At 42.2% G+C, this 72089-nt stretch overlaps 1 protein-coding gene across 1 annotated transcript; it reads right to left on the bottom strand.

The window, feature by feature from the left end:
• Window positions 1-35859: 35859 nt before the first annotated feature.
• midn (midnolin) lies at window positions 35860-64514 on the bottom strand. The gene is made up of 8 exons (XM_085348803.1): window positions 63963-64514; window positions 61485-61713; window positions 59742-59829; window positions 59570-59632; window positions 48478-49020; window positions 47134-47257; window positions 46540-46854; window positions 35860-39639 (listed from the first exon to the last, which is right to left on the bottom strand). The coding sequence occupies exons 1-8, from the start codon at window positions 64036-64038 to the stop codon at window positions 39377-39379; spliced, it is 1701 nt and encodes a 566-aa protein (XP_085204929.1). The 5' UTR covers window positions 64039-64514; the 3' UTR covers window positions 35860-39376.
• Window positions 64515-72089: the final 7575 nt, after the last annotated feature.

Here is a 72089-nt window from a genome sequence, read left to right as displayed (position 1 = left end):
GAAACCCAAAAGCTTTTAATATGGATTCAATAAAGCATATAAACCAGGTTCATCCTTTCTAGCATGTCCAAATGAACTGCAGTGTGGCTGATATTTTTTGATTGCTATGCTCTGACCACTTACACTCTTACACACACTGTGTCTTATATGTCACCAGGGTCCTCAAGCCTGTGAAGAGAGCAAACATCCACTGACCTGAATTTAATATGAAGAACCATTGATGGAGATGGGAGCTGGAACTATGCATGATTTTTTTGGTACAGCATTCATGGGCTGCGCATGATAAGGCTGTAGGCTATGTCTTCTCTAACATCCTGAGGTATCGGAGGGAGATTATTCAGCAGAAACAGTCTGAACTAACGTTGTGTGCCAGAATGCTGTCATGTGCCAGCACACAGTGCATTGAAAACACAAGGAGATTTTTGGGCATACTAATGCAATGTTGGTAAATGGCCTGTATTTATATAGCACTTTACTAGTGCCTAAGGACCCCAAAGCGCTTTACATAGCCAGTCATCCACACACGCATTCACACACTGGTGATGGCAAGCTACATTGTAGCCACAGCCACCCTGGGGCGCACTGACAGAGGCGAGGCTGCCGGACACTGGCGCCACCGGGCCCTCTGACCACCACCAGTAGGCAACAGGTGAAGTGTCTTGCCCAAGGACACAACGACCGAGACTGTCCAAGCCAGGGCTCGAACATGGCAACCTTCCGATTACAAGGCGAACTCCCAACTCTTGAGCCACGATCGCCACGGTACGTGGTGAATCTTGGTTCACCACGTACCCCATTCTCCAGATTTGACTTCCTGTGACTTTAACCAAATATGAATATCAAGGTGAAGGATCAGTGGTATTTCAGCACGCATGCCAGAGTCACAAGTAAAAGTAGCAGCCACACAGGTCAGAGGTAGAAAAGAGCATTTCTAAATACTTGCATATATCAAAGATACAATATTTGTATTTGCTAAAAGACTGGAAGCTGGGCTCCCTAAAACTGTTTTCTTTTTGTTTGTTTTTGATTTTGTTTGATTTTTTCTACAATATATTTTACAGTGTGCGATGTTACATGTCTTCCACGTATGCATGCACTATTACATATTATGGTTGTTTAAGTTAAATAAAGACAAGCAGTCACACAGTTTACAACTGACAAGAGGTGAAAATTCATGTTGGTTCATGTCAAAATGTTTGAATTTACAGTATATATGACACAGTTTAAGGACAAACTGGTAGTTGTCACAAATCAATCAAAGGTTTATGATTAACTGGTTTTATGATCAACTATCAAAGGTTGTCCACAATATTACTTTTTTTTTCAAATGTAAAGACAGGAAATTGTATATAATTATTATCTTTCTGGCCTAAAATGAAATGCAGTGAAATGGGAATTATATTAAAGTGTAATTAGTGCTATGGTCAAAAGCGTTATGGGCTGTGTGTGCATACCTGCAGAATAATGTTGTCTTGATGCAAGGATGGTCAAAAATAGGTCATGGTTCAGTGGCAACACACTGTGCTTGTCAAAAGTGAAATCACTATATGCGTGCATGTGTAGCTGTTGTCATTAATATGCAGAAGTGAAACCTTGCTGCTGTTCCTGAGCCTTGTTAGCTCGGTGTGATGGCCCGAGTAGCAGGTTTGCAACAGACATAAACACTTGATGACTAACTCCATCCTACATGCTTCCTATATGAGCTTTGCAATTCATAGAAGTAGAAAGGGCTGTAAGGGTCAAACTACAAAGATAGGAGTGGGAGAATATGACCAGGAAACGAAGAATTGGAGGAATAAAGAATGTAGGAAATGAACTGAGAAACAGGGGTATTACTAAAACAATAATGACTTCCCTAATTGTGTTTCCTATGGCCCCTATGAGTGTGGTGACATTTCAGTTCTGTGTTTGTCGGTCAAAAGATGAGCTAATTAATATGGTAATTTAGCCTCAACGCCTCCAGTGACAACCACACCCCCTCGTTAGCAGCCACAAGGACAAGGGTCGGATGCACCGGGAGAAAGAGACAGAGAGAGACAGGCAGAAAGAAAGAAAGAGAGAAGCAGTTTTTTTCTGGCTTTGCCTTCTCAGCAGCCCGGAGTGATACGACTCTGTCGCTGTAACGGGAACAAGTGATTATTTCTGAAAAATGGGGAACTTTGTCAAAACGTATCCCACCCACACTCTCTCTTTCTGGCTCTCTCTCACACACACGAGCACAAACTTTCATGTTGAGCATGCGTAGGCACATACATGCATTGGTTGGTATAAACACACACAGCTGTGCAAATATGCAAACACACACTTTCGCGCACACATACACACAAATACACTGGCCACTTTAGTAAGTACACCTGGCTAGTACTGGGTTGTCTTCAGAATTACTTTACTTCCTTGTAGCAAGCAGCACAAAGTGAATGAAACATTCCTCAGAGATTTGGATCCATATTAGCATGACAGCATCACATAGTTGCTGCATGTTTGTCAGCTGTACATGCATGATGTGAGTCTCCCGTTCCACCACATCCCAAAAGTGCTCTATTGGATTGAGATTCGCTGACTGTGGAGGCCATTTGAGTACAGTGTGTGGTTTTGTTTGTGATATGCCACATTAACGTAAAAGATGGCTAAACATCCAAAAGATATGGCCAGCAACAAAACTCTGGTAGGCTCTGCATTTAAACGTTGTTGTTACTTATAGGCGGGACTATTGTGAATCATTATTATAATGTGATTCTAACATGAAATGGTTCTGGTTCTGCCTGAGGTCTTTTCCTTTTAAAAGGGAGTTTTTCCTTCCCACTGTCACCAACTGCTTGTTTATAGGAGGTTCTCTTATGATTGGTGCTTCCTTACTAATTTGAGGTGTCCTTGTATAAATAAACGTCAATTAAACTAATTATATTAAGTCTAAATAGAAGGAATTATGAATTATAAAATGCTCACATTGCACCTGCTACAGAAGAGTGTGCAGCAATGTTGGATGAAATGTTCATAGTTATTATTTATTATAAGATATACTGTTTTTGCATTTGCTTTATGCAACATCACTATATTACAACTAAAATATACTTGAAAGTTATCTTTTAAAAGAACCTTAAGAGAATAAACATGACCGATGTAAATTTGACTAAAGGAATTTCTTTTACTGTGTTACGATATGCAGCGCATGCGGTCATCTTTGAAATTTGGTCAAACATTCACTTGATTTTTTTTTTTCAACAAAACTAGGCAAAGGCTATGCAGTGTGAGAATAACTATACACATTTTCTGAAATGACTGAGCTGTCGCATGCTATCAGTCAGGATTTCTTGATGCATGCACCTCGCTTAGTCTCTGTAAGCTTCAAGAAAGAGGAGCAGGAGCCTGAATACTGCCAAAAACACTCTAGTGTTCACTAATGCAAACAAAAGTAGACAGCCCAGAACTAGAAATCTGAGAAAGTGCATAAATATTTGCATGTATACATTCCAAATAAATGTAATGGTGACATGGGGTTGTCAGTTTAAAATTGTTCCCTAAATGTCACACAAGGGAAAGGTTTGTTTTGGAATTTGTCAAAAGAAGCCAGTCCCAAATTCATCTTTAAAAATCAGATAGCTTTCCACTCTGACTTTTTCTTACGCAGATGTGTTTATGTTTCTGATTCCTTCCATATTAGTTTCTCTCTCGTGTCTCTATTTATCTTAAGTGTAGAGATTTTTATTATTTTGTGGCGACACATTCTCAAGAATCTTGGTGCCAGTAAAACTCACTACAAACCAGTATTCTTTGTTTTCTATTTTATAGTATGTGAAACTGCTTGCTGATAGTTTAATGTGTTTTGTTTTGTTTTTTTTTTGCTCTTTATTCTTTTTAAAGTTTTAAAATTTGCCTACCAGCAAATGGCATAATAACCAACTATTGAATCTAATGGCACATCTTGGTCTACATATTTCCTTAATGGAGTGAATGTTTGACTTTAACACACAACACATATTGGAAATTTCTCCAAATGAATGCTAATGTTGTTCTTTACCTGCTAAATGCAACTGTCAGTGTTGACGTCAGTGTTTATTGATCCTCTAAGTGACCAACACCAGTAACATGTTTACCATCCATCTATTTTATCCTGCTCATCTGCACTTTGGGAATGGGATTACACTTGGTTGCATATATTTCCATTATACATTTTTCAAGTCTGCTTGAAGTCTCCCTAAGGGTGCAGGTATCAAAGTCTGATGAAAAGTGGACCCTACTTATTTGTGAAGATAGAAACTATAACAGCTGTCCAAACCTTCTCTTTTCCCTACCACTGGAAAAAACAACATATATATATATAAAAAAAAAAAAACACCCAGCACGCCCCTGCGGGCGGTTTATCCTTCAAGCTCGGGTCCTCTACCAGAGGCCTGGGAGCTTGAGGGTCCTGCGCAGTATCTTAGCTGTTCCCAGGACTGCGCTCTTCTGGACAGAGATCTCCGATGTTGTTCCCGGGATCTGCTGGAGCCACTCGCCTAGCTTGGGAGTCACCGCACCTAGTGCTCCGATTACCACGGGGACCACCGTTACCTTCACCCTCCACATCCTCTCGAGCTCTTCTCTGAGCCCTTGGTATTTCTCCAGCTTCTCGTGTTCCTTCTTCCTGATATTGCTGTCATTCGGAACCGCTACATCGATCACTACGGCCGTCTTCTTCTGTTTGTCTACCACCACCATGTCCGGTTGGTTAGCCACCACCATTTTGTCCGTCTGTATCTGGAAGTCCCACAGGATCTTAGCTCGGTCATTCTCCACCACCCTTGGGGGCATCTCCCATTTTGACCTCGGGACTTCCAGGTTATACTCGGCACAGATGTTCCTGTACACTATGCCGGCCACTTGGTTATGGCGTTCCATGTATGCCTTACCTGCTAGCATCTTGCACCCTGCTGTTATGTGCTGGATTGTCTCTGGGGCATCTTTACACAGCCTGCACCTGGGGTCTTGCCTGGTGTGATAGACCCCAGCCTCTATGGATCTTGTGCTCAGAGCTTGTTCTTGTGCTGCCATGATTAGTGCTTCTGTGCTGTCTTTCAGTCCAGCTTTGTCCAGCCACTGGTAGGATTTCTGGATATCAGCCACCTCCTCTATCTGCCGGTGGTACATACCGTGCAGGGGCCTGTCCTTCCATGATGGTTCCTCGTCTCCCTCCTCTTTCTTGGGTTTCTGCTGCCTGAGGTATTCACTGAGCACTCGGTCAGTTGGGGCCATCTTCCCAATGTATTCTTGGATGTTCGTTGTCTCATCCTGGACTGTGGTGCTGACACTCACCAGTCCCCGGCCCCCTTCCTTCCGCTTAGCGTACAGCCTCAGGGTGCTGGATTTGGGGTGAAACCCTCCATGCATGGTAAGGAGCTTTCTTGTCTTTATGTCAGTGGCTTCTATCTCCTCCTTTGGCCAGCCTATTACCCCAGCAGGGTACCTGATCACGGGCAGGGCGTACGTGTTGATGGCCCGGATCTTGTTCTTACCATTCAGCTGACTCCTCAGGACTTGCCTGACCCTCTGCAGGTACTTGGTGGTTGCAGCTTTTCTAGCGGCCTCTTCATGGTTCCCATTCGCCTGTGGGATCCCCAAGTACTTGTAACTGTCCTCTATGTCTGCAATGTTGCCTTCTGGTAGTTCAATCCCCTCAGTTCTGACTACCTTCCCTCTCTTTGTTACCATCCGACTACACTTCTCCAGTCCGAACGACATTCCAATGTCATTGCTGTATAGCCTGGTAGTGTGGATCAGTGAATCGATGTCTCGTTCACTCTTGGCATACAGCTTGATGTCATCCATGTACAGGAGGTGGCTGACAACTGCTCCGTTCCGTAGTCGGTATCCGTAGCCAGTCTTGTTAATGATCTCACTGAGGGGGTTCAGGCCTATGCAGAACAGCAGTGGGGACAGAGCATCTCCTTGGTAGATCCCGCACTTGATGGTGACTTGTGCTATGGGCTTGGAGTTGGCCTCTAGTGTTGTACGCCACATCCCCATTGAGTTCCTGATGAAGGCTCTTAGGGTCCCATTGATCTTGTACAATTCTAGGCATTCCAGTATCCAGCTGTGGGGCATTGAGTCATAGGCCTTCTTGTAATCAATCCAGGCAGTGCACAGGTTGGTCAGTCTGGTCTTGCAGTCTCGGCTGATTGTTCTGTCTACCAGTAGCTGGTGTTTTGCGCCTCTGGTATTCTTGCCAATTCCTTTCTGTGTCCCGCTCATGTATTGACCCATGTGCCTGTTCATCTTAGCCGATATGATGCCTGACAGGAGCTTCCATGTAGTACTGAGGCAGGTTATTGGTCGGTAGTTGGAGGGGACCGGTCCCTTCTTGGGGTCCTTGGGGATCAGGACCGTCCGGCCTTCAGTTAGCCATTCCGGGTGTCTCTCGTTAACTAGCAGCTGGTTCATTTGTGCTGCCAGACGCTCGTGGAGTGCAGTCAGCTTCTTCAGCCAGTAGGCGTGAACCATGTCGGGCCCTGGTGCTGTCCAACTCTTCATACTGGAGACCCTTTCTTGGATATCTGCCACTGTGATGGTTACTGGACCCTGTTCAGGGAGGTCGCTGTGGTCTGCCCTCAGATCCTCTAGCCACTGAGCATTGCCGTTATGGGTTGCATCCTTCTCCCATATGCTCTTCCAGTATTGCTCCGTCTCCAGCCTTGGTGGTGCTGTTCTCTTATTGTTCCCTTGCCACTGAGAGTACACCTTTGCTGGTTCTGTGGAGAACAGCTGGTTTATTCTCCTGCCTTCTATCTCTCTGGTGTACCTCCTCAAGCGGCTGGCCAAGGCTGTGAGTCTTTGCTTGGCAGTTTCCAAGGCCTCAGGTATGGACAGCTTGCTGTATTTCTTAGGCACCTTATTTGTCGCACCTTTCTGCAACTCCGTTAGTTGGCTAACCTCCCTCCGTGCTACTTTGATCTTGCCCTCTAGCCTCCTTCTCCATGGAGGGTACTGCCCCTTGTCGCTGTTCAACTTGTAGCCAAGCATCTCACTGATCACTGTTGCCGTATTGTAGATGAGCTTGTTAGTGTCGGTAATCGTGGTTGTAGGTATTGCCCGTAGTGCTGCATTAACATCATCTAGCAGACCTTCTGAGGGTACTTCACGTAATCTTGGTAACCGGCTACGGGGGATCCAGGTTTCAAGCTTGGCCATGATCCTATTTTTCAGGTCAGTTCCTCTCGCACTCAACGATCCTTCTCCTATCGCACTTGGGGCTATGTACCCAATCTCGGGTGATGATATCTCCCCCCTGACCTGGCGTCCTGACTCCTCCTTGCCGTAGCATTTGTGTTGTACCTCGTCAATCTCTAGCTGTGAGAGCAGTCCCTTCTTTCGAATGTTGGAACACTGAGCTACTAGTTGTTTCGCCGTCATTGTGGATGTTGGGTATCGAAGAATCCATAGGTCCCTCATCCTATTCATGTAGCCCCTTCCGCCAGGGTTACTTGCGTAGTAGCATTCCAACAATGCCCTGTTTTCGTCTCTTGCCCACCGATGCCTTCTTGTTCCAGTAGCCCACTTTTCGTCAGGGTGCCCTGGTTCCTCAACACCTGACGCGGACCTTGTTGATCCGGGCGACGTCCGAGCCGGCATGCCTTCATATTTATCTGTCTCGCTCATGTCTGCGGTAGGCTTGCTTAGCATAGGGGGTCTAGCCTTAGGACCCTTACTGGATACAGACGCCCCAGGCAGGAATCGAACTTGCGATCCTCTGTTCCAAAGGCGTGTAGTCTAACCACTACGCTATCCAGCTATATTTATATATATATATATATATACATATACATATATAAATATTTCTTTTTTTTTCTTTTTTTCTGGGAATATAATATTTCCTGCATGTCCTACATCTTCCTATAATCCATTTCTGGTTAGACATGCTTTTACTGGGGACACATCCAAGAGGAATTCTAGTTACTCCCTACATTGTCCAGTCCGGGAACTCTTTAGAAAAAGCTAATTTCTCACCATTGGGGATCACTCCAGATGCTTTACTGTTCCACCTGCCATTGTTCTGCTCCATTTTTAAACCACTTTTAAACAAGACACTGAGGCATTTGAACTACTCCAATTCCATGTCCTCAAAGCCAGTTTCAGCAGCTGGTGCTTGGGGAGCCAAGGTCCCCGCCATCAACTGCTGCCTGATCAGTAACACGCCAAAATCCTGTCATCCCGTGGATAAAGTCCCAACCACCAAGCATTTGCAGATGAGCCCCTCCCCCAAACCTAGCTCCAGGGTTGGGCTCTGGTATCTCTATCCCAGGCAAATTAACATGTTTTCTTGAAATTCCTTTTATACTGTGGTTCTTCATCCAGCAGCAATTTGTGTTAAAGGCCCTCCAATGGTCAAATTGTCACTGATAGCATAGCTTCTAGGATTACTTGAACACTCACGCCCTCACCAGTGGAAATCCCTAAACTGAAAGCTTTGGATACCAGAATCCGTAATTTACATATGCACACCTCTGTTTAGGTTCATGTATGTTTTTAAAAAAAAATGCCAATTAATTTTTAGTGATCAAATAGTCATATATAAACAGAGTCTACACAATTCAATTACACATCAAATCCTTCTTAAAATAATTTAACTTTTATTAACATGAAAATCTGTTTCTTGGTTACAAAAGTAGCAGCTGAATCTTTTGTTTCAGCAAGTGTACATACAGTATAATTAGCTTTGGATCCAAAGACAAATCTTCATATGCTAAAGAGTACAAGCTCACGTACAAGTCAAAAAATCAAAAAGACAAGATATTGTGTGCCTCATTGGCCATTTTAATGAGCAAACCCATTCCTCTACCACCCACCACATCACTCCTCTTTACCTCCCCTATGTTCTCTCCACCCCACTTTAACGTACCTACCACACAGACACACATGCAAACATTTGCTTGGCTCATTAATTATCAGCACAAACAATTTAAGGAAGCCAGTTCCACCAGTTTCCAGAGGAGAGGGCATTTTTTTGTCCATTTGTGGTGGAATGTTTGGGTGATCTGAGCCTTCTTGTTAATGTAAATAATTTACCTTTTCTGTTATCCTGATGGAATCTTAATTGTGCCTCTCCGGCTGGCCTCTTAGTAATTCATCAACGTCCTCCTCAAGCAGAAAAAGATGCGTTGCCCTGTCGTTGGGAGGGGAAGAAAAAAAATCCACTTTGAAACAAAGTAAGTGAACGTACAAACAATAGGAAGCACACTCAATCCTAAAGAAACTCACACACTGGAGTAGATTAATGATGACTCTCCAGCAATTAAATGAGTGCTTTTTTTCATCTGATGCTGTTGGTCATCTATTGTCTCTGGATATTGATTATATTTCAATGAAGCAAATACAGCAGAGAACCATAAGAGCATTACGGGCTAGAGCCACGTTAGCCCCAGAACATTTGGAACATTATTGGCAAATTCATTAATTCTAGAGCAAGGTATTCTTTATACTATGAGATGGATTAATGCAAAGATGAGCTGCATGTACACATTTGGCTGGATGCTATTCAGAGGGCAAGCGACAGACTGTATGAATTTGTGTGTGCCTGTTTATTTGTGTGCGTGCAAGGAAAGAGTCGTGGTGGTGGAGGAGGTGATGGGGGAGGGGTCATCTCTTTATTTTTCATTCTTGGCATATCAGCCTTGGAGGGTCTCAGTGGTGCAGTAAAAAGCCATGCATCTCGGTCATGTGACCAGCCGAGTGTAATTGCTAGCCTCTCGGCTCAAAATGAAAGCAGCATTTGGCCATTTCTCAACAAGAAGGGCTAAAACAAGACCGCAAAACCCCACCACTTCCCTTAGCGAGAAATGTCCCTGCACTCCCACAGCCTGCGCTCTTTACCAGAAACAGCAGCAGCTGACAAAGCAACAGTGGCTGTGACTGTGTGTGTGTTGTGTCTGTGTGTGTATTCATAAACAGGGCCTACGCTGGTCTCTGCAGATTTATCTGCGCTTAATTATGTTGCAGTGAGGAGTCACAAGCCAATTATTTGCCCTTTCAAAGCTTTAGAGCACACTCAGAAATAGAAAAGAGTTATATTTTTGGAAGACGTGAAATGGCGCACCAAAATTCAAGGTTCAGTATGAATATAAGGTTTAGTATGTTTTCATTACAACCACAAAACATAAAGCCAAAAATGTGACTAAACATACTAAAAGTAGATAGCTGGGTATGACATCAGATCATTATGGGAAAACATGCTTAAGAGGAAAAACAAGGCTTCCTGCTGCCAGTTATATTTATCAGCTTTGTTTAGACAAATGCTGGGTAGCCATTTTATCAGTGGTACTACTGACCTAAAGAGTTAACTTGTTCACAAGTGCTATTAAAACATGGTGCTGTATGTGAACCATAGCAATTTGTACAAATATATTTCTTCAGCCTGTATGAGACAGGTGTAGCAGACATCCCACATGCCCTTCCTGCTTCACAAGAACCCACTTTGTTAAATGTGGATTATCGAATAGAATAGAATAATGTCATAAGGTTTTATGCTAGCCTAACCAAAATATTATGTTTGCCACTAATGCTAGAACAGCAGGGACCCTAAAGAACAAACCATACATGATTGGTTCATGCTAACGTCCTTCACCTCCCTAATGGGGATTATTGACTGTTTAAGACTAAAAAGAAATACTGTCAAAATGCATAAAGTAACTGCCTTTCAGTGTGTCTTATTTTGCTACTACATCTTCATGTTGTATAATTGGTAAGCTATTTATTTATGTATGCATTTTTCCAGCTAAGTGCTCTCTTGAATCAAACATTTGACTGTGACTGTTTGCTGATGCCTTCTGCACATATAATATTAATTCTTCTACAACAAAGAGGATAATTTGCCACACATGAACATGTAAAATTACTACCTTACATGAATGTTTATGTGGGATTAACACGTTAAAAAGCTAAATGACAAACCATATAAGTACAAGCATAGATGGTTTCTATCATATTTTCAGGAACAAACAAAAAGCTTTGAAGCTTTGAAGCTTCATGCCATGTCCCCCTCCTAACACATCACTGTTAGATTCTTCCATTTCCTGTTTCTTGTACATTGACCTACTTGGCCCTAAGGGGAAACACAAAAGGGTGAGTTACATTAGCCAAATAAATAAACTGTTTTGGCAAATATGATACCCAAATAAAGAATCTAAAATATGAAAAATTATTCCTAGTATCTACATACACATCAGTGCTTGTGAAGTTATCTCCTCCTACTGGCTAACAATTGCTTGGTTTGCTCAGGGCAGTAGTAAATTCCCATATTGCTCTTTTCTGTCTGCTTAACATTTACTAATTTAGAAAAATGCAAGACTGGGACCTGCAGTAACAACATTTTAAAACAACTTTCAAAGTACCTTACATTCTGAAATGTTGCACTGATAATAATAATCTTTATACATATTTGATGACCATATAAAGAAATGGTGTTACAGTGAAACTAGTTGGTAATGTTGCAATGCAAATGTAAAGAGAAGCAGTTGCTCTGCTATTTAGCCAAGAGTGTGTCCTTAATGTAGTGTAGAGCAATCCACACTCAGTTTTTTTTTACCTCTATATCAGATATATATATTATATATTAAATGTTTTAATTGGCAGCATGAAGTTGTTAATGGGCTCAAAATAGCAAGTGCAATTGTGTAAGTAGGAAGTTTGAGAAACAGCATTTCTCTGTGTCAGCACTAAGGAAATAACCATCCTGTCCGAAAAAATAATAATAAATAAAACGTTTTACTGGACAAATGTGACTGGATACGGATATAAACATTGGATATCATACAGTCTGAGATGGATGAATCTAGCCTGACACTACTGGTTGGGTTTAGGAAACCAGAAAAAGTAGCACATCAATTACAGTTGTGTGTACAAGCATGCATTTTCTCCTTCTACACATATTTGCAATGCATCAATTTTGAAAGAAAGACAAAAGAAAGAAAAAGCTATTTGGAATCGGTGAAGTAATAAACTAATAAGGTGAGAGTTCAGTTGTCTGTGTGCATGTATGTGTACATCTGTGGGATAGGTGAGATAGACTTGTGTCTTGATGATGAAAGGTCAGCTAAGGGTCACAGTGGTTCAGTTATACTCACCTCTCCTCTGTATTGATCCATCTGATTCCTCTGATACATTACTTTTACTATATTGACATCTAAACATACAGACAAATGCTGGAAGGCATACTGTCTTCCAGTGTCTGAGCATTTTATTGAGCCATTCGAGAGATACTAATGACCAGGATAGCTTCCAGCAAGCCTTGCGTGCCGTTCTCCTCCACCTGCTTTGACCTCTTTTTTCATCTCAGTGGCGTTGGTCTGTCTTTCAGCCTTTTTATCAATACTCACCACTGTTTGTACTTTTCTCCTCTTTTCTGTTCCTACTTGACTTTCCATTTCCCTCGCTTGTCTTTCTGCCCCCCTCCTCCTGTGTTTCCCCACCCCGCACACCTGCTTAGGGACCCAGCCCTGTGCCTCCCAGCCGAGGCAGGCTGAAAGAACAGACAGCCCCTGTGTTTTTCTGATAGTCATCACATAGCTTGCATGCCTGCTCCTCTTCGGTCTCTCGCTGTTCTTTCTCTTCTATTCTGCCAGCTTACCTCAACCAATCCCATAACTACCCCCACCCTCTGCCCTCCAGCTCCCCCGCGCTACATCTGCCCTGCCATACATCAGTAGCCTGACAGGCTCACTCAACACCCACAATGCTTTGGTTTCATTCTTTTCACCTTTCGTCACCAGTTTCATCAATTGCAGCTGTCAATTGCAAAACAGACATGTAGGAAAATCTCTGTTTCTAGGAAGTGCAAACAAACTAATGATAAGAATTTAAACAAGTAGTTCAACATTTTGAATTACACTTGTTTTTTGTGTGCAAATAGTTAGATAAAAGACTATTGCAGCTATTTTTTATACATCTAACTGAGTTCAGTAGCTGTGAGCTGAGCTTCACCGAACAAAGGAGGAAATACGGGGAAGCTTGCTTGCTTTCCCTGCAAAACATATTATTAGCCGTTTCCACCTAGGTTGCTATATGTTGTTTATTGAAACCGTTTGAAGACCTTACATGTTAGACTAGTTATTGCTGCCAGGTAACCAGTATCGGGCCAGCAATCGCCCATTTACATTTTCTATGCTAAGGTAAGCTAACCAGCTGCCTTGGCCTTATATTTGAAGGACAAACATAAGAGTGATATTGATCTTCCCATCTTTCTCTTGGCAAGAATGTCTTTCTTTCTTTTCTTTGCCTCATCCTGTTATCCATTTCCACCTCTTAACCCTGGCACTCTTTACCCCCTGTCCCTGTGCTCCTACTACGCCTGTCTCTCGGTGCAGGTGTTCCTATTGCTGCGGGTGAAAAGCAAAGAAGTAAGAGGAGGCTGTACTGGTTTCATTCAGCTATTGAGCTAATGGTTCCTCATTCACCACCCACACTGCTTATTAGGCCCGCTCTAAATAACCAAAAAAGAAACAGAGAAGCAGCAGCTATTCACAGACTCCACACTATGTATAACTCTGATGGCTGCATGAGCGGCGATATCAACTCTTCGTGTCATTATGCGATCAAGTGGTTCTCAGTCATCCAGTGGTCTGTGTAGTTAGTACTTGAGGGAATGAACACCCCTATGGGCCCCTCTAAAGTGTCTATTGTGGCTGTGTAAAGAAAGCCCAGATGGAGCAGGGGGCCCTGTTGTAAGAGAAATTGTTCATTTATTAATTCATGCTATCAGGTTGCTGGGTTTCATGTTTTACAAAATGCGCCAGGATTGGGCAGATTGGCTATCAACACCAGCTGTCCAGACTAGACTGACTAGACTCCGTCCCATCCTACAGTTCCTGATGTACCAACCTATCTGCACTGATATCTGTTTATCTCTGCTTTGCTATGCTTTTCCACCCTCCCCATCTCTTCCTCTTGTGTGCTCTATGGCATTAAGGTCTGGATCAGGCAGATGGACTGAGCCGTAGATCAATCCGAGCGATCAATTCCTCCCAGACTGACTGAGAAGATCTGTGCAGACTGACAGACATCTGACAGGTCTGATCCGGTCCAGTCTGTGCTAGTTTTCTCTTGCTGTGTATCGACTTTGTTTATCTTGGTTTGGTTTAAGTCCTGCCTGGTCTCGTTCACGTCTGACACATTGTTGTTGCTGAACAAGTGCCAAGTCATTAATCAATATTTCAGAAAGAGCTGCCAATTTGAAAGAAGGTATTCTAATTTACGTACACCTTTGATGTGCTTTTCTCCCTTTTTTCAAATTCATGTCTTGTTTTTGGACAAACCATTTTAATTGGTTCTACAGGTTGTTGTAAACATAGAAATCAACTACAAAATGACAGATAGCTGTACGAATTGAATGAATGCAACAATAATCACACAACACTCCCTTGTCTCTCTCTTCATTCACAAGTCATTAAGTCAAAAGACAGCTCTGCTAAATGTCAAAAAGCTGCAGGGGGGAGCCGCAGACAGAACCTGGTTTCATTGTTATGCTCTTTGATTATACACAGGTCAAGTGGAAAGTCTATCTTCATCCTCTGAAAATAACCTTTTCCTTCAGAAAATTGGCATGTACTGGAGTTTGCGATTGCTTTGTACAAAGAGAAAATACTGCAGATAAACGAGGATACCTTTGCCACTTATCATGAACTCTGATATTCTCAATTTCTCTCCAGTTTCATCTCTCCTCAGACAATACTCAGCAAAAGAAAATGCTGACAGAAAAACTGTATGTCTGTATGTTGGATTACATCCTTTCCCACCTGCCGGACACCCCTATTTCTGCAGCACTGCTTGTTCTAGGTCAGTTTTTTGATGATAGACAGTGACAGAGTTGAGTAGAGCTTCATGGTTCCTGCCTGTCTTCCGGCTGCAGTGTCTGGTGCACGTTTGATGTAGTCCAGGCTCACTGCCGGCCTCGTCTCTGACTGTTGGCCTACGACACCAAACTCAGACAGAGTTGAAATCTGGAGGGGAGGAAGGAAGGAAGCACACTTCCAAGACAGTCAACACAGTTCGAAAAACAACAGCCAGTCATCACTCAGTCAGTGCTTATACATTGTGGCATAGTCCAAGGTTTTCGCTGTTTTGTTTTCGATGGATTCCAAAAAAAGAAAAGAAGAATTAACGTGTAAAATCTTCCTTTTTAGCCACACTAGCAGTAGGGATGACATCAATGTCAGTCTAACAGTTTGTTCAAGTGTGGAGCTTTCTGATGGATTACCATTTAATTTGGTAAACCCATGTGCTGCAGATGAATATTCTTATTGACTTACAGTACACGTCAAAAGTCTTAAGCCACCCCTATTTTATTTATGTTTTGCTACCAAGAAGACAGACTTTCTAAAAAAAAGTTTAGAGTTCTCCAGGTTTTCTGGAGGTCTTTCATAGTTCTTCTTTGGACATTGCTGCTTTTTTACTCATTTTCCATTCATTCTTTCTAACTGATGATTTTCAGAGGAACGTTTTTGTTTTATTAAGCAACTCAACACTGACTTATGAATCACTGAATTTACTTAGTGAATAATTTATTTAGTCTCCAGAAATCTCAAAGACAACAGTTTGAGAGACATAAAGTTGTATTTTTGTACCAACAAGGTGATTCCCAAAGACCCATTATCCAAAAACCTGTCATCGTTCTGCATGGTGTGCAGTGTGTCCTTAGATTTTGAGATTTTTAAGGACATGTTACTCTTGAAAGCAGACATGTGAAGAACAAAAGAAGTGAAAGGCCTAAAAAAATCTACTATAAAAAAACAGTAACTGAGAAGAACAGGAAAAGCTCCAGCAAAGACTTGACACAAGCTCTGAGAGATGAATGTGGTCCATCCTCAATTGATCCATGCATTGTTTGCTGAAGTGTCATCAGAAATGGTATCAGTGGAATGCTGACCATTATTAAGGAAGGGGAACAGGGAGAAAAGTTTGAGGTATGCACAAGTAGACACTAGACTGAAGTGGTTCTTGCACGTTGTTGGCAAATACATATTTTCGCTTACACCATTTGCAGCTTTCACCTTTCTCTCGCTGCTCACGTGTACCACCCAATGACCACGAGTACTGCTGACTGAGCTCTACTCAGGTTGGCCCTTCCAGTCTAATTGCTGCTTACTTACTAGAGACTTTATTTATTCCAACAGAATGACCATCTTAACCCTAAAAACCCAGAGACTTCCTCTGCGCCCAGACTACTTAATAATAACCAAAATGCAAATACAAACAAAATACAATTAAAATGTTATAATTATAAAAAAGTCAAAGGATGGCAAATATAACTGCACCAAAGAGCAAAACATTTAAATGTGGACTGTTAAGCATTAGATTACTCTCATCTGATTCCTTGCTAGTATAAAATGTAATAATTGAGCTAAATATTTTTTATAATGCCTTAGAGAAACCTGGTTTCCAAAGGATATATACGTTTACATTAATAAACACCCGTGAATCATACTGAAGCACAGGCCGAGGAGGAGGAATGGCTGCAATCTTTCACTCTGACTAATCAATCAAGCAAAGACCAAGAGATAGGCTTTCATATGAATTAAAACTAACTCTTAGTATTGCACACCCCAATTAGAAAACACAAAAAACAGGTTTATTTGTTATTAAGTACAAGTAAAAGTAGGCCAGCCCTTACTAAAAGTTTCTGATTTCTTAGACCTGTAATGTGATTTAGTGCTCAGTTCAGATTATATCATTACAGTGCGTGATTTTTAACATTCATCTTCAATGTCATGCACAAACACAATGCAGAGCAACTAAATAAAATTACTCCCAAAAACTATCTTGTTAATAGTATGACATTCTCACTCTGCATGACTGGATACTGTGGCACCTCTGTAAAAGAAATCAAATCACACTGTTTTTACTCCCTGATCTAACTCACAAATATGCACCTTAAAGCAGATTATTAAAAAGAGAAAATGACATTGCACTCATTTAAAAGGTCTTTGTTTGGCCTGGGAAATTAGTTTATAAAAACAGGCCTCCTCACTGATAGAGGAAAACAGGAACAAGTCCAGGTTTCTTTTCAGCACTGTAACCAAGTTGACAAAGAGTCATTTCTGTTGAGCCAAGTATTACTGCAACTTTAACTACGGTAATAGTGATGTTATGGCTTATTCACAAACAAAATTTTAACCTTTAGGGAAAAAATATTCAGTCAGATATTAAGTACAATTTTAATAACTACTGATATTTATTAAGACTCTTAAATAAATATCAGTTTTTCTAATTTCAAACTTGAATAATTTCTTCCTCTAAATTATCACCGTGTCTATTAGAGCCCATTCCCACAAGACTGTTCAAAAAACGTTACCATTAATAAATACTACAATTTTAAATACTAGTAATTTGTCTCTATTAAATTGATACATAACACAGGCCTTTAAGATGGCAGAAATTAAACAATTATACTTTAAATGCCATCACTTGACCCAGATGTCTAAGCTGAGTATAGCCCATTTTTCAGCCTTCCTCTTATATAAAAATAATCTTGAAAGAGCAGTTGTAAAACAGCTAACTGATCATCTGTATAGAAATAGTTTATTTGATGAGCTTCAATCAGGTTTCAGAATTCACATAACAAAAACAGGACTAGTGAAAATTACAAGTGATCTTATGGCCCCTGAAAGTCGGGTCATCTCTGTGGTTGAATTGCACAGCAATTAAAATTAAATTTTAAAAATAATTTTTTCTAAAAATAGAATCGGCTTTAGAGACTTCAGCTTCTAGGTCACTCTTTCTGGAACCAGCTTCCAGTTTGGATTCGGAAGACAGACACAGATGCACTCTTTTAAGATTAGACTCAAAGCTTGCCTTTTACTATAAAGCTTATAGTTAGGGAAGGATTAAGTGAGCCTACCAGTGCTTACTTGTAGCAGGTCGTTTGATTGTTAGGGTTATCTCCTTAACACTGTAAGGTTTTTATCTTACAGTATTAAGCACCTTGACACGAGTGTTATATTGTATAAATTTACCTGAATTAAAAAATTTTCAAAAGATGGGTAAATCAGCTTTAAATTTGCACAATTTGGACTAAATTTAAAGAAAAGCATCATTACACGAAGCATAAGAAATTGCTCCTCCCTAGGACTAATAATGTATTTTTTAAACAAATAAGAAATTATTAAGAAATTATGTTTTAATGTTTGCCAGCGGCTTGAGAATCTACATATGCTGTTATTGGACGGAGACCAAGTTTTTCATTAGGTCCTTAATGAGCCGCATACGTCTGAGTTGCCTGTAGCACTAACCTTTAGAAGTAAGTAACTGCTCTTGCTCTGTGTATTTTATTCATTGTGGCTCCAGTGAACTTTCCCCACAATTTTCTGAAATTTAGTGTTTGTGGAAATGTATTACTTGCTAAAAGAAGATTAATGTCAGGCTTCCAGGTTTACTGATATTTTTTTTTAAAAATTCCAGTTAAATCCAAATGTTAGAGCCATGACAGCTCATTCCTCACACAATGTCTCTTGTGTTTGTTTGTTTTTGTTTGTTTACTAAAAAAATAATAAAACTGGGCACATAAAAAGGACTTTAGCTGAAGCAGTAATGAGAACACATATTACTTGTAGTTTCAGAAAATTTGCTAGCTTAGTGAAAAGATGGACACCAGATGGATTCTTTGGTAAATAGTCTTCACTGAGACTAGAAATGGAAGAACCAGATAACACATCTCCAAAAGTACATAGAAAGCAATATTAAGATGCATTATAAATCCTAAAATCTTTGTGTGTAAGAAACAGTTAATGTCTACAGCATTACTTGGTGAGCTTTAGAGATGCTGATAGGCATATGGCCTTGTTTGTTTGTCCTTTGGGCTTTGTGCAACGCTAACCTAACCAGCTGCTGGCTGTAGCTCCATATTTAACCTACAGCTATGACAGTAATATAAAAAAATGAAAGAAAAAGTATTTTCCTAAAAATATATATTTTTAAAAGGCACATGTACTTGGAGAAAAAAATTAAATAAGAGAAGGATTGCTTGTTCCTTAAACACCAGTGGAAATTAATAATGGTAGAATAAACTAACTGAAAAGGTTATTGCTAAAATAAGAAGTCCACATTCAGGCACTCAAGATTAGACAAATAATAAAATATGTTTATTTTAGTGTGCTAGAGACATTTAAAATAAACAGGTTCTAGCTATATTTTCGCAGTTGGATATGGATAGAACCAGGATATGTCCTTCAATGTGCATATTAAACAAATATGTAGAGCTGCTTTCTTGCATTTGCGCAACATCCCTAAAATTAGAAACATCCTGTCTCAGAGTGATGCCAAAAAACTAGTTCATGAGTTTTAATTGTAAAGTTGAAATTTGTCAATATCCTTACAGCTGGAACAAAATATTTCTCCATGCTAATAAGCTCAGAGGTGAGGGCGAACAAACTTTTAAATTATCTCTGTAGAACAAGGGGCACAAAACTAATGGCATAAAAGAAAAGTTGCAGCTGCATGGTGTCATCGAGGTTAACAACACATATTGTATTGAGCAAAAGCTTTACAAGAGTGTCACAGACTCAGTTTTTAATTTTCATTTTTAATTAAATGCTGGCAAAGTTAAAGTAGATGTATGAAGAAATACGGTTGTCTGTTTTTGTACCTTTATGGAAATCACCTTATTGGTGCAAAAATATAATTTTATGCTTGTCAAACTGTTATTGTTGGTGTTTTTCATAGACTTGCGTTTTGTTGCAGACTCCAAGTAGCAAAGACACCATTTAAAATTGGTTCTTTGCTAAGTTGTCTGTTATGTGTAGTCACAATAATCTCAAATTAGATACCCTTTTTATGCTTGATTGCCTGATTCATAGGTCAGTGTTAACTGGCTTAACAAACAAACAAAAAATCCTCTGAAAAGTTTGAAAAGCCTGACAAAATTTTGCTCAGGGCCATTTTTCCCCCCAAAATTAAAAACTTCTTCAAAGCAAAATATGTAGAAATAAGGGATGGCTCAAGACTTTTGCACACTATTGTACTCTTTTAGGTGTTTATATTGTTAAAGGCCTTGGCAAAAAATATATGTTGTACACAGTAAGAGAGATATAAGTATACTGTCAACTTGAACATTTGTATTCTCGGCTCATTTAAATTTTCCCCACAGTACAGCTAAAACTGTCATGTGATGAAGGTTTGGCTGGAGGTCAGGGTGAGTCACAAAGCAGAGCAGGCTCATGTTTCCTGCCAGGGGAGTCAGAGAGTGTTTCATGCTTCCTTACTGGGACAGGAAGTTGAGGGGTAAACAGAGGGAATCCCAAACACTGACGTGGAAACTCCACAGTGCCGTCCTTTACTCACCCCACAGGGAATCTTGTGTCTACCTCCTGTTTTTCTTTTTTTTTTTGTCAGTTTCTCCCCTAAACACACACACACACACATTTACACACTTGCACATGGATGCATCACTAACATCTTAAGTACACATGTGCATGCACCGTCCCTCATACCCTCAGTTTGAGACGAAGGATTGTTGTACACCGTCAGGCTGAGATAAGAATTTAAATCTCATTTGTTGTTTTAAGATTTTTTGCTTTGTTCCACTATGTTACTTCAGTGTATTTGCTTGAGATTTATTTTGAAATGCACATCATAAAGTGTGGTAATTTAAATAAGAGTTTGTTGTGACCATTAGTGGGCACAAGGAAAAAAAGGAGAGCTACAGCGATATGCTTTGAACATGATCACCTCATGATGCAATTATACGCAACATGCCCTTTCTAAATTTTCCGGGGAATTAGCCAGGTTTGTGAAATGTCATAGCCATTGTCCACCTTCGTGGAGAGCTTTCTCTCCCCTGTTAGCATGTGACCTTATTTCTCTTATCTGTCGCAGCCATGCAAGCCCTCTGCTCATCTGTTTATGTGTCAGTTGCTCATGGTGCACCATAATGTGTTAGGTAGAGTCTGGGGCTAAGGTTTTTTCTGGGTTATACATAATTGGCTTTTTATTTTAACAACATTGTAACACTGCAATTTGCAGGGAGGTGATACTGAGCCTCCCTCATATTTGGTAATGATGTAAGAGGTTAGTTATAAATGTTTTACATATCTCAATGTATCCAGTCAAAATAGTCATTGATTTAACCTGCAAATGTGTAGATGGGCCCGTGATAGTGAATATATATAGCTGTAAATCACACATTGAAATTAAAATATTTTTTTCCCAGTAGAATTTATATTGTAAAGGATTTCACAATCTCATCTGAATTATTTACCTGTGGGTTTTATAGAGAAACAGGGGAGCAATTATTGATCTCAAAGGTTTAAAGCCTCTTGGCTAAGCTAAATGGAAGCACAAGATGGTTAGTAGAAGGAGGTCTGTTATCCATTCTCAATAAAGAATGTGCTGAATAAATCTGCAGGATAGAGGAAAACACATCTGTTTTTCCATTTAAGTCGTTTCTCAAAATGTACTGTTAACAAAGGCCAAACACTGTACTAATTTACCAAAGAAATAAGATCACTTAAGCACTGACGAACCTGTCACAAAAGATTTTTAGGGAATATGTCTTTCATGTCAAGCTTCTTACACTCTTCTGTGTTATCAAGTACATCTTGGGCAGCAGATGTTTAAAAAATAATCGCCATTATTAATCGCTTCCAAACATACTCCAAACATATAGTAATACTGGCTCAGATTGCCGTTCTTACATGATGATGATCTGAGGAATCATGCATGTGGGTCAATGAGCGCCTGCCAGGGATTCACAGAGGGTTGGAAGGGGGACAGGACAGAGCACAGGGATCAATACATAATATCTTACAAATTGAATTCGACCGAGATCGACCCAGAGGGCATGTGTGACCGGCTGAGAACTGTGGATGAGTGCACAGTAAATCCTACTGATCAGTGCAGGGAGGTGGAGAGGAGTGGGTGGAATAAGGGTGGGGCAGCAGCTCACAGGGGTGTCTGCTCAAGGGAAAGAGGCATAAAGAGTTGGGTTTAGAGGGGTGATGGAGAGCAGTGAATATGGGGCATGAAGGGTGATGTAGTGAGGGGCAGAGACAGAGGTAGTATCGGTTTATCACCTCCAGTCATGGGGGTCACTCACTTCTCCCTGTCATTATCTCCAAGAGGCTCCAACCTCAATCTGTCTGTATAATGGTGGGCTTGTTTGGAGTTTTATAGTCTCATCCGGCTGTTCAAACGTCTGTTTGTGTCTGTGTGTTGCGTTGAGTCTTTTCATGTGTGCTTAGTTAGAAATAGGCATTAATCTTGTATTTCAAATAGTCAGTCAGGGTTTGGGTAAAAGTGTTAGATAAATACCCTGATACCACACTTATGTCTGTCCATTAAACAGAAGCCTACAGTCAGCTGCTATTTAGTTTAACTGAAGCTAAACAGCCTATTCAGAAACCCATACTTAATTATGTTGTGAAAAATAAAAAAAAAAAAAAAAGATTAGTGTTTAAATGCTAAAAAAATAGTGTTTTTAGTATATTGACAAGTGGTTGCTAGGTATGCATATTTAACTTTCGTGGGTACAAATGAGATGTCAAAAAATAGGATGCTTTCATAAGGTGTTGCTTATGCTTTCAAAGGCTAAAAATAATAAATTTTATCCAATTGCTAGATGGTTACCAGGCAACGTAATGGTAATGTGCCAGGCAACATAATGGCATCATGATATATCATGGCTAATTCAACCATAATTTAAATTTTGGGTGTGTAAATTAGATGTTGTTGTTGAAAAATTGAAAATAAAATGGCTTTTTGAGGTGTTATAGCTCAATTTGAGCAAAAATGCTCATTTTAGGTGGTTGCTGGGCAACATTATGATGCGATAAGAGTCATCAGCCTTCAACCATAGTTTGGTTGCATCATGGTAAGTTGATGGTGACGTGAATTTGAATCAGTCTGAACCGTCTCTGTTTAGTCAACATGTGCCAAGTACGACGTCCCACAACGAAGTATGAAAAACTGTTATAGTAACAGGCTTTTCTCAATTTCAATATTTGGAATTTTAATGGTTAAATTTACCTCTGAGAATTTTCAGTAAAAACAACTTTTTTTATTTCTCACTGGAGCAAACAACTTCAGTTTCACTCTGTTATTCTACAAATTACCTTTTTTTAAATTCTAAAAACAAAAACAACCTAGCCTGCTTTCAGTTTTGTAAATGTCACTTGTTTTTCACAGAAACCAAAGGGGAAGTGAGAACCATAAAAGGTAATTTACCTGCACAGCATCAAACACTGTCTGACTGCTCGTTAGCAAAGGCTGGGGTCAAAGTGAAAAACAATCTGTGCAGCGGAAAAGCTCGAGTTCAGTTTTAACCCAGAAAGCCTTTTTGGTATTGCCCCGGCTCCGGTGACACGAGGGTTGATGTGTGAGTGTCGTTTACATGGGAGGCTCTGCATACGGCGGGCTTGCTAAGGTTGAGGGCACATTTATTTGAGTCTGTCTAATTGACATGTTGGGATCGATGGGGGAACAGAAAGCCTCTCTACAGAGTCTGCCAATACAGAGCCGGTCCCCTGGGCCTCCACATGCTGGGGCCCGCCACCCTATCAGTCACAACCACAGCACTGAACTAAAAGACACCGCTCACCCTCCAAACCCTCACCCCCTCCCTGCATCACTTAACACACAGATGGAAACAGGTACACACACACATACTAGGAAACAGAAACCGAACCAGACACACATACGCACACAGACAATCAAACACACAAAATCCCTATTGATCATGGCCCCCCTGTTGTACCCGAGGCCCCACACTGTTCTGGAGGCGGGGGAGGGCGGGCAGCATAGCAGGAGGGTCCCGGATGATCCACTGATCCCACCATGGACAATTGGATCACACTCAGTTGTATCTGCTAGAAGGCTGCTGATGTGTCACTCATACAGAAATAAGAATGTCTCTATTTTACACGAATGTATAAATCTGACAGTCAAAAACATAAAATCAAAATAAAGCGTAGGATCTGTTTAGTGGTAAGCATTAAAAAGCAAACCAAAGAGAGAATCTGTGAAATGTTCACACAAGAAATACAGAATTTCATCACATTTAATGTTCATACCTTTCTAAATGCGTAAACCAGCTGGGTTTAATCTGCAAGCACAATCAAATCAAGAAAAAAATCGTGCATTTCTTTTGCAATATTTGCATTTATGATATTAAAAGATTAAAAATTGCCCAGCCATCCATGACAATCGCCTTTTTATCAATCTTCTTATCAGGCCTGTGCACTGCTAAACAACAAACCTTTTGGACAGGAGAAAAAACATAATCTGTGCAGTAATATATATTGGCAAAGGACATGTACATGATCATGATCGGCTGACACACTAATTCCACTGTTTTTCAGCTGGCTTTCACACTTTTAATGCTTGCCTACACAGAAATGTAAATCTGCAAATTTCATATCTTCTGTTTTTATTCTAAGTTGCTGTTCAGTTTATCATCTCCAGGATGACGTTTCTAAGATGTACGCAGAAGCTGAGGAAAATAAAATTCATTATAATTTTTCTTTCATTTAATATTTTCTTTCAAGAAACTGCTTGACCGAAAATATGTGTGTATATGTCCTTAGTATTCACTCTAAATTTGACTTTCCTTTTTTTATTTTAACATTTGAAAATAGGTTTCAGCCAAAAGTATCTTTTGACTACTGCTGACCCGACAGATTGTGTAAAGCCAGTCAAATAAAACGACAATTTGGCAGCTCAAGTGTTGAATCCCTGGATCCTATACACACTGCCACAGAGACAGATGTTTCAACGTATGGCTCTTTTCAGAGATTTACCATCATAAATCATAACCTTTGACAAACATGGAATAATAATACTGCACAAGGCTCCAACACCTGTCTGTCACCTTTTGGAGAACTATAGGAAGGAGGGTGAATGGTTTGGATGATTATAGGTCCGAGGAAGGCAGATGTTTGTCAGGAGGAGTGAATGCATATGTAACTGGAGCTCAGCTTCCCATTATACAAGCCACCCGTATTTGCACTCACACATATCTTCTCTCAAGCCTCTTTATTTTCTATAAACACCCCCACAGACACACACTTGTGTCCCCTCCCCTTTTCCTTCTTAAAAGTCATCTGTGGATTTAGCATTGAGGGCCAAGTGAAATCAGACCCCCACCTTTTCTTTAAACCTCCAACCTAATAAACGCCAGCAGCATTAAAAAGCAACAGCTAATTACAAAGGATAAGGTCACAGCTCAGTTGTACAGACGAATGGAGCTCTAGAAATCTGTATGGATGCAGAGTCTTTAATTAGGTGGCGAGGGGGACAAAGAGAGGAAAATGAACGAGGCCATGAGGGCTCGGGATTCTTTGATTGGCAACAAATCACCTGCTTTGACAGTGGGTGGCCTTTGTTGTTGCCTTGAAGTTTTCCCGGTTTTATAGTGTTTTTATTTCTGAGGTTCATTTTAGGAACAACAATGACTGCTGAAGCCAAATGGGTCAGCAGAGTGAGTAACAAGATAGTTACTGCTATAAATAATTTAAAAATTGCTCACCAGCAGAGATGGTTGAAAAAATAGGATAAATGTTTAAGCCTGGAGGGCATTGAGGACTATGACATACTGCATTTGTGTCATGACCTGAAAACTGGCAGCATGTGTGCTTCTGGCATTTTTTTTTAACTTTGTCCATAAAGTGTACATGCACACCCACATTTTCCTACTTTGCATCATCGTTAAACTGCTTTTTCCCTTGTTAGTTTTTATTCTCTTTATTTTTATATTTATCTGACTGTTTTCACAGTCTCTCTTCTCATTGTGATAAAGACATGCTGGCACCATCAGCATGAACTGAGAAGCAAATGCTTACTGAGCTACTACTTTTGTAAACAATAAGAAAAAAGAATCAGTTTGCTTCACACACCACTAATCTGTAAAAGTGAGAGATGCTGGAGTTTACAAAGGAGTTGTAACTATAACTTTGCCACTTGCACGTGAACCATATGGTCGCACTTTTGATAATGTGCCATTGTTACAGCCAGTGATGTTAGTGCTGCTTTATAATCATTGTCCTTGATAGGGGGTGAACATATGGGGATTTTCCAGTGCAATGACTTTCTTAAAAGGGCATAGGCCAAACGTTTTTGGGGTTTTTTTACTTTTTTTTTTTTTTTTTGCCTTTTTGAGGGTGCTGGGGGTGGGGGTGCTTGTGTTCTTTTTTTTTTTCTGTGAGCATTCGAAAGTTCTCTGTATTTTTCTTTTGCACTGTGTCTGCTTTGCAGCTGCAGCGTTATAGTCGTAGTGTACTAGAAATGACGTCAAGACAGTGAAAGAGGCGAATCTCCCTCTCTGATTCGGGTTTCAGTTTGTTACCATGGCAGCAGCTGCCACTTCCTGCCAGAGTGAGTCTTCCTGTGTTCATTCATTTTTGTGTGTATGCTCCAGAGGCGTTACGAAGCACAGTGTTTACATTACCATATATGGGGTTTTATGAACAATGGGCACAGGGCTTCCCCCAAAGCTAAATAAACACCATAAACTGCATCCACACAAATACACCTTCAGAACACATATGCATGCTCAATGGTGTGCACACACATACACACACTAATAGCCTTTTGCATGCTCCTTATCAGGCATTCAAAACTGCACCCATTTGTGCACAATTATCTCCACTTAGAGCTAAATGGAATGTAAATGTGTATCCTACTTGACATGGTATTTCAAGGGACTGTGAAACTAAAACTAAAGCATAAAGCAGTTTAGGTTGGGTTAGAGTCTGTTATTTGATCTTAATGTTAATTATCCAGAGCTTTTTGTAACCGGCACTACACTGCATCAGGGCAATCTATTTTTCTGCCACTAGCACCCAATAAACAACCATAATGTCAGCTTTTCTCCTCCCCTGTTTCATTGTCGCTCCTGAAGTTGACTTTGTTGCTTTTTGGGGGAGGTTTGCAGTTCACCTTTTCTCAGTGGAAACTGTCTTGAACCCACGCATACAACCGGTGTTTCCTCACTACATGCTCTGCAAGGTATCAAAACATGATTGGGGTTAGAGAGATGGCTGTCAAAAAGTATTTGGGTTTAAGAAGAAGCTTGAATCCCTCGGAAGAGTCCTTTTCTACATGTTCACTGCTGTCCCATATACTTTAGAGTGATTAGCAGGATCCCTGCCTTGGCTGTTGTCTCAAAGGAAAGGGTAAACAAGATCTGCTTAGCTTTTGGCTGGAGAAAGGCCAACTCATTTACATTCAACGCACGAGGCTGCACGCACTCTGGCTGTATCCATGACCTCAGCTGTTTCAGCGCACTGTAAAGCCATCCCATAACTCATAGGGCCACATTCACTAATGGGGGCCAAGGGTGGATGGATGGGATGGTGGTTCAATAAATGGGGCAAGAGGAATCGAGGGTGCATTGCAAAGAGAAAGATGCAAAAATGCCCAGCCTGCTCTGCTGCAGTGAATACCTGTTGGAGGGCATCCAAACCACTGACCTGCCCTTTTTCGTTGAGTGCTTAGCATGAGAAATCCCCATGTTTGTACAGGAAGCATGGCCACAGAGCAACAACAGTATACCTTTTACAATTAACTCAGACACAGGTCTAATTAGGCAGCCAGCCCGGGCATCTACAACATGTGAGGGTCTGGAGAAGCATGCTGAGCCACAGAGGAGACCTAGTTTGTACATATTAATGCTTTGCATGCCAATTACACAGCCAATGTCATACCTGTTAAGATGTTTTAGGATATGCTGTGCAATGTTTTTTACCATCACATGAACAGACTTGCTAAGGAAGGAACATGTGCATGCATTATGGTACATATGTTGTATTTTACTGTATAAGCTACAGTCATTTGCAATGCAGATACAAGTGAGAACTAGAAGCAGAACTAGAAAAAACTAGAAGTTGAGCCAATTTCACCCCCACAGCTGCTAAAGGTCACTAGAGCAACTGCTGAAATGTATGTGATCGTCATCTTAGAAGAAAGAGAGGTGGAGGACACCAACAAAAAGGAGCATTTGACATATGACACCTGCCAGAACCCCCCCCCCTAAATCTGTGAGTAATAGCAATGTCCAAGGTGAACAGAGCTTATGTGGGATTGCCCAGCTCAACTCTGGGAAAGAAAAGAAAATGTGCTTGATTTAAATAATTACAGACCAATGCAGATGTCTCCTGCTTGGTCTTGAGCTTTGATTTAAATATATTTAGTGCTTGATTTGGGTTTTCCCTTGGCAGAGAAACAATTTAACAGGATTGAGAATGGAAAAAAATGCAAGGGATATCACTGATAAGTGATCAACAGATCTATTTCTTCCATCTCATTATCTGTGGTTGGTGACAGGAACTCCACTCTGCATTTAATACCTAATTCACTCACTTACACTAAGTCCTCTGATAGTCTTTGAATAAATTGCATAGACATTTGATAAGAGAGTGTCCTCCCTGAGCTAAGGGAGCTGGTTTTGTAGTTAAGCAGCTTGATCCACAATAGATAGATCAACAATTTGCAGTAGTTTTTTTTTTTTTCTATTGAAGTTACTGGTAAATCCGTTGTTTGCATATTTTTGGATAAATTTTAAAAATCATGCATTATTATGAAAAATGTTTGTTATTTTAACATTTTAATAATTTCACATTTATGTGTAAGTTTTACTGCAGTGTGTCTAGTGGCTAATGTTATGTATAGCTTTTCAAAACTGTTTTAAGAACATGAAATTTTTGGAGAAGAAGATTTGTGGACAAAAAATAAACAAAATGACATTTTCTCAAGACATATTTTGATGGCGACAAAGGTCCCAGTTCCAATCAAACAAGTGCCAGTCCCATGCTGGGGGGTCTTAGACTGTTCCCGTAGGATTGAGCACAAGTTGTACCATATGCCTGGCTGGGTGTACACATCCTGTTTACACAGTTTCCAGGGTTTGTTTCAACCATGACCTCTGTGCCAGGAGTCCCCCGGGGTCACGAGGTCTAACTCTTAGGCTGACTCCACAGCGATGAGGAAAAACAGCTGAATGCTTTTTAGAGTAAAGTCTGCATGTGCAAGGCAGTTACGGCTTCTTTGGAGTTTCACAGAGTAATCATTGTGCATGTATGTGTGTGTGTGTGGGTGGATATTACTCATATTGTGGGGACGTAAATTTGTTTACACAGTAGCACTGTGGGACGTAACTTACGGGAAATAGCACAAGTCTCCATGTAAATTTTGAAGTTGTCCTGACATTAAAATGTACATATGTCAGTATGGTTTGCTATGCAGATGAATCCATTGTGTTTTAGTGTGTGCGTGTGTATGTATGTATGTGCACGCGCAAATGCTGAACAAGATATCAAAGGTCCTCTTCACAGCCTCACAGCTGCATAAATATCCATCAGGTAATGTTCCAAACAGAAAGCCATTCTTCTCTTTCAACTGTGCAGGGAACAAACAAAAATAGACAAAAGACAACAAGGTCCCTGCTGACCATGTGAACAGCTCTGGGTCTTACTGCGGAGGAGACATAGTGACGAGCTCTGATGTTTGTGCCCTGACCTGACGAAAAATGCATCTTCAGTGTGTTTGTTCCATTACTCTCGTGTGCAGATGGTGCTTTCAGCAGAGCAAAGAGGTTGTTTGTTTTCCTTATGTAGAAATGATAAAAGCATGCACTTAAACGAGACAGCAAAATGCATGAAAACTAAACTGAGAGAGTAGAAAGAGAAGATTGGGGGAACAATTAGCTTTGAAATTTATTCCAGTTCAGCTTTCATCCTGTTGTTTTGTCCAGGCATCTTAATATGATTTACACTAATCGCACAGAGAAAAAAAGAAAGAAAACTGAGTTTTTACATTTCACTTTCTGGATAACTCAAACTAGATGTGGCATGTATGTGGCATAGGTTAGGTTTAGGGCTACAGGTCGGTGGATTGAGTCAATGTCAGAACAGGATAGATATTTAAACCCGTTTCCAATTCACAATCTCTTCATCAAGCTCTAATCATGAAATTCAAAATGTCTACAAGATCTTAAAGTCGTACGTATGGAAGTGAATGCTTGCATCACTTGCGAAGATAAGAACACACATATAGTATGAACTTTCATTATGACTGCAGACTATATGATACTTGCTTTCTTACAGCACGACATCCTGGAATATTTTCCGTTATGCTTCTGTGTGTGTGTGTGTGTGTGTGTGTGTGTGTGTGTGTGTGTGTGTGTGTGTGTGTTTGTGTGTGTGTGTGTGTGTGTGTGTGTGTGTGTGTGTGTGTGTGTGTGTGTGTGTGTGTGTGTGTGAGTGTGTGTGTGTTTGCGTGTGTGTGTACGTTTCTTTTTATGTCCATATGTGTGAGTGTGTATATCTTTTTTTAAGTGAAGGGAGGATACAGCTGAGCATGTCTTATCTTAGATCACAGAAAAACGTGTGAAACCCCAACTCTGCGGAACTCCTCTCAATCCCAGAGCCACAAGGTTTCAGTTTGCGGTGGCAGCTGAGGCCCTACCTCTCCTCTTTCTGTCTGCCTCTGCCTCTCTCTCTCTCTGTTCTTTTCTACCTCAAAAAAGAGTGACATCCACAGACAGCAAACTTGCACATAGCAGCAGAAAGGTGTGGAGGCTGAGACTGACAGTCAGATGCAGTCAGAAAAAGGCAGTGACTTCTCAGAAGAGGCTCCTGGTAGTTGCAGTATGACTGGAAGCCATGAGAATTTATCAGCGCGCTGCCACACTTCTTGCTCATGTTATATCCAGTAAGATGTAAATCAGTAAACAGTCAGAAAGAGCAGAATCAGTATGAAGAGTCTGTTAGCTACACCTGCAATATTCTCTGTAAATTTGTGTCAACATTCTCACTTGCGGTTTGTTTTGTTTGTCTCACCTAACTGACAGATGGCAGGATAACCTTTGCGTCAAAGTTGCACTCGGCAATTATAAAGTTTGGTTCTTTCTATCTTGCTTTATTTTTAGCAGCTATGAGGAAATAACACATCGACCCTTTTATGCAAAGCTCAAACCCAATGCCAGAACCCAATAAAAGCATCAAAATCTGAGATAAGCCACACTGACTGTTGTACTGTTGTTCCTTACTTTTACCATGAATATGAAAACTGTTGCTGTCTTTAATAATACCCCAGAAGCTTTATTGTAACACATGGGTTAAGAAGCTCATAGAACTTTTTAAATGCTATTTTTGTATACTTTTGTTACACAAATAGCCCTGACTCACAGATTATTTGTCAATCATTAAACTAAAACTTGAAACTGACACCTTTATCGAAAGCATCTGGTTATACTGTCGTCATAAATGAGTCAAAGGCACATATAGTTGCACCCCGCTGTCTCTCTGCGATCTAATCCAGGCAGGGCAGAAAATATATTAACACAGTGCTGGAGATGGTATCCAGCGAATGGGTTGCTTACTCATATGTGAAGTAACACCTACTTAAAGCTGTCCGTTTCTTTTGAAAAAAAATGATTGACCCCTGAATATTTGTGAACCTACCCACACCTCAGCATGCAGTAACAATGGTTAGGGTGGATGCCTTTGTTTTGTGGATTCCACACAGTGACATTCAGCTCCATGGCAACATGACTGCATCAGTAATTTCTTCAAGTTTTTAGCCACAAATTGCTCACCCCAAACTTGGAACCCCTGATGTCAAGTGGGTGAAGCTACTGCTATAAAGTCACAGATTTACAAATGGGATTTAGATATTCTGTCCACATTTCCTTCTGGTGGAAATTACCCCAATAAAATGTTAAGTAACATTTGGGTTTTAAACCTCTAGGAAGGGGAGCTGGTTATTTTATGATGAAACTTGCAGTTTGAGAATCTGTGAGATCTGTGTTTTCAGCAGAAACTATTTTTTGCCTTGTGCACGCCATTAAGTGGGAATCTGTACTTTGTGTTCACAACTTTTCGCTTAATCTGTGTACCTGCTCTTTAATTGTTTGTTGTTTTAGCTGTGTTTAGTGGTCGTGGAAATGTCCTGTGGGCTTTTGGCTAAGATTCTGATGTTTCTGTGATATACCATGGATGTCTATTTTCAAATAGCAGACCTGGCGGCATAGCCGGTGAAAGCAGATGTTTCCCCTGTGAACCCCAATACTGGTAGAATTGAGGTTCTCAGGTTAAGAAGTATTCATGCTTCTGAAAATGCTGTCTATAGTTTAGGAACGGGAGCTTCCTGATTATAATATGCAGGAAGCAAAACGTAGCATGGATTTACCTGTGAAAAGTGTACCAGACTATTACGTGGTCTGTTCCCACCATGTGACAGCAATCCAGCCTCACACGGACTTTGTACTAGGAAGCTGGCAGGTTTAAGACTGGCTTTTATCTGACCAGGCTGACTCAGATATTTGCATTCTCACATACTACTCTGTTGGGTGAGTCCTAGAAGAGTTCAGGGTTGCATGTATGAAACCAGCTTATATACTGCACTGCTGCAGCACGACTGGCTGATTGCATGAATACACTGTTGTACAAAGGTTTGTAATAAAGCTTACAGTGTCTTTGCTAGTTACATATTTCTTAAGAATTGCAGACAGATTCATGTTAACTGTGTTGACTCAGTGCTGAAAAAGCATTCACTGCTTAAAGATAATTGTGGTTTCTATTTCCCAAAACAGGCTGAGTGAGAGAGTTCGGGTTTGTCACTTTGAAGTTAAAAAGCTATGTAGACTTCTGTGACGCTCACAAAATAGTTTGCTTTATAATAGCTTTGTGGATTCAAGACAATGCTTGGATCGACTTTTAAGTCTTATTTTATCAAACTATGCTGTCCCTGCATTTCACCCCAAGCCATAGACGTGCCGTAGAAGTGTTGGCTTTTACTCGGAAGGACACTAAGTAGGAGGGGTTTTTTTTTCGTTACGAGAAACATATCTGCAGAAAGAGGAAGGGAGGCAGAGAATTAGAAAAGGTCAAGGGACAGATTTTTAGTCCTTATCACTTTTAGAATGAAGGTGTAAACAACACAAAGCATCCTTTCTCTGACTGGAAAAAAATGGAATTACTGGTTTTGTGTATTAGAGATCAGAGATAAGCATCAGTCTTTCGCACAAAGATCCATTTTGCCTCAGCAAGCATAAATGTACAAATATGAGTTACCCCAATTTCATTTCAGTCATGCTGACTCATTAAGTTCGTTATAGCATCTGAAAAGAAACAACAGAAGATGCCACCATGCTATGTTGCAACATTTCACAGCAGTATGCCGTGTTATTGGGGCTTTGACTGACAATCGGTTTGTTCTTTCATCTTCCTTTCCTCTTTCAGCTTTTTCTTAATGCTCCAAGTCAAGCTCGGTTCTCAGCCTCACTGTTTACATAAGCAGGAAGCTGCTTCAGAACACCTTTTGTTGTTAGTACATGTGTCAAGAAGAAGGCTTCACACGAGGCAAGTCTCCTTCTCCAGTCTGTCACTGCACTTCCATATTCTGTCTCATCTTGAGCTGGGCGATACTCACAGATGTGGGGAACATTTCTGTAGGCTCCCTTACTGAACCTCCTCACCACTTCAGCTGCCTTCCAGCCACAAATTCAGACCCTTGGTTCCACTGCCTTTAACAGTGAACAGTGAAAAAATGAAGCCAATGCAAAGCCCAGAAACCTATGATGTCTTAACTGGCTACTTGAGACTGTCTCGTGTTAGTTTGCATAGCCTTATAGTAGAAATGAACATACCTACACCCTGAAATGTAAAGGAGTTTTGGTCTCTATAGATAAGCATAGCAACTACAGGAGTTCATTTTTATTTTTATTTTTATTTAAACATAATTAACACTTAATATTAGTTGTTTTTAAATAATGTTATTGCTTTGATGGATGGCAAGACAATTGTGTATACCTGTGACTGGTCAGCTCGACTTCACCTTTGCTTATTTAAGTCACTGAACGGGGCCTCTTGAGGTGTTTGTCATGTTGGTTCTGGAGCATATATTTACCTGATAAATAATATGGCTTCCACTGTGGTTAAACAGCAAGTTTAAAAAGTCGGTGTTCCAATTTCAGCAGCACTTATTTAGGATGTGTGATTTCCCCCGTAATGTCCATTAATGTAGTTAAACAAGCTTGCTAGATAGCACTAGTTGCACTCCAATTTCTCATCTACATATGGTCAGCTCTCAGGTCAGTGGGGAGCCCCTGAGGACTGACAAACTTTATACTACAGCAGTGGCAATATGCAAAGTTTGTAGTATAGGCAGCAATCGAGAGCTGAACTTGCTATGGAAAGTTAACTTGCTTCTGGGAGTTAACAAAGAACTAAGAAACAAGAGAAAGAGGAGGAAAAAGTAAGGTCATGACGATTGAAGCAGGTAATAAAAATCAAATATAAATATCTAAATCAATTTGAGCTGTAAGGGGAAGAGATGCTTGAATAACACAACTTCCACTAGCATCACATGATTTCTTTTGTTTACTTTGATGATAGCATTAAGCAGTGCAGCCTAGAACATAGAAGCTAGTAGTTCCAGTATTACCACTTCATAGCCAGTCAGCTTGTTATGTATACAACACAATAAATAGACTAGTATTTATATAAGGGTTTTCTTTTTTTTTTTTTTTCTTTTTTTTTTTAAATGACATCAGAAACAGCAGTATGCGACATTACGTGATGGCAGAGCTTCAGTTCATCCTTTGTCATTTTTTTTTTTTTTTTTTTTTTTTTTTTTTTTAATAAATAGGACAGGGGGAATGAATGAGAGAAAGAGGGGGAGAGAAAGAAAGAAAACCAAAGGGGAGAAGAGACGGTGAGAAGGGGGGGGGAAGAGAGAGAAAAAAAAAAGAACTCCTGGGTCACCTGTATGGAGAAAAAAAAAAAAAAAAACAAACAAAAAAAACAAACAGAGGAGACAGCAAACAACAAAGAGCAACATAATAATAGAGAAAACAAAGCACCATCACAATAAACTAGCTAGTCATAGATATCAATATTTACTAAATAATAAACGATATTGTGCAGCACGCAAGATAGACAGCGCACAGTGTGCTTTGAGGCAGCAGCCAAGAAAGCTTTAGTCCGCGTCTGTGAATACCCATGTGTGCATACCTGTGTGGATCAGCATGCTTGCATTCCAAAGGTTTCTCCATGTAATGATCTGCTAGGGAGTGTGGGGGGGCCACAGCCCCGTCCTCCAGGGTGTGAAGCGGGTATGGAGGAGATCAAAACTCCAGACATCCAGAGGCCCCCAGAACACAAGAGACCATGGAAGACCAACAGAGGGGCAGCCGCGCCACTGTTCCAGTAAGAGCTGAGGAGAGTCCCATATAATAACCCATATATATAAGGGTTTTCTACTTTTACTTACACACTCAAGGTGGTTTAAGACTATAAGGGGAATTCCCCCACTAAAAACTCAGATAAACACGTAGAAATGCATTTGGATACACCGGTAGCAATATTTTGCCAATGAAATTTCAAGTTTTTCATATTTCACTCACATCAAAATACTCCTGTATACATTTAAGGCTATTCATCATCTCTCCCCTCCATATCTCTCTGATCGGGTTCAGATCACCATCCCATCTCGGTGTCTCAGATCTTCTCTCTCTCTCCCCGTCTTGCCACCATGGGGAGCAGGGCATTCAGCTGCTCTGCTCCTCGACTCTGGAATTCCCACCCTCCTGATTTAAGAAATATCACTCCCTTCTCTCTCTTTAAGTCCCAACTCAAAACTCACTTGTTCGAAATAGCTTATCCCACATAACCTCTCCACTCTGCTATTTTACATTTGTTTTATGTCTTGTGCTTTTACGATTGTGTAAACTGCTTGCTTTAATGTTGCTTTTATTATTCTGCTGTGTACAGTGTCCTTGAGTGTTTTGAAAGTATTATTATTATTATTATTATCAAAATACATCATGAAACAGATCTCAGATGAAAATCACTGAGTCATATTAAAAGAGTAAGTAATGAATACTCATGGAGACAATGTGATGTACTCATTTTGTTATTTATTTATTACCTAAAAAAAGAAAATGTTCTATCACAAGTCACACTGAAATGTATTGCTTAAGAAAAAAAAATATATTCATATATTTTTTTTGCTTTTTCCATTTTTTTTCTTTTTCAGAAACACATTCTGTTTCCATTATACTCCACCAGAAAAAAAAAAAAAGTTTCCCTTTCTCGGACATGAACATCAGCTGCTTCCACGTCCCAACAACCTTTTCCACTGATTTTTTTTTTTTGTCGTTTTTTTGTCGTTTTTTTGTTTGTTTGTTTTTAAAAATGCACAAAGAAATACATAATTCACAGTTACCATTTTGGTTTTATAAATTAATACAGTCACACATGTGCTACACCGGTCTAGAGCTAGAACATTGTAAATTGTATTCTTGAATCCTGTTATTTTCAATAGTTGGCTACAAGAAAGAACAGGCAACTTAAATGACGTGATCAGAATTCCACCAACATACTGTTTTTAATCCTCTCTGTAATGCTTTTGTCATCTTTTTTGTTTTGTTTCATCTTTGAGTTTTACACAGAAGTGAGGCACACACAGAGTATAGTTCATACATATACAAAAAAACCAAAAAAAAAATAAAAATAAAAACAACCCAAAATGAACATTTGGGAGGGGCAGGGGTTTAATTGTCCTTTAAAAATGATGGATCCAAGGAAACAGGAAGTGCATGTAGTCTTGGAAGTCCTTATAGGACCTTTTATTTTGAATCTGGGCTGTTTCTTGTCATCTACGTTCTGTGCTGTAAACTTCCTCAGATAAAAGTTACACAGATTTATAGCTTTTTTGCAGCTTGTTGGCAGCTGGAGACTGGGTTAAGAGGGATGTGTGGTTTGAATAACAGAGACCAACAAGCATGGCAACACAATGAAATGGGACAAAGACCATATCTGAGGAACAAAACCTACTTTTGAAAAGTATTTGATTCACTCAAACAAGCTTTAACCCAGAAAATCTACGACTCTCATTGCTGCAAAATACTGCAGTCATGTGTATCAACCAACAAAGTGGGGAAAAAAATGAATAACAAGCTCAAATCTGACACTGACACTGCAAGGGCAACATTTTAAGGCACAGAAGCCTTGACATAATAGAGACTCCACCAGCTAAAAGCACTAAACGACAGATGCCCAGTGTCCTCTGTGACAAAAACGGTGTCCAACATCGATATGCACAGAAAGTTTAAAAAACAAACAGGAAACATTCCCACCCCCATTTGTCCCCAAGTGTCTCATTTTTTTAGTGAAAGGTAAGGCCACTTAAAAAAAAAAAAAAAAAAAAAAAAATAGATGAGGTTCACCAAAAAGGTAATCTCTCACTGCAATCTCTGGGAGTGCAATCGTGGTTGGGTGGTCAATCAGACAGACAGACCAGACGCTTCTCTTGAGTAGGTTTGATAGACAGTACTGCAAATCCTCAGGTCTGTTGGTTCCCTGTGAGAATGCATCCACATGAGCCTCTGTTGGCATTCAGGCTGGGAGGAGGGGAGGCGGTTTAACAGTTTGCAGGCTGTTTGGGTCCTTGAAAGTCATTGGGGATAAGAACCAGCTTTTAAGGAGTTGAGAGAGAGAGTCAGTTGCTCTTTGCTCATCATCACATCCTCATCTTCACTGAAATATTCAGTGCCGAGCAACAAAGCTTAGCCCACACTTAACTTCATCCGTTTTGGTTTTGCGTCGTAATACTTAAGCAGGACACGGTTGTTCTAACATTGAAACAAATTAAACGTTACAAAAGAACCTTGCCAACAAAAGCAGCATTGTTTATTTTCTTCACAAATTCATGCATGTTGTTAACCTTCATTTCCACAGCACCAGTTTCGTTTTTTTCTTCCATCAATAGAAAAAAGATCAGCATAATTACACACTTCTGCATGCAAAGGAAAGTCACTTTTCCCTCCCGTGTTTGTTTTTTTCCCCCACATTTTAAGTCCCCATGTGTAGCAGCAAAACTGTGAAAGGCCTAACCTGATATGTCAATGAATGTACTGGTGGAGGCACTAGATAATGATGCCGGATAAAGATCCCATTTCGCCTCCCTCTTGGCCAGTAATAAAAAAAATAAAATAAAAAAAATAAAAAATGGAGGCATCATTATGAGAACTTGTGATAACAGGTACACATCAATTGGGCATCAAACTGGGAGCCAATTTGCTTTTTCATACAGTCATGTTGCAAAGTAGTGGGCCATGTGCTCACGGCAGCTGAACTTCACAAATTTGAGAACGTATGGGGTCGTTTGAGAGAAGACAACTGGACAAAAACATAGGATATTCTAAAAATCAATTTACAACAAACTTACACACACACACGCCCTAACAAGCATTTGCCAATTGTCACATTTATGTACACAAACTCGAAATCCCTCAGTCTCTTCAGGTTTGTAACACATGAGGTTGGCTGCATGAAAAATGATCTTTCTGTAACTTTTGTTGTGGCCAGACAAAAAAAGGCATGAATGAGCTAATGAATGATTGAATGGATGCACATATTTGTTGGTAGTCAACGATCTGACTAAAGCCACAAAGGGCTGCTGTTTTTTGAAAACAGCAGATAGGAAGAGAAATAAAAATAGATTTTTTTTCATATACATTTTAAAGATTTTAAAATCCTCTAAAGCACTTTCTGTTAATATTCATTTATTTTGTGTATTCATTAATCATTCCTATCAATACCCTATGTCACTGAGGTTGATATCAATACTTCCATATTTATTATTTATTCTATTTCAGGCCCCACCTCCTCCTCGCACATTTTGACCAGCTGTTATAAATCAAGAATATGTGCAAACTACTTTGAACTGTTATATGAAAACCTGAATGCTTTGTGAACAATGCTACATATTTTTTTTGTTTATAAAATATAATAATATGCTTAAAAGTGGAAAAAGAAAAGGTTTAACCACCCCGTAACAGGTAAAAACTGGACTCTTGTTTATGAGTTTTGAGATCAATTAGAATGCCCACTGAAATAATCCATAGTCCGGCAGTTCTGCCCTTCTTCTGATTAGGAAACACTGAAGCCTCTGGTGCTCCTGTCCTGTTATGTCCAGTGTGGATCTCTTCATTTCTCCCCAGAGTGCATTTAAAAAGAAAAAAACAAAAACAAAAATTCTGAAAATACCACCACCACCACCACCCACTGAATTCTGCTATACTCAAGTACAGGTATGGTCTCTGTAATCAAACCCCCCAAAAAAGGTCTTGCACACTGTTAAGTCCAGTAGTTGCCTGTCCAAATCCAAGCATCACAAGAAAGTTCTTTTGCTAATGTTGCTGTATTATTATTTTTTTCACAAGGTCACCCACAAAGGGCAGAATGAGATTAGAGTCTGCAGGGAGCCTGTTTTCATGTGACAGATGACTGTCGCAAGGACAACTGTGATTTCCTCTCTGAAGTTACATGTCATCTCCTGCAAATCCGCTCCCTCAAAATTATCTCTAAGGAAATCCCAAGCAATGCTTTGCACATCTTTGAATGCGTATGTGGGAGCAGATGGTTCAGGCCATGACGAACTCGGACTTCAAGTCAGCCTTTACATCGGGCTTCCACACTGAATCGTCAAAGTCCAGGTCCAGGGAGCCCTCGCTGGACATGCTGCTGTTGCTATTGCTGCGTCCCGCCTTGCGGTTGGGCAGCCACTGATAAGGAGCCCGTTGGTCCCGCCTGGCCTTCCTGCGCAGACGCTTCTGCTGCATCAAGAGCTGCAGACGTTCCACCTTACACCTGGTTGCGCGGTTCTCTGTCTGACGTATACGATCACCTGGACACAGGAGAGAAGAGTAGAAAGACAGTCAGGTATTTTTCTTTACATAGCAAATGTTTTTTTGTTTTTTTTTTAATTGTCTTCTCTCTTAACAGCTCTGGAGGAATGGGGGGGGGGGGGGGGGGGGTGTTAATATGTGTGCCTGTGTAGCTGATGATAATGCTAAAACATGCTAGGCTCTTAACCTTGGCTCACAAATGCACACAAACACACATCCACCATTCACACAATGTAACATTGGAATCTGGTGGTTAACCTCCCCCACAGAGTATAATTAGCCTCCACAGTGCTATTTCATCCCCTTATCAGTGAATGGGGGAGACCTTCTCAAGGCTGAAATACCTACTAGGGTCAAAAAAGATGCAAACCCCTGACAGACATGATACTTTCTGATAGCTGCCTATGATATTTACAAACGTAATTACCCATGGCATGCTTCAGTGACTGGATTTGCTCCTAAGTGCATTTCTAGCTGTTGATGTGCCTATAGGAGAGTCTAGTCTCAAGGGAGCGGCCTTGCATTGCACCGTGAATGCTTTCCTACACCAGCCAAGTCGAGTCTAATTCCATTTATACGTATATTCAGGGCCTCAGAAGGAGGGGAAAGCAACCGCAATCTATTAGCTAGCTCCATTAGTATCTGTCTGGGAATTAAATAATTAAATAATGGGCTAGAATGTCAATAAACCGAAGCACAGTGGCCATCCCTGCGCCTGCTGCATGCACCGCAACACACACACACACACACGTTCACATCCGTATTTGGGTACATCATGTATTCACACAAAAATACATACACAATGTGCACACCCGTGCACTGAACTACACACAGCTGCACACAGTCACAGGTGCACAGACAGACACACACACACACACACACACACACACACACCCCAACAGCCGCAGTAGCTTTTAACGTGGATCGATGGCAAATTAAAAAGACCTATTGATTAAACCTTAGCTCTAGTGCAGCCATCCATCTCGGGTCCAGGACAACGCTATTGGCTTTCAATAGAAAATGCAAGCGAATGGAAATTGTAAGCAGGGAGAGAGACGAGAGGAAAGCAAAGATTTTTTTTTTCTCCCCCCCCCTTCCATTTTTTCTTTATTATGGCTTTAGCTTCCTACTCTCCACTCATTGACCTTACCCCCCCACTCCATCTATTCTACCCCTTCACCCTTTACACACAAGCACACAGAAAGCCCCTTTTCTGCCCCTCCCTCTTCCAGTTCTTGCCCCATATCTCCCTAGAGACAGCTAGGTGGGGCAGTGTGAAGAAGAAAAAGGAGGAGGGGACAGGCAGGGGACTGGCGGTGGAGGTGGGGGTTGGTGGTGTGGGTTAAGGAATTCCTACCCCAGGGGCAAGGGGGATAGAGAAAAGGGCAGAGGAAGAGGGTGGAGGGTAAAGGATCAGCCGTAGGTGTCAGTTTTCCAAATCGATTGTGCCCTCCTCTGCTTCCCCCCCCACCCCCTTCATCGGAATGAATTCCGGACTCTGTGTGGGCTTAATTTACCTCTTTCTCTCATTTGCTTATCGGATCGAGCAGCCCAGAGCCTTTTCTCCAGCAATAAATATTCACCACTGTCTACCAGTGCATACTAAAGTAAACTGCCACTAAGCAGCCTCAATGGTGCTTTTTGAAAACAAAGGATGTGAATAGCGGCTCAGAGTTAACAGAAACATGAACGTCTTCACACAGCCACACAGGCAGACTTGGTTTTTCCACTTCCTGTCAATATGTTCTGTCCTGATATAAATGTATGTGTGCATCCAGATGCTCTGTACGCTGTGCGTGAGGGCAATGTGTCATCAGCAGAGAACGGGGGGGGTACACCACAGGGTGGGTGGGGGATATGGGGGGTGGTCTTCTACATTAAAGCCATTGTTCTGCTGCCTCAGCTCCATGTGACATCCATATATTCTGCCACAAGGCTTTGTTACCTTTCTGGTCCCCCTTCTACACCTTCTTCCCCTGCTCTGACTAGTCAAAAGTGAAACCGCCCTTCAGCTTTGTCAAAATATGGCCTTAAACAATGAAATGGCAGAAAGCCAACACATGCCCACATAGAAAATCTGTTTGTCTGGAGTGTCTCTGTTTAAATCCTGCCTGTATTTCACCAAGGTAGTTCCTCAGTCATGATTTTGTTTTTTCTAAAAGGGGTAATTTACCAAAACGGCTCAACAATATGAAAGAAAAAACAAAAAAAACAAAAACACGTGCGTGCACGCACACACTCACACACAGAGAATAAAGGGCAGTTTGGTGGTGAGGCAGGAGGTCTTGGCCTTTGGCTTGGCAAGAGCTCTGGGAATGTGCTTGGAGCTACACTAAGTGTGTGTGTGTAGCCATTCATCAGCGTCACTACCGGAGCCCTGGGCGGCTAGGCCGGACACAGCTGGCCGCAGGGATCTCCAGACTATGTTTATGACACTAGGGCTATTATTAGGGCTGGCTAAGAAGGACAGACTATACACACACACACACACACACACACACACACACACACACAAAGGCTGGCCTGGAGCCTCACTGCAAAGACTAGAGCTTGACGTGAGCACAATAACCTTGGAGAACCCAAAGAGGTGACTAAAAGACATAGGGAATGAATTGTAGAGCAAGAGAGAGAATCCACTCTCGTACACAACCCACCGTGGCACAGAAAAGACGGATGAGGAAGCAACTACAGATCTTTTCTTAGACACAGTGGAAGATTTCAAACAGAAGATGGGTCAAGGGCACCCAGAGGAAGGAAACACCAGGCTCTTTTTTTTCCCCCCTCCTCTCTGTTTTTAACCACTCCCCTGCCTGCCTTTCACACTAAAACTCAACCTGAAGCAGCACATTTCGCCCTCCCCAAACTCATCTCCAAAGACTTTGACATAAGCCTTGTAGTAAATAGAGTGGGCACTGCAGAGAAAGGCAGAAAAAAAGACAGAGAGATAGAGAAAGAAGGGGTGATCTATGAATAATCGATGCGTCAGTTTTCCTTGCCTTTGAGCCCAGCCCAGCAACACAGCAAGGACTGAGATAGGGAGCAAACAGGAGGGAGGGTGGGAGGAGTAGGTGGGTGGAGGAGGAGAGGCAGAGGATGGAGAAAGAGAAAAAGAGAGGAGGGGCTGCAGTGTGCAGGACGGAGAGGGAGATTAAAGGAGCTTCTCCTTTTATTGATTGTATAAAGATTGGCCTTCATTTGCAGTTGTCTTATTGCTGTTGTTTGTTTGTTTGTCTTGATAAGTCTTGTGATCTTGCAGAGAGAACATTGTGTTTGCTCAGCATCCAGGGAACCAGGGTAGAGAACGAGGGGTGGACGGACACAGAAAGAAAGAGGAGGGAGACAAAGAGAAAGAAAATCACATTGCAGCAAAATCACTCTTGGTTTCTTTTAGCATCCCTCTGTGCTTGTTTGAAGCCAGTCTTCATTACAAGTGGGAATAATAGTGGCACATTTAACATGCAAAAATACTGTAACGATCCTGAATCAGAAAGTAAATTTGCCTTAACCCTTTTATTGTGTGGAAATAATATATTAATAAACTAGAATAGAATTCAACTGGAAGATTGAATTCTATTCTATTGAATAGTGCCACTCTGCCACTATTGAACATCACTAATGTTGCACTTTTTCTTCCTCTTTTACCTGGAGAGGGTATAAATTAGTGCTTCTAACATATGTATTCAGATTAAATGCTCCGCATCTCCCTGACCTAACAAAGTCAAGCAGTAGCTCAAAGTCTGCAGAGCAAAGTTCAGCCGTAAAACCCAACCCATCTGGAAATAACCCACCCAGCTCTACTTACTAGAAAGCAAAAATTAAACAAATCGGACATATTCTTAACCAACCAACCAAAGTGGAGCTAATATGAGCACTTTGACAGCTGCTGAAAGGGCACTGACAGCCCTGCAGGGACGCAAGCTCTTCAATGACTTTTAGACTTCATTTGCATTCTCTCTCTCTCCCTCTTGCTCTCCTTGTCGACAATGAAAGGGCACCTGATGTGCTTGGCTGGCTTTGCTAGGTATCTCTGTGCTGTGCTGCATCGCTGGGGCATTTGTTGCGTTACTGGTGCACGTGTGTCCCGGCAAATGTCTGTTTGTGACGAGAGGAGCTAAAGCCTGCCAGTGGATAATGCGCCATGCCTCGGCTAAGCAGGTCAGGGTTTAAATACAGGACGCAGTGGGGTTAAGGGCAAAGACTCCTTCTATGCGTGTCCCTCATTCTCTGCCACCCTCCCTCTTCCTTTGGCTTGCGCAGTCCCAGCCTGCACAAAGCTAACATGACCTGACATGTCAAATCGAAAGGGGTTAGGAGGTGGTGAAGGGATGTGGAAGAGACACAAGAGAGGAAGGGGGTTCGGAGAAGCTTCCAGAGCCAACTTTGCCCCCGCTTTGCCCCTCTCTGTGTGCCTGAGCTAAGCCAGCTGCAGTGGGAGTGAGCCTAAAAGGCAACCCTATAATCCCATAGCCCTCCCCTCTTTTGTCCCACAATGGTTCAGGCTGGTGCCCTCTATACTGCCCCTGTCCCTGGCCCCCACACAAAGGGTTAGACTGGGCAGGGGGCTAGTGGGATGTAGGGGGGATGCTGGGGAAGTCCAGCCTACTCAGCAAAGGAATTTAGCTAACAATCAACCTGTCAGGCCATTCTAAAACCCTCCTGTTCAAATTCAACACAAGTCCTGGTCTAAAAAAAGCCCTAGAACTCAGCAATACTATATAGCAAAACCATGAAACCAAGCTAGTCGTCACAGCCTTTAACCAGGAAATTTGTGATGGAGTGTGTGTGCATTTTTTTTTTTTTATTTACGTTCCTCTTCTTCACCAAAAGGTAAAGGCTCTCAGGAGACAGAAAAGCTTTGTGACATTTTCAAGAGGCTCTCTCAACCCAAGTTTGATTGCGCACACATATTCAGGCAGCTGGGAAGCGCAGGCTTTTTTCCTGTAGCTGAATGAAGGCAGGTTTCTGTGAAGCAGAGTTAAGCTGCGGTGTTAAGTCCAGTAAGTCTTGCATCAGGTGTCGGCTGATAAGACCGACTGAGACCGCTTAGTCATCGGCATATTTAGAACACCAACTAGAGCAGGATACAAACAGGCACATAGCCCCTGTTCACACAACACACCAGGACAATCATTGTCTTAACCAGGCTTAGTTGGACAGGTCACCATTCAAGGCTTTCTGGAAGTGCATATTGTGAGCAGGAAGTTGGTTCAGGCCAGTTAAATTGGAAAATGGCAGTAGACAGGCTATTCTTTCACTCTTTGCCTTTGGTTAATGAGTGGACAGTTGGTGGACTGACGGACAGGATATAAACACCCATATGATGAATGAATGGAGGCTTAGTGTTGTGGTTTTAACAACCCCCATCTTCCGTGTTGTCCCCCTCCTCCTCTCTCTGGCCTCAAGTTCACAAAGCAAATTCTTTTCAGAGCTGCATTTTGGAATAAATCTATTTAAAGGCCAAATGAACACAGACAATGTATTGATGCACAACACAGACATGGAAAAAGAAGGGGGTGATTAGGAGGAACACAGAGAGATGGATTTTACAGACTGTTTTTGGATAGCAAATCGGGGTGGGGGCAGTGGCATTGGGCTGAGCGGAGATGACGAGAAATGACAAGACTGAAGAGGGAGAAGAGGGGTAGGATGGGGGTGAGTTAATAGGTGGGGGCAGTAAAGGAATGGTCTTTCCTGAGTTAGGAAAATAAGCTTGTGTTATTCCAACTGTTCACTGAACACTTGTAAATGCACTAAGGGTGATGCAGTGAAATACTGGACATTCCCAGCGAGTCAGTGTTTAGAAGCGACAACTGAAATCCTTCATTCTGCTCACAACTAAAGGTCAGAAAACAAGGAACAAAGCCAGCCTACAACAATAGGTATGTATGCTCTTGCTTTTTCCAAACAGAAGAAAACATTAAACATTAATTAATAATTTCTACAATCCTTCCCACAAGACAATTCTACTTACGCTGGTAAATTTTGTGCAAATTTAGCAGCTCATTGAAGACTAGCTTGAGATAAGGAGGCAGAGGACAATGATGTTTTCCTCAGTGCACTCACGCCAAGCTTACAATGCTGACTGGATGTTATCAGCGCTGGACATCTGTTTGACACACAACATCCTGTGTCGCTGTAAGGAAAGGAGGTTTTAAAACATCCCAGCCCAGTCCTTAAATGGCATCATCTGAACTCTACACCTGCCTCGACCAAACTCTCGTGGGTATGTTGAGGTCTATACATGCCCAAGCTGCAGCCCGTATTTAGGAGGTAGGCTACATCACCCCAAACCTGTTCTAATATAAACACAGCCCAGCCCAGGCTTGAAGGGGTAAAACCTATCCCCTCAGCTCACAAAGACAAAAAGGCATCTGCATTGCCTGACAAGTGAAGCCTGACTGAACAGGTCTGGAGAAGCTAGTATTGCATTACTAAGAAGACCCCCCTCCCCCTCCGCTTTCTTCCTCTTCTCTCATCTGCTTCAAAACCTCCAGAGACACATATGCATGACTGTTTTTGTTCTTTAATCTGACTTTTCTGTTCTCGCTTTGTCAGTATTTTAGAGATGAAAATAAGCACTTGAAAACAATGATGTAAAAGCATCCCAACAGAACTGAGCTAAACATGATGTGATATGAGAACAGAAACCGAGACAAAGATAACAATGAACTCTTCAGTAGGTTGCAAGGCAAATGCAGAACTCACTGACAGGGTTCTAAATTGCATGCAATTTTACACACATATGCACACACACACATTCCTCCAAAGCTGTGGCAACTGCAGGAACATCTGCTTCATAAGGGCTTCAAGGGATGCACAATGACTTAATGTGTGAGGGGGTGTTTTTGTTTGTGCTCATGACATGTTTGCATGTGCAGAAGGGGAGTGGAGTCACTCACCAGGGGGTTTGCACATGCGAATCTGGCTCTCGCACTGCACAAGTGGATGCAGAGCTGGAGGAGGGCTGCTGGCGGGCACAGAGGTAGCTTTGGCAGAGAGGCCCGTCATGCCAGCAACTGGAGGGGAAGGAGGCGGCGAGGGGGATGGGGAAGTGGGCGAACCACACTGCGTCTGGTAGCGGAGCTGGGTGAGGGAGGGGGGCATGCCCTGGTAGTGGCGTGTGGCGCTCAGGAGGTCATTGAGGATTTGCAAGATGGTCCCAATATCCCGTCTGGGACGCCCATTGCTGTCCTGGCAGTTTGGGTGCAAAGTGCCTGTGAGAGGAAGCAAAACAGACCAAAATAATATTATAATTTTTGCGTGTTATATTTCTTTGTATAATGTTTGTATATCATTTGATTTTTAAAAAAAAATTAAAACATTTAAAACTGGCATGCGTACAAGTCTAAAACAAAGGCCCAACAGAGAAGAAAATGTTAAATTTTGTCAAGTTCTACTTAGAGGCATCTTAGAACTGGATCTCACTATGTGCACAGTTGATGCTTAAAGTAGCAATAAGTCATAAGTCAGTAATGGCAGCTCTGTTTTCTTACCTGAAAAAGTCCCTGAGAAGACTCCGGGAGCATGGTTGACAAAGCTTTCAATGATGGCGCCGGGTTTACGGGAGCGTGGCGAGGAACTGGTGCCACTGTTGGAGGTGTTGGTACTGCAGTTAGCCTGAAGGGGGGAAAAGAAAAGTGTTATTAAAAGAGCATAAAGTGAGACCAAAGCATGTTTGAGGATACAAGGGCATATGATCTATTACAGTAAAAGCTGTGAAAACTCAAAATCACTGTTTCAGGAGCTCCCTCAGTGACCTTTACCCTTTACCTCTGGGTGTAACTACCATTTGCACAGTGTAATTAACCTCTGCAGTTAAGGCTGATGGTTATAAGAAACCTCAGACAACATGAAATTTAAGCTTGCTGCCATGCCATATAGCTTAAGACTTAAGGTATTTGGTTACTTTACTGTGATCAAACTAAAGATGGTCACCTCACAACTTCACTTTGGCTTAACATGGATTGCTCAACTGACATCTGAAAGCGAAACTGAAACCCCAAGAAAGCGCGTTGTGTGCGTATGCATGTCTTTTTGTCATGCATGTGAAAGCCTGATGAGGAATAGCCATATCCGTTTTCTCACTACTAAACTGGCCTGTCTCCTTGTTTTTCCTGTAGTGAACCATCTCTCCCACACAGTTCGCTGATATTTGGTTACCATTCACTATTCAAGGAGGTACAGAAAATATAAACAGCACATTGGGTTGAAGAACAGAAGTAAGTGTGTTTCTGCATGTGTGTGCAGCTGTTCATGAAGTTATCCTAAGGTAAACAAATGAGCATAACGCTGAAAGTTAAATGACAACACCAGAACACTTTTGCTCCTATAATTTTAGCCCACTGCTCTTTACCCTGGGAAGACTGAGGTCATATGAATGCTGTGTTCTCATGGTGTACGCATGTGCTGGCTTGTTTGCATGCATTTGGGGAGCACAGTGTACTCCAGTGATGAACAAATGTACTGTGGTTTGGACACACACACACGCAAAATCACGTGTAACGCTTCTCCAGAGCTGACTAAACCACGGGTTCACCCTCGTGCTACAAGGATGTCCCATTAATCTAATTGATTTAATGGAGAATGATTTAGTTGTGAGGATGGCACTTGGGTCAAATGGTCATAACCCATCCACTCTATCGTTCTCATGGCAGCCCAAGTGCCTGTGTCTTTCTTATGTATTGTAAAGATGTACCTACTTTTACCACTGAACCCTTTTATTTGAGAAAATAATATAAGACAATATCTTACCAATCCTATGCTGTGATTGGCTATTATTAAAGAAAAAAAAAAAACACTACTTGGAAGAATTATAAGAATATTTTCTTGAGGCTTACCTCAGGGCAGAGGACTGGGGCTACAGGGCTGACCTGGCCGATCTCGTGGCTGGGTTGGCCTGAGGAAGGCTGGTGGTAGTGGTGATGATGGTGGTGGTGGGGGTGGTGGTGATGATGAGCGGGCGAGCGGAAAAGACCCCCAGGGACATGGGATGGGCGAGGGGAGTGTGGTGGAGGAGTAGGGGGGCTACAGTGAGCAGAGGAGGGTGACTGGTGGTACATGGGAGGAAGGGACTGGAGGTGTGTGGAGGGCAGGGGAAAAGAAGGGGATCCTGGGGAAGAAGGGGAGGAGGGGATAGGGTGAGGATGGGACAAGTGGGGGCTGGGGTGATTATGTGGATGCTGGGGGTGTTGATGAGAGTGCGGGTGAGTGTGGGGAACCCGGGGCTGTCCCTCCGAATTTCCCCGGGTGATGAGGTGCCTGTGCTGGAGTTGGGGACCACCGGACTGCTGCGCTGCCAGCTGGAGCTGGACAAACATCATGTGATCACCTACACGCAGCGCCAAGGTGAGGGGAGAGCGACCAGACAGGAAGTCACTGACCTATTGATAAAGAAAGGGGAAAAAGGGTTAAGTGATTCAATGTCTTTGCTTTTATGCAAGGTATCAACACAGCTTAGCCAGATGACAAAGTCTAACTTAATATATGATGCTCTATATCCAGATTTAATGACACTCTGGCATTTACAACTGTTCACTGTAAAAAACTATGGAACTAGAAAGGCTCCCCATGCATACAGACTTCCTTCTTAGTAAATGAACAATCTGGGCCATGGATGCCAGTTACAGTGCACACAACAGCTCTTTGAGCTACCCCTCTCACAGAGACACAGACACACCACATAAGCTCATCGTGCAGTCAAACACTAGTCTGTAATAGTCATCTATTTACTTCTGTTGGCGGGGAATGGATAGGGAGGCCTACTGGAAAACGCACACATACACACAAATAGAACCCACTATTCCTTGCTTCCCATTGCCACTCAGTCCGTTCTTAGTCAGCAGGGTTATTCAGCTCAAAGACAAAGGCCACCCTTCTGTTTGGCCCATGGCCTGAAAAATCAGTCCCACGTTTAGGAAATCCACCCCGCCTGCATCTCAAACACAGAATAGTCAATTGTCTGTGAATCTGCAGCAGATCAGGAAAGGATGCCCATGTTTGGAGCACTGGCAACAGCTAACTGGAGCCAAGTGTCGGGGGCCTTCAGTGACCCACCCAAGGCCTGGATGGACACACACACACACACACACACACTAACAAGTACAGAGTTGTCACGACTCGGCTGGAATATTCGTGCTAAATAACAAAACCTCTCTTGTCATCCTCCTGTATGCCTGTGGCTCTCATGCTGTGTATTGTGACTTGCTGCTGAAGTCCAAGCAACGAGAGTCTGACATGTATTTATTTACTTTCCCCCCCCCCCCCAAGTGAGTGTGATTCAGGAGTCACAAAGCTTCAGTGGGTCTTGAAGACTCAGCAATAATGACTCAGGTTCTCCCTAAATGGAAACAAGCAGAAATGGCCAGCACTAGCAAATACAAAGTGGCGCTCCTGTCCAAAAAGATTTCAACAATCACTACCGCATGTGTGATTTTAGTCCCCAGAGAGAGAGGGAGGACGGACAGAAAAGCAGAACAGAGCACAGGGATAGATGTATATAAATAACAAAGCACAGAAAATAATATATAAAAAGAAAAAAAAAAATTCTGAGCAAAGGGCTTATATTTGGAGTGTCCTTGTAAGATGCTCGCCTGTAGTTAACCCTCTGAATCACCAGGTTCTGCCCTCCATCACATCTCTCTCTTTTCTTCTGCTTATTTATTTCTCTATCGACCGCTGCCTCTCTGTTGCCAGGGTGACCTTTGGACATTGGTATTGACATGATGTGGAAAAAGAGGATGAAGGGAGAGGAGGGGCAGGTGAAAGAACTAAGGGGTTGGGATGATCTGATGGCTAGAGCAAAAATCGGAATAAAATACGCTGCTGGATAAAGAGAAACTCAAACTTCTCAGAATGTAAAGTCAGCCACTAATGATTTATTGACAATCCACACTCACCACGATTACCCCAACGTGGTGAGGCGATACGCTCAGCAGGCGCAAGGTGGGGTGTGAAGTGAGGAGGAGAACAGCGCAGGGGGCTACATGTGACATCGCTAGGAAACTCCGTACATAAAAGGTCAGGAGAAGAGGTGTGCATGTGTTTGAGACCTAATGGGAAGGCCTGCTCCAAAAGGTGGGTGGGGGGAGAGACAGAGATGAAGAAAAGACCAGAGGAGGGGGAGGAGACAATGACTGTGTCTGTGACTGACAGCTGTCAAGAGTAAGTGTCGACAGTTTGTCAACCCACAACACGCAGAGCGGCATGCATACAAATCGAAAGCCCCAAGGGAGATCGTCAACCCAATGTTTAGAAGGTGGGGGGGGGGGGGGGGGGGGGGGACACCCCTGTGGGTATCCATTATAGACCTCTGATCCTAGATCCAAATATATTCGGGCTGAGTCGACGTCCAGTTCAAACAGGTTACATTTCACACTTCGCGTCAGAATCCTGTTTCCAGGAACCATGTGAGATCAGTTTTTACCTCCCTGCACAGATCTGATTTTATCTGCAGAGAAAATGCAACTGCTGCTAAACGGATACATGTTGCTCAAATTTACGCTGTGACATGGAGGGGGAGGGAACGACCACCATGACTTCTGGGTACCTCAAGCCACAGCTGGTCAGAGTGAATGTCATAGGGTCAAAATTTGCATGAAACCAAAGGAGACTGCAAAGCTGTACTTCTATTTCTTTCCAAGAAAGGAACATCCAAGACGCCAAGAGCCAAGTATGAACAGGATCTTTGCTTTATCACTGTTTTTCTTTGTATACAAGCACATGCAAGAAAAAGTGAGAGAAAAAGACCAACTGTGATGACAGCAAGACAAACAGAGAGGAGGCTTGATTACCTTTATAATGACTGGGGTGGATTATTCAAAACCACAAGACAGAATTCATGTACTCCTACTTCCCAACACCACATAGCAGGTTTTAAATTAGCCTGCGAAAGAAGCAAGCTCGCTTCCTCACACCTTTTTTCCTTCTTTCCCGCCTCCAGTTGATTTTTGTCACTCCAGGTCTCAGAGTCTCAGTCGTTGACTCATAAAGTCAATTTAGAAGTTGCTCACACAAACCTTCACATGTATATGAGAGCTAAAAATGTGTGTGACCATGTGACTCATATGGGGTCTCCATGCATACACCACCCACCAGAACCTCTTCTTTTAGGCAAGAAATTAAAAGGCCACAAACCCACACAAACACAGACATCTCATTTGCAGGGAAAATGACAGGGGACATCTCAACTACTATAATTCCATTGGACACTCTCATATATTTGCGGTTAGCTTTGAGAAAGACCCAAATTAAACGTTCAGGTGTGGAATTCCACTCGTCCAAACCAAACAGCTACATCACTTTCATCTGACACGCCGTCTCCCTGACAATTCCCGAAAAGGAGGGCGAACAGCTTGTGTAGCTGGGAGCCGGGAGCTGTGGAGTGGAACACCTGAAATAGGGCCCGTTTCCTAAGGGAAGGGAGGAGGCGGAGGATGATACAGTGCGCCCTGCCTGCCAGAGGCTAGATTGGCGAGAGTGATCATGTAACAACAAGCCTTTTCCAGACGGACAGAGACTATGAGAGAAACAAGGGGAGGGGAGAGCGTTAGAGAGTGCGTGCATATATATATATATATATATATATATATATATATGTGTGTGTGTGTGTGTGTGTGATGGGGGGTGGAGAGGAAAAGGGGCACTGATTTGCTAGAAAGCTGGCTAGCAAATCAATCCCAGAGGTCTCGGCTAGAAGCTCAGCTCCAGTCCAAACATGCCTGTCTGCTCTCAGGAGCACAGTCAAGACAGCCAACGTGGCTGGCTACCATTGACGTCAGTACAAACACCAGATAGCGCTTTGTGGAACATCACAGGAAAACAAAAAAGCGCTTCATAGCTTGTCTTTAAGTCTGCAACAGACCTCCAATTCTATTTCCACCTTGGTCTTTGAAGGACGCTGTACAAATTCCAGTCCTTTATGAAAGCAACTTATGAAGGAGAGTCATAGGACAAGGAGAATGGAGACCCCGGGTTTTGTCAAGGCAGACAGAAAGAAACCAGCACTCCAGTGTTTTCATTATATTGAAGGAGCAGTATGAGGAGTTCATGCCTAACAAATAAGGTGTGCATTTCCTGACCGCAAACATAGTTGATTATACTCACCAAAAACTGCACGGATAAGCTTATTTAGCAATATACAGGTACTGAAAAATGGCTCTTCCATCTAGTAGCCGTCAGACCCACCTCTCTAACAAGTGACCCCAGAAACAGTGCTCTCAGCCATTTTGTTTTAGTTGTTGGGTGTCCAGGAGGTGGGGTTTGTATGATACTTTGGTTGCTATGCAGTAATGGGAGAGAATATGATAAGGGGCAGCTGGGCGAGGAGGGGTGGAGACAAGATGGAGGAGAAGGAGAAGGGGGGATGGCATGAAAAAAGGAGGGAACAAGGATGGTAAGGGGGGATGGGGATGCTGGCAATGAGGGTAAGGTGTCAGAGTAGTAGTGGTGGTGGTGGTGGGTGATGAAATATTCAGTGAGAGTGCGCCTCTGGCTCCTTCCTTTTTTTTTTTTTTTTTTTTTTTTCTTCCCTTTCGACATCTCTGGCTGACAGTTTTATTTATTGGGGTCCCTGTGGTTCAAGGAACTCATTTGCAGTCGTTCTTCCTTTGCACACTAAGCGAACTAAGGAAGGGAGATAAGGAGTGAGGGAGGAAGAGAGAGGCTGAGAGTCTAAGGACGGGTGAAGAGGGAGAGGGAGGGAAAGATAGAGAGTGCTGCCAGCACTGAGCTGACATTCATGAACAACTGAGCAGCTTTGTGCTGGGGAAAAGAGGATAGAGGATAGAGGATTGGAAGGCGGGACGGGCGGGGGAGGAGAAGGAGAAGCTGCGAGAGGAGGAAGTCACTCCTCCAGCCATATTCTGGTTCCAGTGCAGCTGCTCACCTGCCGGACAGCGAGGTGGAAAGGTATGGTTCAAAAACTGCTTATTAACCCTCCTATCGACCTAAATGTTTTGATCGCACCAGGACGCTATTGATAGTCTTTGGGTAGACACGCACCAGCTAAAGATGCAATGAAAGGCTCTCAAAAGAGAGAAGGAGAAAGAAAAAAAATCAATGAGGGGGTTGAATCTTCAAAGGCACCATTAGAAAGATAGGCATCTGTAACAGTACCTGATAAGAAACAGAGGGGGGTAAGTGGAGTAAAAAAGGAACAGCTGGCCATCATAGAATATGATCGGCTCCATGAAAGGAGAGATCAAAATGGCAAAGTCAAGACGATCGGGTTCCTGCAAAAGCCACTCCTTACAACTAGCCAGAAAAACTGAGCATATTCACCTCTTAGTCCCCAGCTATCAAGATCCGGTTTAAATCAGGCAAGCAACACCAAAGCAATCTTCACTTACTCGTTTCCCCCGCTGTTCACTTTCCTCTCACTCTCTTGAAAGCCATTTACACCAGCTGATTAATACAATTTAATCAGGATCCTGTTCTGGCAGAGAATGACTTCACAGCATTTTCTGTACCCGGTGAGAAAAATTTGTGGATAGTTGGGAAAAACAACATCATACGAAGCAGCGGCAAATGAAAGAAGAAACAGCATCACATGTTTCTGAGATAAATGAAGTGGGTGTGGGGAAATTGAGAGATAGGTATAGAAATTCTGTGACAGATGGAGGAACGTTAACAGAAAGACGGTAAGTAATTGCAACGGTGATCGTGCAAAAATGATGCCTTTTTTTTTTTTAAAGACGTTTCTCATTTCCTCATTACGTTTTTGTAGGAAAGACTGAAATGACCTGGCTCTTTTGAACCCTGCACCTCTGCCAGCAGCACCATATCCCTAGTAGCACTGGCTTCATTAGTCTTGGTAGTGGCTATCGAATGTGATATACATGGCCTCCATCCTCCCACACAGTAGCCCCACTAGTCACGATGCCTGCTACTTGAATCACAAAAGCACTGTATCGCCAGGGAATGGAAAACAATGACGGTCACGACTCCAAAATGGAGAAGTAAGTCTCCCCTGGTCGCTCAGTGAGGAAACATACAAAGAGAAACATTAAAAATGGATGTTGGCACATGCGCACACCCACAGAAACACATGCATCGAGATGAATATACATAATAGGACAATGAAATTCCCTGCAAATCCAGCTCCCTTTTGACTGCCCCACAACACACCTTGATTCCCTCCACCCATCCCAGCACTTCCCCTCCCACTATGCATTTTAAGCATCACAAAGGGGATTACACAGGTGCAAAAATACTGCATGATCAGCCTATTAATGCAATTTTCAAGGCCAGGATTTACATGAGCAGGGACTGAAAAGGCCTTTAGATCAGCATTGTTTTTTTATTCCATGCACGATTTGATTTACACATTCAGCAACAAAATTAATTTCTGTAGCTTTCATTTTAGGTTACAATAAAGGAAATTTCCATTCTAAAGAGCAAAGATTCTGTCTCTTAAGCTGCATGCATATAAAAAGCCTTAATCTCAATAGTAGTGAGAAGGACAGAGAGCGCTGGGGGATGTAAAAGGGGAGGAAACCCTTCATATTGACCAACAGGCAGACTTGGTCATTCTTCAATTCCTTGCGCTCCCAAATCCTCAATACAGTTACTCTCCAATGATTTCCAGTATTATCAATCCTACTGATTAACTGACATCAATATAAGGTGATGTGCAGGGCGCAGGACTGCAAAGAGAAACATATTGACCATTTGCATTGAGCTGTTTTACAAACAATTGTGTACATAGACACACACAGGTCCAAAGTTCATTTGTCTTTTTTAAAAAAAAAAAAAAAAAAAAAAAAAGCACTACTTCTTAAATCCTCCTTTTCTAGTAGCACCTCTCCTCTTATCTCCATTTTTCTTCTATCATCTCATCTTCCCTGTAATCTCTCAACCATGTTAGCCTTCCTGCCCACTGTCCCCAACCAATAGCACTTAACTACACAAACACAAATACACATTACTGACTGACTTGTGCAAAGCTCCCCCTTTCTTTTCTCCTCCACCTGTCAGGCCCACTGTGGCAACCCCTGAGGGAGGGATAGCAGAGGAAATAAGGAAAGGGTGACCCTGAGGTGACTCCCCACAGATTGTTAGAGCCTGTTAAGTTTGCGTCTGTCTGCTTGTAGACAAAGACAAAACCGTGCCGTATCCCGGCCAGAGGAAGAGGAGGAATAAGTGAGGGGGAGGAGGTAGTGCATGAGGACAGGAGGTGCTTGTCGCTGGGAGCGAGAAAAGTAGAGCAGATATGTAACAGCGTATTCTCCTGGGACACGTGGAATGGCAACACAGCCTCCTCCTGAAGCAGTCTGTGTTAGTGTTCAAGGCAAAATTTGTCAATCTGAAGCCTGCTGAGCCTCGCTCCAGCTGGGTTGCGCATCGATTTTAAAAACCAGTATGCACCACTGTAGCTGCACTTAACAGGATTTTGGAGTTTGAAGCCTATTAGGCCCTTCTTTACCCCCCCACCTCAGTACTACCACTAAAGGAACTAGTCATCCTAGGATGTGTCTGTCCCACAGGAACTGCTCCTTTAGAGCTTTCAATTTTTGAGAGGGGTTGAAAAGTAGGTGGGCACAGTCCTGAAAATTTTCTGAGCTTAATGCAAACTTGGCTAAATTCAAAAACAAGCCACTTAAAAGCTGATCTCTCAAACATCACCATCAGCAATCTAAAAATTCACCTTACAGAACAAACAGCAACAACTACCTTGGCTTGCTCCAATGAGGTCACCGTTTTGGTGTCACCGATCCATAGTTACATAACTTATATTGTTTTGGAACACTCAGAATTGACATTCTGAAGCTTACACAAAATTATTATGTCACTTCCAAGAGTCCGATGGAGCCCAAACGGCACTGGAAGGACTGATTAGGGAGAAGGTTTGAGTAAACGATTGTCCTACCTTGTGCCTAACATGACTTTTTGAAGTGGAAAGGTGACTAATCATTGTCTTATGTTTGTCAGCTGAGCCGGTGTGGTGTTCATGCTTTAGGATGGGAACAAAGAGGTGGCTGCATAGGGGGGGGAAGGGCATTGGGGGTGGGGGTAGGGATGGTAAGGGTGACGTCTGGTTGGCTTTATTCTACCGTCAATGTGCATCAATGAGCAAATAGTCCCTGTGTGTTAAATGGCCACATAATCAAATTCTAAAATAGATCAAGAGCTGATGTTACTACCTAAATGTGACTAGAAATGGTAAATATTGCTTTCACTACTTGTCATAGAAATATACATTTATTTTACAACTAGGCTCAGACAGTTTCTCATTCTCTCATCATGACCATAAATCCTCTTAAATATATCCTTTCAATTTGGTGTGTGTATGTGTGTGTTCCCATGTATGACTGCAAATATAAGCTGTACACACAGCCGCTATTTAGCAGACAGAATAAGAAAAGAGTAGTGAGTAGTGCAGGCAACTGTATTTTGATGGGCTGTCAGGAAGCAGTGGCTTAAATCAGCTTAGATGTCATGCAAAAAAAAAGTCTAGGAGGATGCCAGAGGAGGAATTAAGGCAGCTATGATTGTCCTTGCTAAAGAAGTCAGCCATCACGGTCAAAGTGAGGCAGCTCGCCGGACTTGCAAACCACAGCACATTTAAATTATAGATCCCTAGGAGAGCTGCTAAGCAGAAACAAGAGAGGGAGGTGAAACATAGGAGATTGGAAAAAAATAGCATTTTAATCATTGCTGGGTAAGAACTTCCATTAAATGCCCCCCACCCCAAACTCATGCCACAAGAGACTGAAACAGCCCTTGGAAGCTGGCATGCGCTGCATGATTTGTTGACTAACAACCTGGTAGCTGAAGACTTCTTCATAATCCCGATAAAGGAGAAGACATACGGTGATCTGCTCAGTGCAGCTCGGAATCCAATCTGGAAATAAGACCTTGCATGACCAAAATATTTGAAGGGGTGATGGCTTATTAGGGGTCCAGGGGTTAACAACCAACTCTTGTATGCCTTTTTCTAAGAACTAACCCATACCTCCCTCAGGCTATTTTTGGTTGCATGGGCATATCAGTTATCCTGTCAGACACTTTTAAGGGCTAAGTGCATTGATTGATTTTTGATAGCCCCAGAGTTAGAGAGGAGATAGGAAATGAGGCAAAGCTTTTGTGTTCCTACTTTTCTAATCTTACAAAGATCTGTAATCTCTCCGCAATCTATATCATTCCATTTCGTTTCATGAATTATAAAGAAGAATCAATTTCTGTGGATATAAACACACTAAAGCAGCTTTACGCCTTTTTTGTGTTTTACTGTGACATCAATCTCCTGTTACCCATTATTCGTTCCGTACCCCGGCGTCAGATTACCATTTACAGTGAAATAAACATGTATGCAAAAGTGGTGTATGTGGTAACGTGTGGTAAGCATTTCGTGAGAAAAACGCAAGCACTTGACTCATAACGAATCTAAGTATAATAAGGTTACGTGGACAGGGAGATACACAGGAGGACAGGCAGAGTGAGAGATCGGTTCCTCTGGGTCGGCGGTTGAATTATCATCTGCCTCTAGTGAAAATGACAGTCACTCTTGGCTACCCAGCAAAGGCGTACCACATGATGGGCAAAGCTTGCTTCCAGCCTACTTACAGTGTGACATACACACACACATCCAGTAACAGACACGCACACATCCACTTACACACACCTACACACATGCAGTCATCTGCTGTCAGTGCTACGAGATGCATGCTGAGTTCTCTCTGTCACACACGCACACACACCAAGGCTAGGATTTCCACCATAAAATTATCAGCAGGGCAAGAAGCCATACTGAACCACACTCTGCTATCACTGAGCAGCCCACATTATCTGATAAATATTCCACTAAACAGCATCGGGCAAATTCTTCAGGATGTAACCGCTGTTAAGAGTTCAGTTAACTCCTTACATCAGTGTTATTGTTTCACCGTCTTGTACCGTTCTGACATCAGACAGTAGTGCATCAGTGATACACTTACGTACATCTCAGTGTTGCCCAACTGTACAAAAGGAAGTGGATCTGAGTCAGTCAGTCAGCTGCAAAGTGTGTCATACGTCACACTGTTGTCTGCGAGCGCTCAGCCTTATCGCCTCTCTTCTCGCTCGGTTTCTCTCTGTGGCCGGCACGGAGTCTTTTTTAAACTTCACACTCACTATTGATCATTTTGGTGAGTCATGCCGCTCTGACTCAAATACATACTGTACTTAAGCAGGCCCACAGAACTGTTTCACTGCAAGCACAGGGTGTAGGCCTCGCTTGGCCTGTGCATGCACACTAGGCTTCCAGGAACCCTGTGCTAATACTGAGTGAGAAGACTGTCATCTGATGATCCAGCACTCTGTTTATGAGTGAGTGAGACTACAATCAGTCTCCATGCAGCCACAGCACACTTCCTGGAAACTCGCCTTGTGCGCTCGTGTATATGTGCCTGTCAGTCAAGACCGTGAAATACAGAAGGAGCGGAGAGAGATTATAGATAAAGGCGTAAACAGAAAGATGGAAGTAAGTGCTGGCCCTCTCAACAGCACATAAGTTCTTCTTGAGTGGTGTTCGCACTAGCTTCCTACAGGGCTGTGCATGCTTGCACACACACACACACACACACACACACACACACACACACACACACACACACACACACACACACACACACAGTATCACAAATGTTACTAGGATACAGGAGGGTGTTGTTGCTTATTATGTTCTAGCAGCTCACACTGGTTGTCTAGCTTGGCTTGGCTTGTTTAAGAGGCTGAGATTAGACAAGCAAAGAGGCTTGCGCAGCCGGCTCATCTCTGCCATATCTGGGTGTTGCTCTGTGCTTAACTGAAGCTTCCACCTTCTTTAGCCGTAATGCAAATATGCACACAAAAAATTTGGAGCTCAGTTTAAGTTGCAGGATTCCAACTTTGCTTTATCAGCCTTGATTTAGGCTCATCGGACACACACATGCACAGGCACACATAGATCCTTACCTGAGTTTCTGTTAGGCTCTCCAAAGCTTGCATTACTGACTGTTCTGGTCTTGATGCTTGAGACTGCATGACAGAAATAAAATAAAAAATTTAATGTGTAATTTTTTTTTAAGTTCATTCTTTAGATTTGAACTCCAAACTAAAATAAATTCACAGCAAGCTGAATCCATACCATTAATCCTGCTTCAACTGTTGGCACAAGTGTTAACTTGCTCCCATCCGAGATGCCTAGATCCTGGAGTTTGCCTGAACTTAGTCGCCTGCAGGGATTGGGGAGAACAAGATAATTAGACTGTGCTGACAATATATTCTCTCTTCAGACATACAAACACCCTTCAGCCAGGGGGTGCAGACGGACATCAAAACTATTTTGGAAAAGAGCTGTGGGTGTAAAGCTCCATGAAAGAGAAGTATTGATTGCACTGTCATATTTCAATTTCGAGTATAGTGGAGCTTGACAAGTGCTTGCAGTGGATATTTGGCACCACTGGCACTTGCCTAAGTGGAGGTAAGAATTTTTTTTTTCTTGACAATATCAGTTGCACAAATGAGGAAGAAAAACTTCATGCTGAAACCAAAACCACAGCATATTAAATTTATAAATGAAAAGAATGGCAAGTACTAGAATTGCATGGACGCCGTTCTTAGCCAAACTGTTACGGCTCTGTCAGTGATTATGAAAGTTAAATCATGTGATACAGAACACATCACATTTCCAGGGCTTTACTGCTTGATGTCCGGTACAGAAGAGGAATGCTTGCATCTCAGAGCCAAATGCTATGCAAGCATTCACACCCGTTTCTGCCCGTTTGCCTGCTTTATGTTAGTGAAGGATGTTTAGGGCAGTCTGGTCTGTAGGCATGACCCAAATCTTATGCCACGCAGCTGAACAAAGGCAGTCAGCCCCGACTTGCTGTAGGTCTACAGTTTAAGGCGCAGGAGGGGATTAAAAATGGGGTTTTCAGGTTTTAAAGGATGATGTGATTTATTGGGTGATTACAACGGGTGGGAGGAGATGGGGGCTGAAAACAATGCTGACTGTTCGCATGTACTAAAGCCCCCCCTTTCTTTTTTGCATAGCACCACCTGCACTATTGTGAGCTCGTTTAACCTGTGCCTGATTCATTTCATAGCTTCATAATGCTTCAGGTTCTGGTTCGTTTTGAATAATAAAGAGTTTATCTATTCTCTCACACATGCAGCTCTGCTTAAACAGCAGCGTTTTTCAAGCCCTCGCGAAACTGGCCGTCTGATACCTCACACAAACAAACTGCTGTTATTCTCCTGAATCTGCTGGCTATTGTCATGCAACTGCACGCTCACATTCACATCCAACCACAAGACATATCCACCTTCGGTTCAGTACCAAGTCACGCATGAATAATGCACACCTGTGCAGTAGCAGTATAAATACAGTCAAGGTTAGCACTTCTGTGTGACTTTATTCATTAATGTGTAACATGTTTGACTCACACAGCATTAGCAATTCAGTCATGCTTCAGTTTTTATAAGAAGGGGGGACGAATCAATGCAAGTCTGCAGATTGCATGTCAATACTGTTCCAGTGACTGGTGAGTCCCAGCCCATAATTCCAATATTGTCCACCCCCATGGTCAATAGTTTCCTTGAACGTATTGATCACCAAAGCGGGCATACCTTTGCCTCCCGTGAGCTTAACCAGTTAAAGTGCAGTTTGGAAAATATTACCTCAACCCAGGAGGGTGGGCGCACCTAAAGTCGGTTTGTGCACATTTTGAACTGCGGACTATCCTAGACATTACGGCTTATGATGTCAGCGTCTCAAGTACCGGTTGGCTCTTTAAGAAATAAGTATGCGTAATTATTGTCCCTATCCGAAAACACCACGTTTACTAAACACGTTCAACTGCAATGCATTTCTTTCGTGTTTACTCACGTTTCTTTGTGTAGCAGAGCGAGTCTCTCTTTTGGGACTTTGAGTCTTTGCGACAGTCTCCTCTTCAGTCCCTCCACGGTCTCCTCCAGTGGCAAGGAGAGCTCGAAGCGTGTGCCGGTGGTGGAGTGGATGTACAGATTCATGGAGGGTTCCGTCGGGACGGCCTCGCAGGACGAAGCCCCGCGACTGGTGCAGCTTCGGGCGCTGGGATGCTGGTCCATCCGATAACCTGTGCTCAGAGAAGGGGGGAGACAAGACGAGCAGAGCCGGGGAGTGAAAAGGGTGAAAAGAATAGTGAAGCAGATCCGTCGCTTCCACTACAGTCCCTTGATCTCCTTGCAAATCAAAGGCAGCATTCAGAGCTCTCTCTCTCTCTTTTTTTTCCTTCCTCTTGGTGCCCCCTTTTTTTCTCTCGCTCTCCGAGAGTCAGAATAAAACCCAGTCCGTCGTCTCTCCGGTCAATATCATGAGAATATCCCCCGAGGAAATTTAACTACACAAGCGTCGCGTTTCCCTTTGTGTGATCTTTGTCTTTGTTGCGCTTTCCAGCGTGCAAGCAAGTCTTTCGAAATGCTACATAGACGGGCAAATGCCACACAGAAACGCAAGTATGTTGTCAGCAAAAAATGGCACGGACGCTCATTTACGCAGGCAGTTACCTTTAAAAACAAACAAACAACCAAACAAACAAAAAAAAATGTCTGAGAAAGAAAAAAAATGTATAACAACAAATTCCTCTCGGATGTTTTATGAGCTTTTTCGGGCTTTGGATGATGGGACACGCGATCCGGAGCTGCAAAGCCTCTTGCGGCTGTAGTAAAAGGCTCTCCGCTGCGCACTCATACCCACGGCAGCCCCACTGAAATATCGACAATGAACATTGTCACAAAGTATCCCACTTCCACCATCGATAAAGTACGCCCACAGCCCCCGAGGCCGTCCGACCAATCACAGGAGAGCTCCTTCAGGACGCCGATGACCTCAGCCAATAGGAAGATGAGCTCGACACCCACGTGGAGGCCAAGCGAGTTTAGGCCATTCATAATAAATTACAGCACAGTGCAAAATATGCAACAGTATCACAGTATACTCAAATAAAGGGCTACACCGAGGGCCGTGTGCCTCTACAGCTTACTGGAAGCTTTAAAGACAGTCCCCGTAAAAATGACTTGTTTTTTAAGTTAATCACGGCTGAATCATTCCTGAATTCTCGTTTCACGAGATACACCAATTATAGATAATATTTAGAGACAAATATGATGATGAGTGCATCATCTCTGGAAGTACCGCCTGTTTAAAGGGTCTCATCGTGTGGGAACTGTGCAACAGGCTGAAAATAGCGATCATCATTAATCCCAAAAACGCCTTTTTTGAAGAGATGTTTGACAGCAGCACACAGTGTGAATATATAACTGATTGCTTAATTTAAGCATATGTAGCTCATCATCAACTTTCGACACCGTGAGAGTAGATTTTTGATCAGGACTCGCTTTATTTCCCTTATATTTCCCGGGTTACTTAACCAACAACACCAACTTGGACGTGGCTATTTTTAAACCCTTGGCATAAAGACCAGATCCCTCTGCTCCAAGTTATCAGATGTACTGTAACGACATTAATAGTGCTGACGCCACCCTCTTTCCCCCTTGACCTCAGAAGCAAGCAGGAACCCTTCAAGTGATCGCGAATCTTACGCTAATCCACGCTGGACACGAGTAGGTTATTCTCGTCAGGTAAGCTGCAGTATATGCATGTAACACAGACTTCGGACTGCTGCTGCACGAGTTCTCAAGTCTGAGGTGACCAATAAGCGCCCTGAGAGCAATATCCCTGAGAGAAGTAACCAGAGCAACTCACAAAGAGAGACTGACTAAGAATATTTAAATGACCATAAAGCCTACACAGCGAGCTTACCTCTGCAGTTTCTTCAAACCTAAGTAGGCACTTTACCATAAAAAAAAAAAACATTAAAAATACTCGGTCGCCACCCAGTGGCAACGGAATCAGTTTTCACAATGAAAGCATGCAAACGATTCATAGTTTACCCCTGGCATATATATATAAATATATGTATAAATAGGTTACATTTGGAACATGCAGTTTTTAAAACCTTATGCATTAAAGTATGGCAGCTTTTACTCGTATTGAGTACGACAGTCACCATAAAGCAACGTTTGATAAGATTGGTCGTTCTCCTTCTAATCTGAGATAATTACCAACGACTTGCTGTCTTCTACTAATTATAATTTACAGGAACAATGACATTCTGCTATCGTCAATAAACACGACATTAGGCTGTCCCTCAGAATTTACGCCCAATTGTCTCATACAAGCAGCTGACACGCTTCTATCGATCCGCAATTGACTCGTCTCTAATCAATTTCTCGCCAACACATAAAGCGCGTGTCAAACTTTACTAACACATCACCCGTAACATAACGTACAGATCAGTCGTAATAAAAAATAAAGTGAGCTCACCAAGAACTGTGGCGAAAACTGTAAAGCTTCGCGGAAAAGTCTGCTGCGTTCCCGTCTCTTGCCCCAGTTTTGGCATGTAAAGTAAACCCACACAGCGACTGAGATAAATCCAGACACTTGAATATCCACAATAACGTCTCAGTAAATTCTCTGGTGGCCCCGTGCGCGTCGTTACGCTGCAGACCCGGGCTCGTCAGTCCTGGCCAATAATGGGAACAGTCAGGTCCCGAGATGCTTTCGTGTATAGTCAGATCACCGGTGTCTTACTTGGCGATAAGAGCGTAGTCGGAAAGGTGAGACTCCTCTTAACTGACGCTTCTCGGATATGGGTGGAGAGTAATGTTCTTCTTATGTCAGCATGTCATTTAAGGTGGCCTCGTTTCCCTGCTGCCACCAAGTCCAACTTGCTGTCGTCTGTGGGAAAGAATGCGTCTATAACGCAATTCTTAACCGATAAAGCTATCCAACTGTGTCAAGCACAGCGGCTCCCAGCAGCAGGAACGACTTTTAAAGGTAGCATACACCGACAGAGACACGAAACCCGGACAGCCACTGACCTACCACCTTAAAAAAAGAGTCAATGAAATTAAATCTTTGGCGATATTGGAGGTGTTGCCAACCTTTGACGACATAGAGAAAATGTCACCGGGCAACAGGTAAACACGCTCCCTGGATACGACACACGTACGCCGATAAACAAACACCACTGGTCCCGTTTGAGGAATTAATGCCCTGCTGATAACCTAATGCGGATTCTTGAAGCGCACAATGTACAAAATGACTGTTTTATACAAGAATGTAGGAAGTTTATTCTACGGGCTGCTGCTCTTTGGAGCAGAGACACTAAGACGTAAAATCGGCTAAAGTGTAATAATAAACTAAGTGTATTCAAATTGGTAACTATCCATTTATCTAGTTGCTTTTTAACAACTATTGAAACTCATTATTCATAACTGCCTCTTTCATAATGGTATCTTATTAGGTTTTATAGGCTATTGTTGCTTGTAATTATTGGATCTAACTCTAAATCTATTGATATAATTTTACATAGGTAACTTAAAAAACATATTTAAAGTCTAGGTTGGCTATGGCTTTTAAGATAAAGGAATTGAAGTCTGTTTGAAGTGAAAAAGAAGGAAGTAGACAAATTAGTTTTTAAGTACGTGTGTAAATTTACTTTCCACTAGTGGATGTTGATATTGGTAGATTAGGACAGTCTGCTTTAATATGTCTGCGCAGTGATTACGTCCCTATGGTTAGAACTGTGATAATGATCACAATGTGGTCCACCTCAAGGACAAGACATGTTTTGCAATGTTTCACTGACACGGAAAAAGGAAAAGAAGCGAAAAGAAAAAGCCTGACTCTGCCATCAGAAAATACCTAAATGCACCAATCTAGAACTGTCCTTCTTTTCTGCTTCAGGACCAGCACAGATTGTCTGTCTGATTACAGAGACACACTCCCACTGTGCAGGGGAGGCTGCGCCCCACCAGCATATTATCACAACGTCTGAGACCTGAATCATCATCGTGTGTGTGTGTGTGTGTGTGTGTGTGTGTGTGTGTGTGTGTGTGTGTGTGTGTGTGTGTGATAGAGATAGAAAAGGCTGTTGTGTTCAAAAGAAACACTGGTATTATCTCCGAGAGGCTACATGAGCAGACAAAGGGGCCTGTCTTTGCTTGGCCCCAACAGCTCCCTCTTCTTCCTTATCTGTCTCCATCTTGTTCTTTCTCTTTGGAAGATGCTGACTCAGTAGAGCAAAGTGAAAGGAGTTGGTTAAACTCCCTCACTAACTTGAAACACAACCCTTTGTTTGGGTCAAACGCTTCACTTTTCAGCTTGTTTTTACGCTGGACTTGATGGCAGCTGCACATTAATGGATCTGTTTGTACATGACTTTTGGTGAGAAGGAGCTAATGTGCGCTGATGTTTGTCACTGTGGCCGCTTGGGAGTTTAAGTCCTTCTTTCAGGCATGAGATGGCCCGGCTGTGCTCGTCAGCAGGTCTGGCTGTCAACACAGCTCAGGTGATGCAGAACATTCTGACCTCTGCCCAAATTAGCCCTGGCAGTTGAGCTCACAATCTGACATGTTTGGTGACAAAGGTGCAGCTCTCTCTCCAATCTGGATCTTGGCTTTGTTTTATAAAATGGGAGGTGTTTTTTGTTCTTAAAAAAATTAAAGGGCATGTTTTGTTTTTCTTTAGTATCTAGAGCAGATCATTCGTTGAGTATGTCATTTATTTTGATCTGCATCAACTAGTGTAGTATCTTTCCTCATTCTATCTTTGCTAATGTGACAAATCACAATGTGATTAAGTGAAAAAAATGCATTAATGCACGAATTTATCATTGTGCAGCCTAAAAGCCAAATCTGTTACACTATATGCCGCATGTTGCATTACGATGCACATGGACAAGCCAGTGATGAAGGATACAGGAGCAACCCCCACATGTGGTCATCTCCGTGATAATGCATCACACGTACTTCTGGGAAGAGTTTATTGACAAGGGTGGAAGGCTGTGTGGGTGGGTCGTAAATATTTCACATCCAATATCAGATCTAGTGGGACAGAGCAGACCGTGTGCGATTGTATGTGTAGAAGTCAATGAGTCTGTGTGGGTCATGTGCAAGCCAAAACGCGCAAGTTGTTGTGTGAGAGAGTCAGCGTGTGGGACATGTGTGGGCGTGTGTGTGTCTGTGTGTGTGGGTGAGCAGCATTCCTATCCATCAAAGTCACCCGTGGGCCGCCCTCTGCCTTAGGAGAAAAATGAACCATGCCCAACGGACTCGGCCTGCTGCTGCTCTTCTCCTACTGCCACCATTTCCTCCTGATTCACCCTAAGTGGCTGTGAGTTAGAAAGACACACCCCGCCACCCACCCCCATGCTACATTCGCAACAGTGGCACCGGAAGCTGACACATTCAGCGAGGATGCATGTAAACGTGCTGATTCAAATAGTGCTGGGAAGAATGTTACCGATAAGGAGTGTCTATGACTTATGGCTTAAAAATGTATGCCTAACTCATCCACTCGGAAGTACAAAAATTACAAAACAGATTAGTACAAATTATTTGATCCCCAGTGCCACAAATATTACATATGATCAGGGAGAAAAAATTAAAATTAAAGTATTTACATGTTATTCTTGATGAGGTGCATCTTTTGTCGAATAGAAGTGAGCAAAATTGCATAAGCACAATTGTTTGTCACTTACTGAACTGATGTAGAAAGTAAAGACGAGAAAATGTGTTTTCCTTTTTTCTTTTATCCATTCACTTGTAGGCTGCAGTTGTTCTTTACAGTGCAGTGCAGTCAGAAGTGAACATTTGAATCTGACCAAGGTTTTATAGTACAAACGAATACTAACAGTTCATACATTCACCCTGAACTGGATAAGTCTGACCCTGGACTTGTAGGGGGTGCAAGGACGTAAATGTACACGACTTCTTGTGGGAGAAAATTGTAATAACTGGATTTGTTTTTAATAGCTGCTTATAATCACTTACAAGCATTTTTGAGCTCTTCTAGTTGACGATATTCGACTCAAAGAGGGAATTAGCAAGAACACAGCTGCACGTCATCTGGAAGCCTGGAAGTTAGTCTGAACTTATCCACATGAAAGCCGTGAAGTGTAATATCACTTCATTGTTTCCTTTTAACTGGAAATTACAATCAATACAATATTTGTATACTCTGGGCCACAATAGGAACTTAGTAACCTTAGTAACCATAGCTCATAAGTTTGAGCGGTTTCTGTCACTGGCCCAGTGAGTGCATTGCACGCACAAATAACGACCTTTGTGGGTCAAAAGACGTGTTAGACCTATAAAAGAAACCAACAAAAAAAGAAGCCAAGTACTTTGATATGAGAGGTAATTTATAACATGTTAGGGTTCACAAGTTTCAGTATTATTTTTAACTAAATGCATTATATTGAAAAAAAATGGATTCAGGTCAAGATACATTTGTGGGGTGGAATTTTTTGCAGTAATTAAAATGATAGTTTATCTGCAGAAAACACACTGAAATACACATTTCTAGTTGGACTTTGCTACAGATACTTTTTAGTACCTCTGGGATTACGCTACAAAAATAGCTAGATCACTCAAAGTAGTGGTTAAATGCATTGAGATTCTTGTTACACAAGTACTTCAGATATAGTGTGGGGTTAAAAAAAACAGAGGGGTTAGAAGTTGAGTGGGATGGGTTTTGGTGTGGACGGGGTCTCTGATCCCACACCTGCAGAAGAAGCCCTGTTTGAAGTGTTGCTCGCTCGCTCTCCCGGCTCACAGCGCAGATGATTGATGACACATCTTGAGCTGCTGCTGCTTTCCACACATAAGCAGACAACATGCCAGAGAGAGTGTGAGGAGAAAAAATGAGAGTGAGAGAAAGAATTGTGCAAAACATGCAATGACAAGGGACAAGAAAAGAAAGTGTCACTTCAGACAGATTTAGTCACAGCTTACAGTAACTTCTGAACAGCCAGGCCAAGGACAAAACAACCAGACATCCATTTCCAGAGTCACGACATTCCCGACTTTTGTCCAAAAAACTTTTTGTTGAAACTTTTCAGGAAGCTGATAGTTTGACTTGCAGACTCTCTCCTATCTTAGTCAGAAAGAAAAAAAACCAGATGAAAAGAACCACAATATCAACTTGGGTGTGTATTATCAAATATATAGCACTGCTGAGTGAGTGAGTAAGTGAGAAAGTGAGTAACAACTAAATGCAACATCTGTAGCCTGAACAGTGCCCAGAGGCAGACTGACTGGATAAAATCCAAACATTTCACAATCAAACTCACCGTATTCGTTCTCTAAAGACAGCACATTAATCACAGAGAGGATGGAGTGCATGTATATGTGATGAGTAACATTCTGAACTCTTTGTGCTTAGCTTCTGTATATCATTAAGAGCACATTGGTCACCCCATAACGAGTCAGTGCATTCCCAAGTGAAACATAAAACGAATGAGGCATATTTTGTGTAGAAAGTAATGTAACCAGAATACTCTTCCTTAAATCTTGTCACGGGGACACTTTGATACTACAGTGGGTTGATCAGCATGATTTGGCAGACTATTTCATGTAATAAACAAGTGATAGTTAAGTGTAATTGTCTTCCTCATTCCTGTGGAGTCTGTTTGTACGGTTAATTCGGTGGCTTTGGTTCAAAAATAAAATTATTTTTAACCTCAAAGTTAGAAAATCTCAACAGGAAGAGGTAATACTCATATGGGAGCACTGTCTGTGTTCTGTATCTGCAATTATTACGCAATATGCAACAATTCAAACCATTGCCTTGTAGTAGCATATTATTGTGAATCATATATCGCTGCGATCTGAGCCTCCACATGGATCCTGTGAGAGAATACGATGTACTGTTATGGCTTAGCCTATCAAGTTTGTAACAGGACACTTCACACCGCGTTCCATATTCTGTCTGTGTGCAGTGAAACATTAGTCTTGTTCACAGTCTGTCCTGTGTCGAGATGCTGCACGACTCACAGGACACTAGTGGTGCTGTACTGTACTTCCAAAGCCCAGATCTGGGCCTGTCAACCACTTACTGCACAACCTCATCCAAATGGTGTAACTTCAACACCCCCGCAAAGTAGACTTGATAATTGCTGCTTTTTACAGAGCTGGTCTGCTCACACTAAAAAGGCCCACAATAGGACAGGCTGGAACTGGGCTGAATGTGCTAAATAAGCTAATGAAATCCACCCACAGGACACAAGCCGGGCACGATAAGAACCTTTATAGTTGTGAAACTCGGCCAGGCTGGGAGGGTGTTAGTTGTATCTGTTTGTTTATTTGTCTGTTTGACAGCCTATGGCGTAGCGCTAGAGGGACTGGTGGTCCGACAAAGGTTATGTGTTAGCGTGGAGTGCAGAAAATAGAACAGAGCAGAACAAAGGAGGGAGAGCGACTGGAAAAAAACAAGAGTGAGAGTGAGTGTAGGAGAGAGAGACTCGGGGCAGGGATTGTGGGTGGTTGGGTAGGTGGTTTTGGCAATGCAGAACGGACTTCTTGCGTATTACTTCTGGTAAAACAAAGATATGACTTTTGCAAGAGCTCTATCCATTCACTGAGTAGTATCAGTTGTAAAAATTTCACCCTTTGAGGTCAGCGTGTGTAGAGGGGACACAAAATCAGTTTAAGAGCAACCTGTTATGATGTGCACTACTACTCCTAGCACTTTCACACAGAAAAAACCCCAGATAGGAGATAATAGCTGTGTGTGTTTGTGTGTGTGTGTGCGTGCGTGTGTGTGCGTGTGTGTACAGTACACACTGGTGATGAATACCAGATGCAGGCATTTCCTTTGTTGGTGCAAGCAAGTTCCGAACTTGCCAAATCGCCCTGCTCTCCTCCCACGTGGTTGAAAACTTCCACACACTCCCACACACTCTCTAGAATCCCAGCCCACTAATCCTCCTCCATCCTAGACTTAGGGGTAGCCAAAGCTGCAGGCTAATTCAATCTTGGCTGGCGCTGCATTGTTTTATATCTCTCCCGTTGTCTTTCTGTTCTCCACCCTTGGTCCTTCCACTCACACTCTTGCTAATTAGTTTTTCTCTCTCTTCTTCTGCTTTTACCCCCACGCCCTCCAACCCGACTTGTTTTATCATAAAAAGGACTTTTGTCTTCTTTCTTGTCTTTTCTTCTTTCTACTTTAGTTTTCTTTACTTTCTCCTGTTGTTTTCTACGCAGCAGCTACAGTGCCCCCTGAAGCTGGTTTTGCTTTGCAGTTGATACGCAGTAATTTAAGCACTGATAGCGAAGGTCATTAAGGGCCACATGATCGGGCTGGCAGGCTGCACAGAGAGTTGATCTCATCTGTGACGTCAGCCCAGAGATGTGCGCAGCAGCTTTCTCCCTATTACATTCTCAAAATAGCCCTCCAACCCCACTGACAACGTCATGTATTCCCGTCTCCCTCTGGCTCTACCGCCCCCTTCCCTCTCATCCCTTTCTGCAATTTTATCCCCCCCGCCCCCTTTTTTTCCACAACTACGCCCCAGTTTTCCAGGCTTTGCCACCCCCCCACCTTGCCTCGTTTTCTTCCTCCTCTTGGCCGTCTCGCGCTCTCTCTCTTGCTCTCTTTCTCTTTGTATTTCACGATAACAGCACTAATTCCATAAAAGTAAGGTCACTGTACTTTGTCCCGATTGGTCTCTGTAAACTTAAGGCTAGAATTTTAAAACAGGTTCCAAACAATCTCAATGAAGGGAACCTCCATCCAGACTTTCTACTGAAAAATCATAAAATGAACATGCAAATAGACGCTACCATGACCTCCCACTTTCCCACCAGAAAAAATTCAAGCATACTTTGTTGAAATCAATGAAATGCCAGCATCATTTCGGAGAAGAGGTGCATTTGGACACTGACTGCAGAATGCCACCAATGACGTGTAGTTAAATATTTACTGTGTATGGGTGGAAAGCTGGAAGCTGAAATGAGTCACACAGGGAAGGTTGTTCTGACCCTTTGTATCCACAGTATATAACTAATGATCAAAGGCGAGGTTTCAGTTTAACCCTATACAGGACCGTGGCAGCATTTGTTCAGGCATGACAGCTCCACAACCCACGCACTGGCTATCCTGAGACTGTCATTATCATATACAGTGTATCCTGAATTTACAGAACCAGGAAGGTTCTTTTTCTTCAAACTTTGACAGTCTGTGGCCACTGACAGTTTCAATCCAAGGTACAATAACAGGAAGAGGAAATTGAAAGGCAGGTGAAAACTGCAGTTCTATTCAACAGTCATTCGACAGACAGACAGACAGACAGACAGACAGATAGATAGATAGATAGATAGATAGATAGATAGATAGATAGATAGATAGATAGATAGATAGATAGATAGATAGATAGATAGATAGATAGATAGATAGATAGATAGATTAGAATTATGCACCCAAAAAAATACCATCAGATTTTGATACCTTATTCCAAAACAGTCTGATTGGCAAGTACTTCATTTTTCTGCATAAAAATGATTCCAAACACACTTGCCAATGCAGTAAAAGCATACCTGGATAGAAAAACAGTCATGAATCAGGTTCCCCAGAGCCCAGACCTCAACATTGCTGAAACAGTGTGGA

The sequence above is a fragment of the Diplotaxodon limnothrissa genome, linkage group LG23 (genome assembly GCF_057381915.1).
Source record: "Diplotaxodon limnothrissa isolate DT_005_m linkage group LG23, D_limnothrissa_male_GT1.1, whole genome shotgun sequence".
Taxonomy (NCBI): Eukaryota; Metazoa; Chordata; class Actinopteri; order Cichliformes; family Cichlidae; genus Diplotaxodon; species Diplotaxodon limnothrissa.
This window is presented reverse-complemented; position numbering and strand designations above follow the sequence as displayed.

Bases quoted from the DNA above. Each gene is read 5' to 3' on its own strand.
- midn (XM_085348803.1), bottom strand. From the start codon at position 64,038: ATGCCAAAACTGGGGCAAGAGACGGGAACGCAGCAGACTTTTCCGCGA. The intron at 49,021-59,569 runs GTAAGGATCTAT...CTTTATCAATAG, and splicing joins AGAGCCTAACAGAAACTCAG to GTCAGTGACTTCCTGTCTGG. The intron at 47,258-48,477 runs GTAAGCCTCAAG...TCCCCCCTTCAG, and splicing joins CCCCAGTCCTCTGCCCTGAG to GCTAACTGCAGTACCAACAC.